Below are 62,820 nucleotides of genomic sequence, written 5' to 3'. Positions count from 1 at the left end.
GTCTTAGCTATGATTTTAGGCTCTGGTCCCCCTCCGGCGTCGATTTCATGTAATTCTTTCAAAATAAAAGAACCATCGTATCCCTTGAGGTTGTGAAAGTAGATAGGAATGGTTCTCGACGGCCGGCATCCTTCGCAATAGAAGGTCGCCTCCTCCTTCACTACTCGGTATCCTGCCGGCTCTCCACATGCAATACAGACTGGATCACATCCGTCGCGCCGGTAATTAGAAGGATCCCTCATCGGTATTATTTTCCAATAATACGATTTAGAATAATACTCGGCCCGTTCTTTCATATCCTTTAGAAAGTCTGTAACACAGGAGAGACCTGTGAATGTTCTTTTACCATAAACAGTGGGTCGGCCCGGGCCTCGTTCCCGAAGGAACTCCCCACCCCCGTTCCACCATAACATACGAAAGACAAATTGGAATGTGCCGGCCGGTCCCCTTCTCAATAATTGCCTCAGTATCTGCATAGACGACGTAGGGAGAAGGAACCTTCTTCCGATGTCCTTCAAATTGACACACTTCCTTAGGAAAATCTGGCTGGGCAGTGTCTGTTCCACAGTATACCTGATGTTTTTCTAATTCTTCTGTTGACTTAAAACCTCTTTTACAAACCATACAAATACACTTCCGTCTGCGCTCATTCTTTCGATTAGTACGAGAATTACGAAGGCGATTTTCCGCAGTAATTGGTACGAAGTGAGAACGGCCGCCGTCTTCGCCAACTATCAGTAAGATATTTGCTATTTGATTCCTATCACCTTCGGAACGGGCTCCGCCTTCGGAACGGGCTTCACCTTCCCTTATCGGAACGGTTCCGTCAGGGGCTCCGCCAGGGCACTATATAACACAGTTATGTCGGACGGGGGGGCGGGATCATTTTCGTAGATCTGAAATACTTGAAGTTTGATGCCTGGATTTTGCTGCTCGAAGCGCCTGAATATAGTCAGATCGGCGGGCGTAGGAAAGGGAATACCTTCCCAACAGTAGTCAGCAATAAATGGGGCGTACGTATTCCATTTTCTCCTTACCTGACCACATTTCTTTTCACGAAACTCGGGGTCGGTCAACTTTAAACTTGCTACGATGGCGTATTGAAAACAGTTCTCGCTGCCCGAAGGTAGCACCAGACCAGATCGCTCACACAATGCTTATTTTTTAACCATCTGGGAAGTTGGACTGCGCCAGCCCCAGCCCCGAGTAAAACTTCTACTAGAATTACTTCAAAATTAAGTATCTCCTCGAGAACGAGACCAGAACCCTCAACATTTTCAATTGTATCAAGCATACGATCGTAGCGATCTATTAATTGTTGCCCCACATCCGATCCCGATCCTCTTACATCTTTTGTGTATGTATCATTTAATTTAACATACAATGAACGCGGTTGTGTATTACCAGTTTTCGGATCCGATAATTTGACTTCCATTTCGGTATAAACAGAGTACATCTTTCGTTCCGTTTCTTTGACCATACCTTCAATATCCACCAGCTCCCCGATATCCTTGACTCGCTTGACTTCAGGAAATTCTTTTCGTAAAACTGCTCCCTTGAATGCTGTATGTAATCGACGGGCCATAATAATCTTTATGATATATACTATCCTAAAAATTTTTTAAAATGAAAAAATAATTATTCTATGATAGGTCATCAAAATCCACTATAATATTTTTGTCAGCATTTATTTGTTTATATATCTCACCTAATCTTTCTAAGTCGACTAGTTCTTCCACATCTTGAATTTCTGGTTTATTAGGCGCAGCACAAAATATTAATCTCTCAACAGTGAAAGAAAGGCCACGCTTACTTAAGCGCGGTTTAAATGCTAAGAATTCTATCTTACTACCTTTTCGGATATTACGAGGTACAATAGCAGGATTTTCTCGGACTGGTAGTAACGGACTCACTGTTTTAAAACCGCAGTCAATTTCTTGAACCATATCAATACATGTAGCGAAATCGTATATTCTCTCCCTCTTTTAAACTGAAATTTAAAATACCTCATGCCCGGCTGTGCCTCGCTCCCTCGCTTCGGATACACTTTAGATGGATTGTAAAATCCACAGGAATTCGTTCCGATAGGATTCTTGGAGTGAGCGGCCAGGCTTAGAGCATAACTTTTAGCAGTAGATGCATCGAAACTTTCACCTAGGGTACGGAATATTATTAAATCAGTAAACTTTTGAAGACTAAGTTGCCAACTGACACACACCCCATCACATGTAGCTGGATCTCTAGAACCGTACTTAGGTCCGATGTTGAAAACTACTTCTAGCTCACTGTCTACGTATATGAAAGGATCTACATATTCACCAAATACTAATTTGCCTCCATCATCAATTTTGATGTTTTCTCCGGTTTCAAGTATTTTTATTGCATCTGAAATAGAAAGGATTGTCATTGTCTTATCGTATATATCTTAATAAAAAAAAAATTTTAAAAAAATTTCTATGATATAGTATCCCAAAATGTCATACATATTCATAAATGGACCAACTGGAAGTGGTAAGAGTTACGATGCAATAAATTTGGATCCGTATCACGTACCAGAATTTGACACTAGTTTTTCCAGCAACATTGCCGACTTTTATAATGGGCGTGTCACCCCCGTTTCGATTGCCGATTTTCAGAATCAGTTTATAGAACATACTCTTAGTTTACAATGTCAGGCTGGGAGGGCCTCTCCTTCGGAACGCTACATTATTTGTGACTCTTCCATAATTCAACATCTAACTTTTTCTAGAATCCGGGGCGTTTCCACGGAGTCGGAAGAAAAAAAGATTGTTTCTAGAGCATTTGACCATTTACCCAGTTTCATTATCATATTCAAAGATATGCCTTGGGATTATTGCAGGCGGAATGTGTTGACTCGAGCCAGGTCGTACGAAATCACCGGTACCGCCTTAGAAGAACTAGAAGAGATTCACAATAAGTTCAAACAGACTTTCTTAGAAATTTGCCACGACTACAGACTTCCATGTTTGGTAATTCGGCAACTCTTACCCCCCTCGTTCTCAAGAATATACTTAATCCAACAATTGATACCGAGACAGTCGGACCAGTAGAATATCCACGAGCTTTTGACTTTGGAATTGCATGGGGCAGCCCTTCGGCACGCGATAGCGCAGCCAGGATTTTTAATAGACGGTTTCAAGGAGGAGGAACTTGAAAAAGCGTACTTCCCACCTGGTCAAGAACAACTAGAACAACCTCGAGTCTCACTAAAGAACCTACACAAACTTCTTAACGCTTGTGAATCTGTGTGTGCTTATAATGCTTCGTTTGACCTACGAGCACTTGATATGATGCGAAGGAACCCTACGGTTCTGTAACACCGGACTTTGAAGTTACTTGTCTATGGCTCATGTCAGTTGTGTACATTATACTTCAACCAGAACTTATAGATAAAGCTGAAAAAGGGGGACTCGAAAGAACGGACTGTGGTAACATGAGAAGTCGTTTTGAAGATCTTGCAAACTTAATATGTGCCTCCGGAGGAACTGAGGGGGTACCACCTCATCCACATACGGCCGAAAAAGATGCAGTAAGTGAACATTACTTACGACAGTACATGATAAATACTTGGCCAGGTGGGGGGTGGAAGTGGGGTGGTAAACTGACACTTTCGGCTTTCAAGAAATTAAGACTTTTTCCATGGTACTTATTGAATAACTTTCGTAAATACTTACGTTAGTACTTACGTAGTACTTGACAAGTACCATGGACAGGAACTTACGAAGTACTTACGTAGTACCAGCACAGGAACTTACGAAGTACTTACGTAGTACTAATAACATTTTCCTCTGGCTCCCAACTATTGAAACTTTCTGGATAACCTTTCCATTTTATCAGATAATATTTCTTTCCTCTAATTTTTTTCGTCTTCAAAATTCGTTCTACTCTGTACAGCTCGTCGCACCGTTCTGAAGGTGCTCTGAAGTTCATCGGAGTAGAAAGTGCCAAGTATTTCCTCTCCATTCAGATCTTTTATTTTGTAAACTGGTGGTGTTCCCAAGCCAGCTGCGTACACAACTTTTGAAACTACGAAAATCTCCTCTGTCCAATTTGGTAAATATCCTTTCTTAAAAGTGGTCTTGTATTTTGTAATTCGGACACGTTCTCCCGGCTTGAATTCAGGGTTGGCTCCCCCGGCTGCCAACTCAGGACCGAATAGTGTATAAAATGCCTGCCAATCGTTCTCCTCTGTTACGTCCCTGGGTTTCATTTTGATACTTCCGTGAACGGTGTTATTGTAATTCTCGAGAAGTTGTGGTAGAATGGGGAGCCAGGAACGTGTCTGTTTATATGTAAAGTATTTCCACATCATCGTCTTAAGAGTCCGATTAAAACGTTCAACGACGCTAGCTTTTTTGTCACTGTAGGTGTGAAACCAATGAATGCCTGACTCCTGGAGCCACCCCTGCATTTTTCGATTAGTAAATTCCCGTCCCTCATCTGTCTGAAGTTTGTCGGGCCTTCTCCCGGATTTCTTAATCACGTCTTGTAGCGCCTGTAACGTATCATCAGCCGTTTTTGACTGTATCGGCCTGGCCCATGCATATTTACTGAGCACATCGATTACTGTTAGCATGTATCGAATGTTACGGTTCTCTTTTGCGAACGGGGGAGGGAATTCCACAAGGTCTGCTTGCCACTGTGAGTCTATCGATGTTACAAAAACGCGTCGGCCGCCCCGGAAGGCACCCCCATGAGAATGAGGTACCGGTTTATGTAGATTATAAGTTAGCTGAGTTTTTAACCAGTCCTTCACCTCTTTCTTAGTGACGTGGAGTCCGCTGGCCCGTGCTGCGTCATACAATTTTTGTACACCTCCAAAACCAGTTTTCGGGTTGTAATATAATTCTCTAAGAGTACCTTCGGCGGAGCCTTCGGCTTCAGCTTCCATAATTGCTATATTATACGAAAAATTTTATGTCGTACGGATGCCGTAAATGAAATACTAGTTTACTGAATGGCCTACTTTTCAATTGTCTGACCAGGTCCGTGGCCTCCCGTTCTGACACCTCCATTCCATATTCTTTAATAATAGTTTTGTTGTCTGTCTTGCTCGGTGTGTAAAATAGTACTAACATCTGTATGTTTTCCCTAAATGGTTTACTAATACTAGTATATTGTTGAGTCAGAACCCAGACAGATAGTCCGTCGTGTCTTGCGCTGAAACCAAGTTTGACTAAAACGTCACTGCGCTTCTTCATATCTTTGGACGCGGCGCAGTCGTCGAGTACTATTAAAGTGTTTGTACCGACCCATTCGTTCCGTACGAAGGCTAGTGTATCATCCACAGCATCGAGTCCGACTGGAAACACAAACACATTGTCATCGGTGAAAATGAATCTTTTATTATACGTTTTATTGTTCATGAATGTCGGACAAATGAAAACTATATATTCGAATTTTCCTAGGTACGGACCGGTGAGGAGATCCATTACATATTCCGTTTTGCCAGAATTTGTCGGTCCAGTTACAATCATGTTGAATGGTACAGTTGCATACATCGGATCTATATACTGTACATTAATGTAATGAATATTGCTAAAGATAACAAACCAATTTTACCATATTCATGAATAGGGTCTGCGCCGGTCACTGCTGCTGCCCGTTCCGAAGGCGCCTTCGGGGACCGAGTCGTGTCATTGTGAGATGGTGGTCCTCCGGGCTCGTCCTGCCACTTCACAGGATCCCTCCCCTCCATCTCGTGTACAGCACTTTCTCGAACTTCCGTGTTTATATCACCGTTCACCCCGAAGACCATAGATTCTGTTGCGTATTGCAATTCATTATTATAACCCGAGATTGCCGGGCCCGAAAGGATGACCATCTCAGACGGTAAGAGAAGTAAATTGGGTGAGACTGCCATATCAAGTTTGACACCAGTATTCATTATTGTGTCTTGATATCGCCTATAACTGATTACTTTGTCGGTATTGCGAATTTCATCTTCGAGGAGAACGCCGAATTCTTTTCTTACTTGCTCTGCACTGCAGTATCGCCCACTATGGTACTACGAATATTTGCTTGTGCGCCGAGTATGCAATATACGTAGGCTTCAAGGCTTTCATTGAGGCGGGCGAGACCGGCCTTTGTTAGTCCCGAGTCTCCCTTCAGAGGAATGAAACTATTATATTGTCCCTCCGATCCATCATTTCGGAAGAAATAGTAGTGTGGTCTGTCTTTGTCGGCAGTACATGTTTTTTCTTTCCAAAAATGGTATGTGTATAAAAAACGCCTCCGTCGGCGGAGAGGAAAAAGTCCCGACCGTTGTATATCGCTTTTGGCTGTCGAACGGGCCCACGATTAGTGTAATATTCATATCCATAACCAAGACCTTTATTTTGACCTTTTCGATAACGAAAGTCGGACTTCGTTGGACTTATATTTCCAAATTCTGTACAGAGAAGTTCATATTGGACGAGATTGTACGGATTGTCGCCCGCTTTGAAGGTGGGGGTATCGTCTGGAAGTGCAACGCCCATTTCGTGAAGGATCCGACGTATTGTAAAATATACATGGAAACGGCAGAATGATCGTATTTGGGGCGGAAATTCTTATCAAATAGATGGGCGAATGATATACCACAACCAGTAGTGCTACACCATACAGCGAAATTCAGTTGCTGGTCCCAGTATTTCATCGTTGGGCTGCCCAGCCAGACATTACTTTCTTTAGCTGATCGATGAGTGATTACGTTATCTTTGAACACATCCCGAGGATGAAAAGTAAATTTATCTGTCGGCGTTACATATATTTCTAAGTCCATGAGAATAGGTTTTATTCCCCGCCCGGTTTGGAAGGGGGGGTATCAGCATGCTGTACTGTCGGTACGCTCCGTCTTATTCAATTGAAAAGCAACTGGGAATAAGTCTGTACTCATTATTCGTGTTTCTATATACAGATAGATTTAAATGGAGGAGAATTTTCCATACTTCAGAATCCCTGTCGGAATCATTCTAACATTCCAGACCATGTTAATATTATATTTCGGATTCAGGTTTAAACGAATTTTTTATTTTTTACTAAGAATAGATAACATACTGCAAACAATGGAGAATTTAATAAAGTCATCGGCAGCGGCAAATACGCGTTCCGAAGGGTCTTCGGCCTTCGGCGCCTTCAGACGCTCGATCCATAATAGAAACAAAGCGTGAAAAAATACTCTGTGTCATCGCAAGTGGACAAAGTAAGTTATTTTTTGGTAAGGAGATTTCAGTTGCTGACGTAGAAAAATGGGGAGATGAAACGGTGAATAAAGCATTTAAAGTCTATGAAGCGAAATACAGTTCTCTTATAAGTGATAATATCACTCAAAGTTTCATAGATCTAGGAGCCCGCGCAATAAGTCAGTAGTTCCGATCAATGACGATGATATACTATGCCACTGATCTTAAAAAGGATTTTATTCTAAACAGTGAAATAAAACGATTATCAGGACGGATAGCGTACACGTGGGGGCCCATACTTGCTATAGTTTCCACCGGTTTAATTACAGGTAAACATTTAAATTTTAAAAAAATCGGGTTTAATATAGTACCTGAAATAAATGGATTCAACTTCGCCGACTCAGCAAACGGAAACGACCTCCACACCGCAAACGACGACCTTCCCGACTCCGTCACAGCGCAACATAGAGAAAGTTACATGCCGCCGAAGCATCCAGGGAGAGTTGCTGCGGGCAAGCGACTAGCGGAATGGAACAGGCAAAACAAGGAGAAGAAACGCCAAGCAATGGGAGAGAGGGGAGCGATGCGGTAGCAGACCTACCGCCTACAATGAAAGAACAGTGTGATAATAATTCACGCATGTGTATAATAAATGTTATCTTGTTTTAGGAATTGTGGGAGTTTCATTGACTGCATTAGGGCTATATTGGGGGCGTGCTCGACATACCCCCTGTCCCGTTAATCGATCGAGTCCAGATCGGAAAGATCCTCCCCAAAAAAGAAAGCTGAAAAAACAGAGCCAGTAGCGGCTCCCTCCAGAACAGTTCCGACAGGGGGAGGGGGAGGGGGAGGGGGAGGGAGAGGACCCAGCTCCTCTACATTGTATGAGATGGATTAACTCCCCATATTTTTTATTTTTATTTTTTATTTTATATACTAGTCAGCAATCATGGATATTAAAACAGTTGTAAACACAATGTACGATGGTATTGTAATCGCAGGACTTGCGATGGGATATCTTATGATCTCCAGCAAATTTCTGAAAATAGAGGTTGGCGATCCAAGTCGTCCAAATTTGACTCGATTGGCAAAATTAGGCGGTGCGACTGCTGCCGCGGTAGCAACCAAAGATCTCCTTGAACAGAAAAATATTATTCCTGCAGAACCTTATACTTCGTAATGGGCACCTTCGGAATAATATTCATCGAACACTTATACTTAGTAATATATACAACGTACAACAATGATCATTTGGATTGAAAGCCAAACAGGTGAACCAGTCACTGTTAATTTTTACCCTTGCATTGACACGACACAGTTTACGAAGATAAGACTGCTAGAGTGCGGACTATATAATTCATGGCATAACATAACATCGACGAATAATGTAATAAAATATCAAGAAGGTGACCAACCGAAGAAGACTAAATCAATACGTCCAGGTAACTACAATATCGATACGTTAAACAAAGCAATCGGGTTGAAGCAAAAAATTAATTTTGAAAAACATCTGCCGACAAACCATGTTTATCTAACTTTGGCTAAAGATATTAAAGTCTATTTCAATGCCACAGGTAGCTTCGCCAACGTAGTTGGTTTTTCAGATAAACCTGAGGACAACCCAGTTATAAAAAGTACTATTAGTCCGAAGAAAGTGGATTTCTTAACAGTCACTAAATATATAGTTCATTCAGATGTAGTCGATGTTACTGGAAATTATGTTTCATTTGGTTCGGGTGCCTCCGGAGGATACATACAGGGGAAAGTATCGAACTGTTTACAAATACTTCCCATCCGGGATACGAGAGAAATAAGTGAAAGGTTACTTACGATTTTAAAAACGGAGCAATTTCTAATGCCATTGAGAAAAGGGGGAGATTACATGAATTCAATGCGTATCTGGATAACAGATCAGGATGGGAACATGATCGATTTCAATAACTGGCCAATTAGCTTTTGTATTGAATTGCTGTAGTCGTTCTGAAGCGTTCCGAAGGAGCCCCCTACCGTGTAACCCTATCGGAAGATAAACCATCCCACGACTAATCCTCCAGCAATATAGATCATCTCATATTTCTTTTGCTCAGGGCTGGGCTGATAATAATCTGAGAATTGAACTGCTCCTTCGGGAACGGCTTTGCACCGCTTCTGCTTCTTCCAGGATTTCTGCATCTGTATCTCTTAATTCTGCCGCAGCATGTGCGTCCTTTGCTTGATTTTCTCTTTCCCAGTCAGCCTGTAGTAATCTTTTTTCTGACCAGACGTTGCGATCATGTTCAAATTTTTCTAATGCTTTATCATGTCGGACTTTTCTTCAATAAGAGCGTCACCATTACCAGAAAGCTTTTGTCCGATAATATTTCCTCCTGTGAATGCCGTTGCATTTAATACAGCACCGAGAACTGTCATTCCTATAGCTGAAGCCATGACTGTGTATTGTATATTACAAGGTATTATTTTAATTTTCACTGTATATAGGTCCCTACGGAGTATGTCTGATCCAAGTGGCTTCGGTCTAGGTACAATTCGTATGCAAAATCTTGAGCTTGAAGATCTGAGTGATGTTAAAGTTAACAATAATACTAAGATGGCTGCTAATCATAATAAGGATTACGTCCTTCGTTATAAAGACCGCGAAAAATATTTCGTTTTAGCCAATGCCGCGGCGCCACCCCACGAACATGCTGTAGAATTTTCCGAACTTAAAGACATTGATGAAACTGTAATTGACGCCACAAAGGCTTCGAATGATTCTACTCCTTTTGCTCTGACATGGGATTCGGCTAGTCAGAAATTCATGCCTTATAATGTGCCGCGTAACATCTTAGATATATTGGATAGTGAAATTGCAGGAGGTGTTGCTGAACCACCAGGAACTCCGAATGTGATTTATTTTGATAGCAATGTAAACAAATATAAATTGTTAGATTTTCGTAGTTGGCTTACTCCTACGAATCCATACATTGCACTTCTTGGTATACCAATTCATCTTAAAATTAGTCCTCTTAATACAATAATGAAGGCAGATAATACACTAAGAAGGTGGATAAACGAGGGGGAGAATTATTGCTCGTATACAGCTAGCGGAGTTCCAGTTAGATTATTTTGGGACACAACTTTAAAGAAACTGGGTCTTAAAAGTGTCGGTGATGAGGCAGCTGTTCTCACTTTACAGACAGTAAATCAACAGATGACTGATAATATGAAAATACTTCAACATGGTACAGTTCTCATTAGATGTGTAAAGTTAGCTACTGGAGATGAATTTGACGATTTGGTTGGATATTATGCTATGAAAACAGATAACAGAACAACTTGTGATATTATCATAAGTATTGATAAAGATCGGGGAGGGGAAATGAGTATTGAATGTTTTGTTGGTGGGAATAGAATAGAGAACGACTTAGGAACTACATTTGTACGTAGAGATAAAAGAGTGAACACTTTAGATATCAGTACCATTCATCTGAAACGTCTCATATTATTTGAAGTAATGGTCTTCCGTCACATTTTAAGTTCAGAGGAAATTACTAAAATTTTATCTATCAGGTGAACAAGTTCGCCCCGATAGGAACTTCGTGTTCAACATCAGCTAGACTCCGCGACCGGCCGGCGGACTGACAACGCGGTAAAGCTCCTTTATATAGGCTAGTTTGATGGTGATGACTCACACGGAATTTCCCGTACACCTTCGGAACGTGTATAAACATGCTCAGCAGGGAATTTCCCGCTTAGTTCAGGACAATGCACTGCTGCGCATGCGCGTGAGTTCATATATAGGTCAGGGTCATACTTTAGTTACATGGATGGTTAATTTTTCCTTCGCTTCATGTAGATAAATGAATAAAATGGGTGTAAAAATTCTTACTTAATCCCAGTTGTCCACCTTTCTTTACTACTCACTCACATACATACATACATACATACATACATACATACATACATACATACATACATACATACATACATATACTACATACATACATACATATATACATACATACATATACACACATACAGGATCGAAAAGTTTACATGAGGGAACGAAGTACGCATGCGTATATCCACTCGCACACACACACACACACTGCTACTCGGAAAGCTTCTGGCAGTTTGTGTCCATGAAAACAGAGCCCAGCGCAGTTCTATAAATAGCGTTGACCCCGCGCATGACGTCATCGCGTGGGCGCGGCTTAATATTTAAATTACAGAACTCAATTTAAATAAGGAAAAGGCGCTTCTTTCAAACTCCGTAAGCCAGTGAGCTGTCGTGCAGTTACTCCGATCGTACGTCCCATAAATCTACCTAAAAATCTAACAACAACACTCATTGGTAAGTGACTCATAAAAAATAACAATAACTTCGTTCAACAGTTTGATGAATATGATGCGGTTTTTCTCTCATACTATTTGTGTACGTAACCATAGTACGTTACCATAGTGTCCAGTTTAGGCGACGCTTTTGTGTATTTACGTACATGAACTAAAAAGCTGGGCTCAGTTAGACTCCGTAATATAATCGTAACTGAGCTGGGCTCAGTTAGACTCCGTAATATTATCGTAACTGAGCTGGCTCATTTAGACTCCGTAATATTATCGTAACTGAGCTGGACTCAGTTAGACTCCGTAATATATATAATCGTAACTGAGCTGGGCTCAGTTAGACTCCGTAATATAATCGTAACTGAGCTGGGCTCAGTTAGACTCCGTAATATTATCGTAACTGAGCTGGGCTCAGTTAGACTCCGTAATATATATAATCGTAACTGAGCTGGGCTCAGTTAGACTCCGTAATATATATCGTAACTGAGCTGGGCTCAGTTAGACTCCGTAATATTATCGTAACTGAGCTGGGCTCAGTTAGACTCCGTAATATATATCGTAACTGAGCTGGGCTCAGTTAGACTCCGTAATATTATCGTAACTGAGCTGGGCTCAGTTAGACTCCGTAATATTATCGTAAATGAGCTAGGCTCAGTTAGACTCCGTAATATTATCGTAACTGAGCTGGGCTCAGTTAGACTCCGTAATCGTAACTGAGCTGGGCTCAGTTAGACTCCGTAATATTATCGTAACTGAGCTGGGCTCAGTTAGACTCCGTAATCGTAACTGAGCTGGGCTCAGTTAGACTACGTAATATATCGTAACTGAGCTGGGCTCAGTTAGACTGCGTAATATTATTAACTGAGCTGGGCTCACTTTAGACTTCATAACTGAGCTGGGCTCAGTTAGACTCCGTAATATAATCGTAACTGAGCTGGGCTCAGTTAGACTCCGTAATATTATCGTAACTGAGCTGGGCTCAGTTAGACTCAGTATATAATCGTACCGAGCTGGGCTCAGTTAGACTCCGTAATATTATGTAACTGAGCTGGGCTCAGTTAGACCTCCGTAATATTAATGTAACTCAACTGGGCTCAGTTTGACTCAGGTAATACTTAGTAACTGAGCTGGGCTCAGTTAGACTCCATGACATATTTTTTACATGTATTTTTATTTATTTATTTTTGTTGGTACTTTAGGCTCCCGTCTATAGTACATTTAATAATACAATAATTATTTAGATGCCAGGACACATTTAGTAACTGAGCTGGGCTCAGTTTGACTCAGGTTATATTAAGTTAAAGGCACAGCAGCTGCAACTTTCGATAACATTTCCATATTTTTGTTCTATGTGTCATCCACAGTTTCCTCTTCTACCCCTACATCATGTTGAGATGTCAAATACTAGTCAATGTCTGCATTACCAGCAATGTTATTGTTGACAACTGACTTTTAGCCCAGACTTAAAGTCAAATACCAACAATAACATTGCACTTCAAAAGCATACATACCTCATTGAGAAGCTAGGATATGATTGTTTATGAATACATTTCTTAAAACACTCAAGCATTACTGGGAGTATCCTCCATGATAAAATTTATTTTTTGATGATTGCAGATAAGGTAAAATTGCTGTGGAGCAGTCCAAATTGGATAGGGGCTTGCTTTTGGGCCATATTGGCCCTTACATCATCAGTGTGGAAACATTGCAAAGCTTACAACCCGGTAGATGCTTGGAAGACAATGTAAGTTATAAAAATGCAATTCTATGATATTGCTATGACTTTAAGTAATGGTGTGTAAACTTATACAAATATTTCACTATTTTGATTTTTGTGTGTCAGGTAAACATTTGCTTTATAAAGTCACAATGTAGTCTTCTTACAGTCATCAGAGCTTACCATAGGGTTGTCATCAGGACTTGTTAAAATCTGTCAATTGTAATATTAATTGCTATCAAGTCTTGATTCCCATTGTCAACTTTCGACACATTCAATGAAATAGTCTGTCCCTTATGTGCTGTAAATTGTGCAACATATGAAAGACAAATGTTCATATTTTTATCAAAAATCATGTAAAGTCAGTGTCATGTTTTACATTTGGGATCCAAAAGGGAATCAAGTAAAAAAAATGACAGAAAATATGAAAAATTTCCTGTTGAAATTTAGGCAGGAAAGTGAGGCAGCTAAAGGGTTCAATTGTAGATGTATCCTTTGATTTGTGGAGAGGAAGACATATCTGGCAAAAGCTTCAAATGACTTAAATATTATTATGTAATATCAATATTAATTTAATATTATATATATATATATATATATATATGTATATATATATATATATATATATATATATATATATATATATATATATATATATATATTGAGATAATCCTTGGTAAGCACATGATCAGGCAAACTGGTTGTGTTGAAAAAAAATAATGTCTAGTATATTTACATGAATAGCAGAGCAATTACACCATAATACATTCTCCATTCTTTCAGGCCATGGATGCCTATTTATTTTTACAGGAAAATGGTGAATATTCGGTAAGCATTTAGTACAGGGTTGTTTTTATCAATTTTTTGAGCCAATGTTTCACAATTAACTCTTTGGCAGGAGCAGAGTAGCTCATTTGGACAAATATGTCATGATATTCATCCTGATAAGCCCCCTTTTTTTAGTATTTGCATATCCCAGCCTGTATATTGGTAAATACCCATATCCATTGATTTGTAAATCTCAGTGTTCACTTACTGTGTTGTCAATATCATTCTCCTATCATGTAAATCATGACGTGGTGGCAACCGGGGTTACCGGTGGAACACTTTATGAACACAAAGCTGAACCCAGTCTAGATATTTTGATTTGCATGATAAATGATGAATCAAATAATGGCATAATACTCGTTTGCACAATTCTCGCTACTTTAAATAGGTTTTGCTACCTAGGTGAGTGGTAAAAATCTAAGACGGTCCACAAAAATTTCAAGATGGCGGAGTTTAACATATGGAACTATGTAGCTAGAGTTGTACTGAGATGTTTGCACCAGAAGAAAAAAGAAATAAAAGTTAAATTCTTGAGACTATTGTGCACCCTACAAACAAAATAATGTCCTTATGCTATAGCACAGGTCACGAAGTACTAGGAATATCACTTTTCCTCAAACTCTTGCTGTGCTAACTTGCCGACTTAATTTGTTCCCATAATGCCCCTGTTATAAGGTGAACTGACTCCCTAGCCTGATTTAGGAATGTATCTAAGGTAGCGAGTATTCCATCATACTTTGAACTTGAAACATATGGTACTGACACTACCAAACTATGTAAATAAAATGTCCAAATAACTGCTCTAATTTGTGTGTCATGATATTGATCATATTCAAGCAGCACGTTATTGATACATTTACAATCACTGTTATAATTAGCCTAAAATAACCTTATTGCTATTCTTACCCAATTGTGCCAATAATCTAACTAAAATACATAAAAAATAATTGACTGCAAATTCACTTGTTTTTTATCTACTTTTCAACAGAAGACACTGGTACTGCCACATCATCTTGGCACTGATATTCTAACCAGGGGGAAGAAAGATATCAAAAGGAAACAACAGTGGAAGGTAAATCTTAATTGTCTAGAATAATTCTTTCTTGAGAGTAATCAAGTTACAGTGTTTTTTTTTATTTTCGTTTTGTTTCATGTTCTAAGACTACATTTTCATTGAAACATTTCATTTCATACAACTTATGCTGTCAAGATCTTAGATAAAAGATGACTTTGTAACTGATTGCAGACTTTTTTTTAAAGAAGATATGCTTTGTCCAAGGTGGTTTCATAATTTTGGAATTTATGCATATGAATGTTCATGTATGCATGCTAGCTGAATGAAATCCATTATGGTGCTCCATTTTGTATCCTAGGAAAGATTCTTGGGTGCTGATAACATCATTTCTGTAATTTATGAACCTGGTCATTGGTCTGTAATGGTAAGAGATTGTTTTAGCATGTTTTTTTTGATAAATTTACATTTTCAACTCTTATTTTACATAAAGCAGAATTCATTCAATCCATGGAATTAAAACAAGGGGAAGCCTTCTAAACACATATTTAGGAACAGACAATGCAGATATCTGTTGTTGGGGTAAACAGTCCACAACTTATTTTAGGTGGTTTTTTTCTTAATTTCAGAAAGTTTCACACTGAAGTTTAAAAAAAAATAAAGTTGTAAGCCAAAACATGTTTTATTAATCTTCCATGTCTAATCCATTTTCAGCTTTAACTCTCTCATCATACAAAGGTTTTGCTTAACATGTACTTAGTGGTGAACCATGACAGAGCCTGGAAGATTAAATCCAACAACATGAAAGCCATAATTGGAATAAACTTATCGAAAAGCCTTGACAAAAAAGAAAATATAATACACCTATTAAACTTCTAGTGTTTTCTTTTAATCTTTGGCGTTCCCTCTAGATAATGTTACCATGGTAATGAAATTTTCAGTATATGCTATCAATGAAGTATTTTCATTATTGCTGTCACTGAATAGTCCAAATAAAACATAATATTCTTTTATGACGCAGTGTGCTGATATGGTGGCTGGTATATTTTACCACATAGATTCGATGAAAATAAGAGATTCAAAACAGGAGATGGAAAATTGGAGGTAAGTATCATTGGCTATTCCATGGGAATAATGGGGAAATTTCACCTTTTTTGTGGGAGTGGGGGGGGTGGGCATTTATCTTGTCTTGACACTTCCTTTATGAATGACCATATTTTCTGTTCTTTTTATAGTAACTTTCTGTCCAACCTTGGCATTACAAAGGAATGGAAGGTCGCAACTGTCAACAATGATTTCCAGCAAGACAGTACGTCTTGTGGAGTTTATGCTGTAAAGGTGAGCCATTGTATGTTTGACCAACAGTAAACACCTTTCTCTCCCAGAATAAAATGTATTCTCTGGAAAATTCATTACAAGCAATATATAAGGCATAACTCGACATGAAAAGTTCTGACAGCTTATTCTAACCTGTAAGGACTTTAGGGCTATGTTGCAAATGATTGATATATTAATGGGTTGTGTGAATCATAATTTTAGAAGGCTCATGTCAGTTGCTATGATGGCTAATGGAGATGAATAGCTTGAAAAATAAATAGATGTATAGATGGTTCACTTTTTGCATATAGTGAAAGAACCTGCCTATAAAAAGTAACTTAGAAATCATGAGATTATCGTATGGTCTAAAGGTATGAGAAAACTGGTGCAATAAAAAAGTTAGTTGAATCAGGTGTGTGTATACAGCTACTTTTTAGCAATTTTGTTCACTACATTCTTCAGACATGGTTCGATGATTTTGTGTTTGAGAATTTTTGAGCATTTGAGCATTATTTAAATACAAATATGGCAATCTAATTTTGTGATATATTTATTGCTATTTGAATTCCACCTTCAGTTTGCTGACACCTTTGCTTTGGAGAAAAATAAAAGTACATGTAGCTTTAGTTTAGACGCCAATAATGTAAATGACTTGCGTCTGGCCATAGCTGCAAAGTTAGTAGCCGCTGTTGGTAGGTGATAATCCTGACATTGTAATGAAACCTCCATGTTTTGAAACATTATTTATCATAGTTTATTCACAATTACTAGCTGATTGTTTATTGTTATAATATGCATCTCTGATAGAAGTATTTATTTGGTAAGGGTCACATGTAGCTGTGCTTACTATATACCGGATTATACAATAGCATATATAATTTTCATAAAAAAAATCCTTTTACATTACAAGGGACAAAGTTTCTGTCTCTTGATTTTTAATTCAAAGAATACTTCACAAGTGCTAGAAATACCCCTTTGCTGAATGAAAAGAGGTATTTTTGTGTGACATCTGTAGACAAATGACCTACTCCTTCCAGACATCCTTTTTTGTGACAAACATACATTATTGCCATAGAAGTGTACATACATTTGGTAGTATTTCGGCTGCATTTTCAACGTGTGAGACACAAACAGAAAACCTAGATATGACACACTGAAATCTTTTGTAAAAACCAATAATTTATACAATATCACTCAATAGACCTGACAACAAATCAATAATATATTACTCAACTATGAAGGTAATGTTTTTAGAATATGCACCATACCAGTTATTTTCTAGATGGTAAAGTCTTATTCAAATGCATTTTATTTGTTTTGTTTTTTGTTTGTTTGTTTGTTTGTTTGTTTGTTTGTTTATTTTTAGATTAGAATCATAATTGGATTATATTATAATGTTTACCGGTATAGGTATACATGCACAGAGTTACCCAGTGATATTTCCCACTAATTTCTTGAAGTTATGCCATGGACAAGTGGGTTTGACAATGTCTAAAGGCTTGACAATTAAAGGGACAATCTCTGTTTTGGTAGCCTAGAATCTATCCTTCGTTCAGCTCTATCAAGCTACACTATAAGGATAGATTCCTGGCTACTGTTTCGGACATTTTTTATATCAAGAATATAGGGAATACTAGCATAAAATCACTCAATGTGCAGAATAAAGGCAGAGCAGAACCTAAAAACTGTCAGAAATTACACCTTTGCTGTATAAAAAGTGGTGATTTTGAGTGCGACATCTTGATAAAATGAACTTCTCCATCCAAAATCTGTTTCCTTTGACAAATAAAATTGCCAGGGCAGTGTACATTACAGCTATTATCTTATCTACATGAAAGAAATCCACACTCTGAAATCTCATAACAAGCCCCATGTAGTCTAAACATTATTTAACACTGGATACCAGTGTACCACATTGATGAAAAATTCATTCACAACTGAATAAGTGGTAGAGACCTTTTATTCAACAGTCAATGTTTAGATCTTGTTTGTCTCTTAACAGAGTAGAAACCATGTACTGTTCACTGGTATCTCAGTATGTTTCAAATGGTCAAACAATAGGAACAGCTCTGATATCAAACAAAATTCATGAAAAGAAGATAAAAAAGAAAGACGTTGTCCCTTTAATTAGTTTGATATAAAAGTGCATACAACAAAGTGAATACATGCCTGTATATGCATGGTAAAGGTTATGCCACTATATCACATATACTAATCATATTTCTGTTGTACTATACCGGTAGATATCTGCAAGGAACAATGCAGCAAGTGTGGAAATGGTTCACCAAAGGTAAGAGCATTTGTAAATGTCATTGAGTTGTGGTGAGACACTTTATGAAACATATTAAAGTATTGTCTGACACTAACCGTTATTTTTATGTTGTGCTACAGATGTTCTGTCAGCATTGTGAACGTAAATTTCACAGCAAGTGCCACAGTTTAGCTGAAGGACAATGTCAGATTTGTACAGTCACTGCTGTTAATGACAGTAAGTATACTCCTAGATTATTTTCACACATGTAGTACAGTTTCCTTGTGTCATAATATGCATGTACAACTTTTATTCCCACTGCTGTGTAAAGAACAAAAGCATTAAAAGTGTAGGTAACAAAATCCCTTCCTTATTATCAGACTGATGAGTTTTCTGTGTCTAGAGATAGGAAAAGTTTAATTTAGTTAGGGAGATAAAAGAATTAGTTATTTTATTTGGTATTCGTAAAAGTTACATTCTTTTCCATAGGATCTTTGACAGTACTTCACCGTTATAGGTAATAGGCCAAATAATCTCGCATTATATACTCTTACATCAGACAAAACATCGAAGGATGATGAAGAAAGAGAAAATAAAACTGGTAATGAAAATGTGTGCAGACCTAAAACAAATGAAAAGAGAAAGAATGAAAATGCCGTTCCCAGGGAGAGAAGCAAACGCACCTGTTCAACTTTTCAGCAGAACTTAGTCCAAGTACCTTCCTTGTTGGACGTCAACACAACTCGGTCCAAAAGTACCAGGAACACCATTACAGCTGAGGAAATCAAAAGAAGATGTAGTCAGCCTGAATGTCTGTCTTCTCTGTCGGTTTTGGGCATCCTTCGTCTTGGTAAAGATCGAAAAAATGAACTGGAAAAGTTTTTAAAAGAAAATGATATTCAGTGCAACCAACGAAGCAACATCCAAAGTGTGTTTACAAAACTTGCTGAAGGTGGGATCATAAGTGCTACTTTCCCTTTTTTGGTCATGGGACTTTCAGTAGTTGTATATGGGACTAAAATTATGATACATGCATGTCTGTTAGTGTTTCTATGTCTTAAGTGGTCTCAAAAAAAGAGATAGGTTCTTTGAAGTAATAGCATTTGCATAATAGTATTTGCATATTTAAGTCAAATTTACTCCTTTCTGAATGAATTGATTAATTTGTAGGTAATTTGCACCAATCATCTTAGATAATGAACTCCGTAACTGATATTGCTCAGATGATATATAAATATACACATTTCCCTGATTTTCACATTTTTGAACAAAAATAGAAGCTTGAAGTCTGCCATCTTGTCATGACATATTGTCTATAGTTGACAGTACCAAGAAAATACCGGTAGGGGTGGACCATTTGATATTTGGGGGTGGGGGGGGGGCATTAAATTTTTTCCATATGTTCCAGTGGATATTATTTTTTTTTCCCTTGTGAATCCAGGCATTTTTTTCGCATTCTTCCTTCAAAGGGTTATTTTCTATCATAATACCCTCGTGCATTAATTTATTGCCCATTTTTGTTTTAGGTGATATTTCCAAGATGATTGGCGATACAAAGGAACTCTTTGTTAAACTTATGCCAGTAAGAAGAATTGCAGAGGAGCATAGTAGAACAGCTGTTAATAATGCAAGGAGACATGGTGAAATTGATGCTACGAGGTAAAATGGTTCACTTCACCTCACTATTTTTGAATGAACAGTTTTACTTACATGACCATGGCCTGAAGGCATCTCAGTGCATGAACTTTAATAGAAATACCTGCAGCATTAATATGAGATTTGCCACTACTGTACAGCCACTACTATAAGCCCTGCATTGAGGTTTTGTCAAAATGTCCACACATTTTAGCTGCACCTGTAGTAACTGGGTACTTGAATAGATTGGTGGATGTATGCTATTGTAACAGGCTATTAAAATGCTTGTTGGCTGTTAAGATCATTCATACATTGGTGTATTAAAATTTCAATGTGAGAACTGCATTTTCAATAAAATTTGATGTTATTTTCAACATAATTATTAAATTACTGATAATATATTTTTTGATGTGCAGAACAACTCTACATCAACTGACAGGTCTTATTGAGCACCATGCTGATTCACTTGATCTTGCCACTCATGGCTTTGCCATTCCTATGATGAAGTTTTTGACTTCGGTTCTGGATGACATTTGTCATGTTGAAGAAGAAATTCTTAAGGATGATAGTAAGTACTAAAACACTCATTTGCACTTATAAGTTTCACTACATGCTTTTGTTTCCCTTCTTTTCCATTTTTACATTAACAGAAAAGAAAATTGATATGATATCTGATCAATAGGAATTCTGTCAGGGAAAAGACAAACAATACAAGACAAATGTAATATATTTAATACTTTTATTACAATTTTTTGACAACTTTCATGAAATGTTTGTTTGATAACAATACAAGAAAAGTCATATTGGTTGAAAAATGCAGTTTATCAAGTGCAGTTGTTATTCTTAATCATTATACAACTAACAAACCTAATAACACTAGGTGTAAAGTAATAACCTATAGTAAAATTTATACTGTATTAATCTGTCTCTTTAAGGTAAAGGGCGACGAATTCGGACGCGCACACACGCTTTAGAACGTTTCTGCGCAGATTTAACTCCAGCCTGCCGCAAATGGGTTATTTTGTACCGCATGTGTTTCACATCACCTGTCATTGTTGAAATTGCGCTTTTACTTAATTTTTTGATCCAGTGTCTTAGAAATACATGTGACCTATAACCTTGTCATATTTTGACCCCCTAGGAAGCTGGTTTTTATTCAATATGAGCGAAAAATTAACATTTTTCTCCCATTATATGGCGCAAATTACCCATTCACCTGGAGATATTGTAAAAAGTAGCGTGGTGACACCCTGTTATTAAAAGTGTAAACTAAATGGTATTATGTCAGGAGTTTATTCGCCAAGTTTGGTCAAAATGACACCATTCAAAGCGACAGGAAGAAAGTTCGAAAATTATGTAGTGATATAATTTCGATATCGTCATTTTGTAATCGATATTTATGTTAAAATTTCTTCACAAACATCATGAAAACTATACATTCGATAGATATGGATCTTAAGTCTTGGTATTTATTAAAATTAACTCATTTGCTAAGCGTTTTATGATTGCTTTCTTTAGTTTAAGTGAATTATATCATTTTTATTCATTTCTAACGAAGCCATTTAACGTCCGTTTCCATGGAAACAAGCGTGGTGACCCCCATTTTTTATTTCATTTTTGCACTTGCACAACTTCCAAGAATATTTTTGCAAAGTTTCGAGAAAATGACACCACAACTTAATTTTGACGTAATTCGTAGTACTTCACCTTAAGAGCAACAGATGTGACATTAATACATAGCAGTTGACCTGAATTTCAAAGCTGGACAAATCCAGTAATCAAAGTGATTTGTACAATACCTGTGACTTTGCTGATTTTTAAATCAAAATCTAATTTTTTTCAGCCTTTCATGACAAAGATGCATGCTGATTCCATTTTTATTTGATATTTTACTGCTGAAATTCCAAGCATGGTTATGGAGCAGTTTCATGAAATTTACAGGCTACATGACATTTTGAGTTAATTTGAGAGAAGTTTGATCTAGATCTCGACTGACTGCTTTCAGTTGTTGTCAATCATCAATACTTACACATGTGATCATGCAGACTAGTGTAAACAGAATCCGTAGTAAAACCTCGATACTATCTGTAACTTCGGGTTATATTTTCAGCTTAGTTTTTTTCCTTAGTAGCAACTGCAGTTTCTTGTGTGATGACTTCCTAGAGCATGATAAAGTGCCAGGTATTGTGCTTCTTCACACTGATGTTATGCGTACGTTAAGTGAGCAATCCATCATTATTGATAATTAAATTCTAGTCTCAACTTGAATTCTTTTGGCAACGGTAACAGTGATAGTTGCGGATACATTGAAATTCTCAAGAGTGTGCACTTTATCATGCTGTAGGAGTACAGCAGAATCTGGAGTGTTCATACACAGAACAAAAATACTGAAAAAACAGACAAAATCATATAGGTGCCTTACACAGTATTTCGAAATACAGAAAATCATCCTTAACTCCATGCATCTACTTTTCCATGCTTTTGCAGGTTCTGTCCTTACCGCCCCTGGGACACAGTGAAGACAGATGCATTGATCCCTTAGAAGTTAAACTCTTTCAATTCCTGATTTTCGAGATAGGAATCTCACTGGTGTACCGCTAGAGGGCGTATTACCCGGATGTGGTGGGGTTAAATGTACCATCGCACCATAAGTCTAGCTTACCAGAATCTCCAGGGATATTTCAGCTTTGCTACCGCAGAGAAGCACCCGAGAGGAGTCTGGGTAACGGAGACTAATGGTGCGATGGTTCATTTAACCCCACCACATCTGGGTAACTTAATACGCCCTCTAGCGGTAAACCAGGGAAAATTCCTGTCTCGAAAATGGGGAATTAGTAGGCGATTTTCCATGATTCAGTATGGCTACTCATATGAATAGGTCACAAAGTTTAACAAAAATAAGTGAAAACATTCTCATAAGTTACAGCTACTGTGGCTTTAATTGAGCAAGTACATGTATGTGACATGATTGAAGTTTTTATGTAAGCAGAAGATTTCTTCTCAAATGAAACAAAAATGACAATGTAATGTCAAAATGTTACAATATGTTTCACTAGTGTAAAAATTTCATGACAGGCAATATCTGCTTTCCAAGTGATTTCTGCACTGTTTCTGTATTTCTTTGAATCTTTTTTCATTTTTGGAACAAAACTGAAGAAAGTATTTCCAATATTTTGGACTAAAAATCTGATCATTTGAATTCTGTTATTTGTTAACAGTTATGACAACAGCCAATCAGATGCAAAAAAGTTGTGTTTGACAATAAAAATAATTACATTTAATGGCAATTTAATCATGCCTTTTTTGTATGAGTTGTTTCTTTTTTCTTTGAATTTTTTTATTCAAAGTACTGAAGATGATGTGAAAATAATTATGCATAGTTAAGCTGTGCCCAAAGCATCATATGAGTGCTGTGTACATCTAAATCTTTGTACTTCAAAAATCACTTCAGGAAATTCTTATAAAACGTCACCTTGCCGATTCTCATGGATTAAAACTGATTTTGCGAACACTTTTTCAGACACCAGAATTTCACCTTGTACCTTGACTATTCACAGGTGATCAGACTTAGTTAAAGCCACAATGGTCAATCCCAGAGATTGCACTCCACCCAGTATTTACCAACTCCTGGTGCTTATCTTCACACCGGAATCATTAATCCCATAAGTTATGTTTGTTGCCAAATCTCGGCAATTAATTCAAAGTCATTCATGGTTTCATGATTCCCCACACTGTGCTCCTCTAAGCTGAAGGAATGCCCAGATAGAATGGAGCAATGATAACTGGCTACATGTGGCCTTGCAGTTGTAGTATGCTTCTATCAAGTTTTCTCCGTAGGGTTTTTTGTGTTCATCAGTCATGTTTTGTGGAGCAAAGGAGTTCAAATTCATTCAAGCACATGAAATTTTCATGACTTTTGTAACAGGTCCCACGTTTTGAAGAAAGTACATTGTAGCATGGTTCACATAGAGGTGATGCCACACAGTCTCGATTGCTATGGCTTCGCCACCTCCTCAATTCAACATACACGTTGTGAAATGTCACAATGTGCAGCCAAGGCTCCGATATACCTTACCAAAAATCATTTGCTTACCAGTGACATAGCTGAAATGGTCGTTTTAACCAAAGATAAAAAATACTTCAACTAAAATAAGAAATTTTTAGGGAAATATCTTTGTCAGGCTTTCCCCAACAGATATAAAACAATGAGTTATACAAAATGTTTATTTACCGTCTAATTAACAGATTAACTAGCAAGACAGCCAGACTAAATAAACAGTTACACTAACATTTGCGCAGCAGAGTGATTGACAGTAAACTGTGCACACTAAAAGTCAAATCCAGCATGCCTTTGGATCATACAGAGTGGTAAATTTGGTGGAAAAACATCTTGATTTGTTTTGTGTAAGGTGAATAAACCACAGGAATCTATTTCAAATATATTCATAGTCAATCTGACCAAGTTATTGCTATTTTTCTGGAGTTGTGTACGTGAAGTGACCCCTTCGAGTGCCAAGTAAGAAATGAGAACAAAAGCTGTAATCCTCCTTATATACCCTGTTGCCGCTTAATGGGATACTAAATTTTTAGCCTTTTACTCTAGATTTTTGTTATATTTAAATTATTTACTTAGTTAACTCCCTAAGGTATAGTGTAATACCTGCCAGACTAGTTGTTTAAAAGCCCTTGGTAGATGACCATTGTCATTGTTGTGATAGCTGTCATACTAATTGTCAAAAGGCCCATGGTAGATGACCATTGTTGACGAATGAAGACAATTCAAATCTGCACTTGTATTCAATACTGATTGTACTGGTATGCAATATATCAAGAAGTTAGGCCAGAAAGTAAAAATAAATTGTTCATCGGAATCTTCTTTAAGGGCACCATCAGGGCTAATGTTATTCAAAATACTAAAAAAATCAACTTCTATTTTTCCCCTAATTGTCACCCTAGACATGTATACTTTCAGAAAAGCTATATCATTCTTCAAAAAAATGAACAAAAATTGAGAAAAATCGCATTTTTCTTCATTGACCTCCGGTCATTTTTTACTTAGTCTCATTACATATTCAAAACAGACAATTAGCTATTTTTGGTTGCCTCAAAACTTTGCTGACTTATGACATCATGTTCGAAATAGTCACCACTTGCTTGCTTACTGAAGCGGCTTTTTCAGACATAGAAATATTACAGTGAAAATGTGAGCTTGAGACCAGATCAATGAGTAATCTGGAAGATATTTCCGTTGACTATTTTAGTTTATATTTTTTTTGGGATATCACTGCAAAGCATATGGAGATTTTCATTCAGGTATAGCCATAAAATGAGAAAGCAGACCGCGTTAGACGTTATGGTATCCATACACATAACAGGTGAAGAATCTCATATGAATTGCATGATGATGCTGATCTATAAAATAAATCTTTTTTCAATAATAAACAGTTTATTTTTCACATAGCAATTATAATCAGTCTTTTGTGTTTAGAATTCTAACTGATAAATTAAACTAGTTTAGTACCCCTTTGTGAGGTTGTAAACTTTGCATGAAGTATGAGTATCACCTTTATCTTCTAAATATTTCAATCCAATATTCTTAACAATTATGTTTTGTACTGCATGCGCTTTTTGTGGCAGTCATTACTTTTAAAAAAATGTTTCAAATGCAATCAAAATCAGCCACCATGTATGAATTAAATACAAAATCAACCTCAAGATACAAGGTTATCCAAACATGTCACAGTAGAAACAAGATGGAAATTTGTGAAAGTTATTAATTTTTCTCACTCCCTGAGATGTCCAAAATTCAAATTATATTGACATCATATTCAGTCATAGATTTAGGTTCATATGGTAATGCATATACATCTGAATGCTTTAGAAAAAATTCTGTGGTTCTATGACTTTCCGTTCAATAGATACGTTTGCCTCAAAATTCTAACTTTGAATCTGTAGCCATGGCAACCAAATATCCGGTTTTCCCACTGCACTGCATTTTGCCATCTACTGCAACAAAAAGATGTCAAACTCTGAAAACAAGGTATTAAACAGTTATAGTTTAGAAATAGCTCCTTCGATAGCCTTAAAATTTTATCTACATTGTCATTTATTCACATTTATTCTTTGAAGAATAAATAGTTTCCATGTTACGTGCACGTTTACCTCGTTTTTTCATTTGCATTGATCCCCTTTTCTTTGGAAAACTCTGACTTGGACAAGATTTAGTCCTCACTAGCCTCTTTAGTCTTTTTGGCTGGGCATAATCATGGTCCCTTATCATTTTCTTGGCCTTTTCAATTTTTTTCTATATCCATGAAGTACATGAATTCTCCTCCCACCACTTTTCTTGGCAAATTTGGAAAATGCCATAAGGTGCACTTTTGCTACTTGTTGATGCAGTTGACAAGTATCAACAAACTCCCAAGTTTTGGACCAGGTGTAAATGTCCTCAATCATTTGTAATGTTGATAACTTTGGGGGATCAGCTGCTATTTTGCTTTCTACAACATTTTGAAACTCATTATCAGTAACTTGCTCTTGTTTTTCATTGGTCACCAGATCAGCAAGTAGCTGGCATACACATGCTATGCCATGACTTGCAGCAATGCAAGTACATGCCTTACTGGATAGATTAAACTTCGAAGCATTTTGCTCACTGCAGGTAATAATTGAGTTACCCTGCAAGTAATATTCCCCATTATTGAAGAGTTCTAATGCCTTTCTTTACTCTGAGATGAGGCTGGTTTACCCTGTGCTTCAGCCAATTGCAGTGCTAAATGCAGATGTTTACACATTCCTGTTATAATAAGAAAAAAAAATTATTTTAAAGTTGAACTGGTATCATATCTTTCACAAATGTAAAAATTGGCTTGCAGAACATATAGCTAAAACATTTGAGATTTAGGTTGTCAATTCCTCAATCTAATGTACAGCCATAAAATCATCTATTCCCTGATTACAGAATACAAGCTTATTTCATCATAGTGTTCAGAGCTTAGCCTTTGTCAGTGTTTATTGTGCATTGAAAAAAGTAGGTGAATGCACACAACATATCATCATATCAAAATTAGGAGAAGTAACTACTGAATCATTTTGTGGAGCAATAGTTTGAAAAATTATCTTTCAATTATCCTTTAACTGCCATGGTTTGTCCAAATCCATTTTTCTCCATGATATTTGTTCTCTATAGAGAAAGCAAAAGGATAAAGTAGAAGTATGATACCTGAATGTGAATAATTTTTACCTGCACTAGATGAGACAGGACATGTACATGTGCATTCAACAATATTCACTTCATAGCTCATGCTATCATTACTAGCAGATGGTATTTGGCATTTAAAGCTGCTGTCCCACTTCACTTTTTCACTCCAACTTTGTGTCAACAACTCTTCAGCCAATTTCTTGCTGTGATTATCATTTCTTGGATTTCTCAGCCTACCAGCCTCCTGCAATCCTGTAGTGTAACTAAAATATCACAAGAACAGAAAAAAAAAATTACATTTTTTTTGAGAATTTACCTAAGACTTTTTTATTTATTTTGATTCTAAGTAAGAAATCCTTTGAATCTTTAAAACATGTATTATATATTAATTATGATTCCCTGAGGTCATGTGACACAGCCATAGTAGCATGCAAAATGAGAATCAGTGATCCCTGATGCTGCTGCTTCAGTTTCCCCCCCCCCCCCCAATTCAAAAGCTAGTATCGCAATGGCAGTTCATAATTCATTTGTAGTAACGTTTATTTAAAAATAGGTGATCATCCTTCGGAAATGGTCTCAAGTGAACATGTTCAAGGTCATGAATATCTATTGCAAGCAGGTATCAGGTATACATCAAAAAATTTGATTGGGGGGAAATTCTGATTGAGCACAGCATCTGAAATGAGCTTATGGTACAATCACATTGTACTTTAAGTCTTATGAAACCCATGGAAATTTGATGACAGTGATGAAACAAGGTAGTTTAATTGCTAATTATGCTTGAACTTGTCTCTTGTCTATTTCATCTTCAGATCTCAGCTCCTAAGAGTAATTGTTTTCCCATATTGCTATTTAGTAGAGCATAAACTGATGAAGACTTAAGCATATATTTTCATTCTCAGACAAATAGCAAGTGACATGAGAGATTTGAAAGTTGACGTCATGATGAATTGTTTGGTGAAACTTACCGATAGTATCCTAGTACTTTGAATCCAACAGCAATAGAAGGTCATCAACCCTGTGATTTGCATATCCATTCAGAAAGTGGTGTTTCATGTTACCAAAAACCTACATAACATTGGAAATTGAATGCTATATTCTTGACTTCAACTCATTTGTCAACAATAACAATGGTTGTTACTAACATAAAGCTATGCGACATTCTAATGTCATCGTGCTATAGGTCATCTGGAGTTGATACACAGTAAGAAACTCTGCAAAAATAGCTAAAAATCACAGATACTGGGCTTTTAATCATTTTTCTCTGTATTGCTATTTCAAAGTACATTCAGTGAAACATTAAAGTTGCAGAGCTCAGCTTTAATTAAAAACGCAAACAAATTCCTGGTTGCTAAGCATCCTCTAAGTCGATACATAAGGACCCTAGCTATTGAGTCAGTTTTCTATGGATGAACCACATTTTCTATTATTATACATGCACTTCCACTGCACTGCATTTTGCCATCTACTGCAACAAAAAGAGGTCAAACTCTGAAAACAAGGTATTAAACAGTTATAGTTTAGAAATAGCTCCTTCGATAGCCTTAAAATTTTATCTACATTGTCATTTATTCACATTTATTCTTTGAAGAATAAATAGTTTCCATGTTACGTGCACGTTTACCTCGTTTTTTCATTTGCATTGATCCCCTTTTCTTTGGAAAACTCTGACTTGGACAAGATTTAGTCCTCACTAGCCTCTTTAGTCTTTTTGGCTGGGCATAATCATGGTCCCTTATCATTTTCTTGGCCTTTTCAATTTTTTTTCTATATCCATGAAGTACATGAATTCTCCTCCACCACTTTTCTTGGCAAATTTGGAAAATGCCATAAGGTGCACTTTTGCTACTTGTTGATGCAGTTGACAAGTATCAACAAACTCCCAAGTTTTTGGACCAGGTGTAAATGTCCTCAATCATTTGTAATGTTGATAACTTTGGGGAAAATTCTGATTGAGCACAGCATCTGAAATGAGCTTATGGTACAATCACATTGTACTTTAAGTCTTATGAAACCCATGGAAATTTGATGACAGTGATGAAAACAAGGTAGTTTAATTGCTAATTATGCTTGAACTTGTCTCTTGTCTATTTCATCTTCAGATCTCAGCTCCTAAGAGTAATTGTTTTCCCATATTGCTATTTAGTAGAGCATAAACTGATGAAGACTTAAGCATATATTTTCATTCTCAGACAAATAGCAAGTGACATGAGAGATTTGAAAGTTGACGTCATGATGAATTGTTTGGTGAAACTTACCGATAGTATCCTAGTACTTTGAATCCAACAGCAATAGAAGGTCATCAACCCTGTGATTGCATATCCATTCAGAAAGTGGTGTTTCATGTTACCAAAAAACCTACATAACATTGAAATTGAATGCTATATTCTTGACTTCAACTCATTTGTCAACAATAACAATGGTTGTTACTAACATAAAGCTATGCGACATTCTAATGTCATCGTGCTATAGGTCATCTGGAGTTGATACACAGTAAGAAACTCTGCAAAAATAGCTAAAAATCACAGATACTGGGCTTTTAATCATTTTATCTAGGTATTGCTATTTCAAAGTACATTCAGTGAAACATTAAAGTTGCAGAGCTCAGCTTTAATTAAAAACGCAAACAAATTCCCGGTTGCTAAGCATCCTCTAAGTCGATACATAAAGACCCTAGCTATTGAGTCAGTTTTCTATGGATGAACCACATTTTTATTATTATACATGCACTTTCTAATTCTGATGTTTTAATAATACTGCAATCAGTTTGTTCTTGAAAAAATATAAAAATAAAAACATCAAGAAGGTCCATTTTAGGGGTAAAGCCTCATTGTGGGTACCATACTATAAGAATTGATTTGAAACTATAATATACACAGAAAGTGACTTTTTAGCTGTCTTATTCAAACTTATTGAAAAAGAAACTGATAAATATGCTGTTTGCATGAATTAACAATTCTTTCTAACCCAATCTTACAACTGCTTATTATGCAAAGTATAATTTAAGCCAACCATATCAGGATCAACAAATTACTGAAATCCTACCCAGTATATATAAGAAAATGATATTTGACCAAAAAATAATATGCAATGCCTGTTAAATTAATCTTAAAACATACCTTTCTACCAGGTTATTTGTTTCACTGTTTTCATGGAAAAACCTCCTTCCAAAGTTTGACCACATGACTGCCACTTGCATATGTAGCCAGTTGTCTTCAAGATATGTCACTACTGGCTTATCAAATCTAGTAGTGACAGTGCAGGCAAGTGCCATGAACTCACTCTCCTATTAATGAGAAACAATTAAGATGCAATTTTATATGACCAGAAATTTATGTCTGGGTAAAGGTACAAACGTATTATTCTTCTTACACTTTTGAAGTCTTAATGCATGATATAATTTTTGAAATCAAAGTGCATCTGATCGATATTGCTCAAGATTATAGACTACTGTATGACGATATTGATAACATGGCACAATCAAGACAGAGATAGCAAGACAATTTGTTGTGTGGCAGAAGAACAATTTTATTGTAGTTAATGCAAAATCAAAGATTTCATGCTTATAAATTACTCACTGTATTACAATTCTTCAATTCAGTCATAAATCTAATGACTTGACTTCTCTTCTCTTTGTTTCCAACACCAGATAAACCAGATGTTTGCTTTAGCAGCCATCTATGTACAGCCTATTAAATAGTAATCATTGTACAACAAATTGTTACAGATCTTGACTTATGATGTTTTGTTAATGTCAGTTGTCAATTGTCACAGTATGGATAAACTTTCATTGTATCTTTACAAAAAATAGTAGTTTAAAACAATAGCATAATTGCTCATAGACTCAATATAAATTTATGATCAGCCAAGATTAAAAACTTGTATGTTTTCAGAAATACGGTAGATAGGTTGGAATATGTTTTGTATTTTGTTGACATTTTTTTTATAAATTTTTAACTCAACACAGTATCAAAATTACATTCAATTTTCAACTTGTTGCCCAATCTCGTGTAATCTCATGAGATTTTCATTCAAGTTGCGAAAAAAATGGTTTAGGGTCTGGGGGCTTGAACTAGGGTAGATCAGGTTTACTGGAATTTACAGATTTTTTTTTCCAAGGCCTCATCTGCACAGCAAAAAATTACTTTAAAAAGTGAATAACTTACAAGTGCTTCAAAATATATAGCACTAAAATACACTATTTAGCCATAGTATATGTTTACCTGATTTATGGATGCTCACTGTTTGTGCAGATTGTAGAAAAGGAGAAAAATTATAAAGGCTAATACTTCATCAACTTTAACACATTAGAAAAATATTAATTTTGAATAATCAATAGTAAATTAACTTAAATTATTGAAGTAAATTTATTTCTTACAGTAACCATGCTAATAATAAAATAAAAACTACTGCTTTTGACTATTTATTTTGAATATATCTGTATATTATTATACCTGTAAAACATGAAACCAACACAGTAAAATAGAGGAGTCTGGGAAGGCTTCATTGATGGCATTGGCTTCCTTCAGATCTTTGTCTATCATAAATGCCCTAATAGTGTGAACAGAAGATACCTTTTTACTACAAAGCAATAATCAAACACTAAACACAAAGCCACTGGAAAATGTCAGTTGCATATGGTGTGTGAACTCCTAACCCTTCCATTAAATATACAATATTGATTTTTTTAAATAATATTTTTTCCCACTGTTTTGATACAAATAACCCCCCCCCCCAATCTTACCGTCTCAGGTAACTTTCTGGGAATTCTTAAACCCTTAATTCTCTATATTCAAGTACAACTTTCCCGTAGATAACAAGCAGTTTTGACCGGCCCATAAAAGGACAGGGTGATGTGAGAATCTTTAAACATAAAGAAGCTATATGAAACTCATCAGAACAAACTGTTTTAATGTGGTACGCACCTCGAAATTAAATATTTTCTGATCACTTTGAAATTTATGGTACTGATAGAATATGACCCACAGGTGTTATTATGTAATAAAGATATTGGGTCATCAATCAAATTTTTGGGATATTTTACCAATTTTACCAAAGTTGACATTCGTTTGCATTATATCATCATTCTGTGTCCTTTTCAATGCGGAATTACGTACTTTAAGTTTCGTAAAATTGTCACGTTTAAAACTATTTTTGCCATTTTCAGATTTAAACATTTGTTGAAATTTTCAGAATAAATTATATTAGCTATGCGCACGAAAATAAGGCTAAAACATTGGGGGTCACCCTGTACATTTTTAAGGTAGGAGAAGTCAAAGCTGGTCTAAATGAATGGTTTAATAGCTTTGAATGGATGTCCGGTATTTTGGTTGCCATGGTAACAAAATGATGGTAAAGTATGGGAATATCATGGGTGTAAATAACAAATAGTAATGTTTTATTATAAACTACATTACATACAACAGAACGAAAATAAAAAGGACAATTCAAATGCCAAGTTACTCTAAAGTTATCACTTTTAGTGCGTTCTTACACAACATAGGGAATATTCTGCTCCTATGCATCCACTGTCTTCGTGATAAAACAATTCAAAAAGTTGCGTCTCTTTACTTTGTGGAAACAGTTATTCTCTCAGTAAAGAAAAGAACTTATCATTTAATGAAAATCAAATTCTTAATTTAAGCTACGGTTAATTTGCTATTGTCTTCTGGTAAGGTCAAAATTTAGACCGCAAGTCAGAAATTGCACCACTAAACGTGTGTTTTTTGTATAATAAAATATATTATTAAAAATATGTAATTCTGTGTAGTATACAGTATTAATGAAACATTATTCCCTTGGTACAGAGAAGAGAACTTATCATTGCATACCAATCCCGATTCTAACTTCCTGTCAGCATTCGGAATTATTTTGTTCTGGTGAGGTCAAAAGGCATACTAGCAGTGAAAAATGACTCCATTGTGCGAAAAGAATTGACCGATTTGAACAATGAGTTGTCCTACAGCATGTGCATCCAATTCATTTTAAAACTTCATGTTAGTTTTACAATTTGACCTCTCTAAATAAATAAAAAGTGATTAAATCAACATTGACAGGAATACCCGTGTGTAACACGGGTTTCTTTCTAGTATTTACAAGTGATAAGTGGTGGCAATAGAAATATGCATACAAACATCGAGAGAAAGGGCTGTTTGGCATACCGGGAGCGCGCTGTGACACACTGCGCAGAACTGTGTGCAAAATTCCAAAATAATCGAGGCACGATATACTTTAACATAAATTATTTATCTTGGATTGTAGTGATTGTAATTTTATATTAATGCACTTGAAAATATGTGGTGACAGTATGATCATCACATGCTGAATTGCCACTTTATGGATTGTATTACAATTCAATGACCTATAGGACTCACCTTGGGCATATGCTATTTTTTCCCTTATGATATGGAATGCTTTGGTCAAGCACACTTCGGATCCTCACTTAGAATTATAAATGCAGCAGGAAATCCATGTCCATGGCCATCCCTCACAACCATTGTATACAGAGCAAATCCATAGGCTGTAACACCTGTGTAAATTCAGACAGTTGTAAGTTGGATTCCTGAGATTATTCACTGCATAATTACAACTCAGTCTATAAAGTGAACGATTGGAGTATACCACTGAGAACAGAACTGCTCAAAGGGCAAATCCCAGATTTCAATAGTAGTGTCGTACAAACATACTGTACGTTAAATTCCCTCCTTGGGATAGGAAGCAGCAAAAACTTTTAAAAAGGCTAGTAGTTCAACAAGTCACTGTGATCGGTTACACATACATACATACATACATACATACATACATACATACATACATACATACATACATACATACCGAATATGCGTTTCGAGTTTATTTACACAAATATCACGGGCTGCTGGGAAAACTTTGCGATGTTATTCTCAACGGGGACGGTTCCATGTCCGATCATATTATTCAGTTGTATAAGAATGCAAATTTCTCTCTGTCAAGGATAGGTAAAATTCGAAAAATCCTTGACAAACCCACTACGGAAAAAACGTAATTATGCTTTTGGACTTCCAAGCTTGCTTACTGCAACAGTCTTCTTTCTAGCATTACAAATGACCCACTAAATCGTATGCAGTGCGTTCAGAATGCCGCTGCCCGTCTGGTCACATGTGTATTCGTAAGTTTGACCACATCACTCCTGTTCTTATCGATCTACATTGGTTACCTGTCGAACCTCGTATACAGTTAAAATTTTATTAATTATTTTTAAGATTATCAGAGGGGCTGCAGCTCTTTACTTGATCGATTTGATTGACCTGTATGTTCCGACAAGACACCTACGATCTCCTCTTGGTTATTCCCACAAGTCTTGCGGCCAAGGAGCTTTTACAGTTTGTGTTCCTTCGTTCTGGATAGTACTGTTCATTCTTTTAAATGTGGCTTGAAGACTCAAATTTTCCATTTTTTTTTGTAAGCTTTAATTGGTGCAGTTTTCACTTGTGTTTTGTACAATCATTTTTTCCACTTTTAACTGTGTTGTACAGCGCACTGAGACTTTCATAGAGTGCATTTTTAGGAATTAGAAATAATAATATACTATGAAGAAATTATACAACTTAAAAACCAACTGTCAACTGCAATATCCTTAAAACCAAGATCTTCAGGGATAATTCTTCCAAAAGACAAAAAACAAGACACTGTGAAACATAGGGATGTAAATTTCTTTCATACGGATACCCGTACGGGAACCGGGCCACAGGCTTCACCTGTACACGACCTGATACGCGTAGGTTCTACAAGGTCGTTTTCGGAAGATGCATTGCCACTTGAAACTAAGAAAAAGTAACAATTAAAACGACTTTATTCATCGAAAGACCCAAGTTCTGCTACGAAATACAGAAGTTGCTTGTTTAAAGCCCTCCAGTAAGATCGACATCTTCCATTCAGAACAGTAATTTTATTTTGACTGGCAATCATTCTCTGGTAACCGAACGGTCAATATTGATGACCTTCGGTTAGGCGGCTACATATACATACATAGTATGGTATAATACAGGTAGTTTCAAGTAAGAAACTTAGACTTCGTTACTCTCTGTGTTTCATGCAAACGCAATGAAACACAGAAAGTAACGAAGTCTAAGTTTCTTACTTGAAACTACCTGTATTATACTATACCGCTCTACATTTTTGTATTGAGCACTTTTCTTCCCTGCGAAGACTACATTTCATTCTCTCTCTCTCTCTCTCTCTCTCTCTCTCTCTCTCTCTCTCTCTCTCTCTATATATATATATATATACATATATACATACATATATGTATATATATATATATATATATATATATATATATAGAGAGAGAGAGAGAGAGAGAGAGAGAGAGAGAGAGAGAGAGTGTGTGTGTGTGTGTGTGTGTAAATGTTACTGACCAGAGTATGTTGCATCAACAAAGATCAATGTTTTCCCGAACTTCTTCATCATGTCCCTCTGAAGTGGTGTTTGCATGATTATGATCAACGGCTGTTGCTCTTGCTTGTGGTATGGCTGGTAGTATAGTATTTTGCCTTGGAAGTCTGATTTATGATAGAGTCAACGCTAACAGCATCATCTGCATCTCTGTGAGGTTGATTTCTAACAGTGCTGATGATGTATTTGACATCAGAAGGCAGGGGATAGTATTCCCTGTCATGCATGTCAAAATATCCTCTGCTTTGTGACCACTTTTGAATTTCACTCAGGATGTAATTACATTTTTTGTCTTGCATAGCGAGGAGCTCTATATATGCAACGAGATCTGGGTGGATTCTACTGACGAATTTTTCTTCTTCGTTTCCTAGGTCATGACCTGTATGGTGTCCCTTTGTTCGAATTATACAGGCCTTCATACACCTATCAGCCGAGTAAACAAATTTATAGGATACATATGCTTCGCATGCATTTGCTCTACTCTTTGTCGGGTCCCCTGTAGATTGTCCCGAAGGTTTCCTGAAACGCTCACATTTGAATTGTGTTATAGTTCCATATTCTTTTTTTCTGGAAAAGTTTCCGACGCCGTTTTCTTTTAGTAGGTCTAAGTGTTTTGTTACAAATACCGATTCCTCATCAAAAACCCGAATAACTTCCACCTTCGCGTCAGCCACTGACGGTTTTGCTTGTTTTTGGACAAAGTCCATAAATGCTGATTCCATGGCTGTAAATCAATAAGAAAGTATACATAAAACATCCAGTTATCATTCTAGGAGTGTGATAACAAGAAATGTACTAATCGGGTTCCCCTTCTTTCAATGTGGTCACATTAGGCGGTGGTAGAAATGTTACATGGTATTGGGTTCTCAAATCATTTACGAGGTCAATTACAGTCTAACGGAGCCCAGCTCAGTTACGATAATATTACGGAGTCTAACTGAGCACGGCTCAGTTACGATTATATTACGGAGTCTAACTGAGCCCAGCTCAGTTACGATTATATATATTACGGAGTCTAACTGAGCCCAGCTCAGTTACGATATTATTACGGAGTCTAACTGAGCCCAGCTCAGTTACGATTATATATTACGGAGTCTAACTGAGCCCGGCTCAGTTGCGATAATATTACGGATCTAACTGAGCCCAGCTCAGTTACGATTTATATTACGGAGTCTAACTGGGCCCAGCTCAGTTACGATTATATATATTACGGAGTCTAACTGAGCCCAGCTCAGTTACGATAATATTACGGAGTCTAACTGAGCCCAGCTCAGTTACGATTATATATATTACGGAGTCTAACTGAGCCCAGCTCAGTTACGATAATATTACGGAGTCTAACTGAGCCCAGCTCAGTTACGATTATATTACGGAGTCTAACTGAGCCCAGCTCAGTTACGATTATATATTACCGAGTCTAACTGAGCCCAGCTCAGTTACGATTATATATATACGGAGTCTAACTGAGCCCAGCTCAGTTACGATTATATTACGGAGTCTAACTGAGCCCAGGCTCAGTTACGATTATATTACGGAGTCTAACTGAGCCCAGCTCAGTTACGATTATATTACGGAGTCTAACTGAGCCCAGGCTCAGTTACGATAATATTACGGAGTGTAACTGAGCCCAGCTCAGTTACGATTATATTACGGAGTCTAACTGAGCCCAGCTCAGTTACGATTATATATATTTACGGAGTCTAACTGAGCCAAGCTCAGTTACGATTATATTACGGAGTCTAACTGAGCCCAGCTCAGTTACGATTATATATATTACGGAGTCTAACTGAGCCCAGCTCAGTTACGATAATATTTCGGAGTCTAACTGAGCCCAGCTCAGTTACGATTATATTACGGAGTCTAACTGAGCCAAGCTCAGTTACGATTATATATATTACAGAGTCTAACTGAGCCCGGTTCAGTTACGATAATATTACGGAGTCTAACTGAGCCAAGCTCAGTTACGATAATATTACGGAGTCTAACTGAGCCCAGCTCAGTTACGATTATATTACGGAGTCTAACTGAGCCCAGCTCAGTTACGATTATATTACGGAGTCTAACTGAGCCCAGGCTCAGTTACGATTATATTACGGAGTCTAACTGAGCCCAGCTCAGTTACGATTATATTACGGAGTCTAACTGAGCCCAGCTCAGTTACGATAATATTACGGAGTCTAACTGAGCCCAGCTCAGTTACGATTATATTACGGAGTCTAACTGAGCCCAGCTCAGTTAAGATTATATATATTACGGAGTCTAACTGAGCCCAGCTCAGTTACGATTATATTACCGAGTCTAACTGAGCCCAGCTCAGTTACGATTATATATATTACGGAATCTAACTGAGCCCAGCTCAGTTACGATTATATATATTACGGAATCTAACTGAGCCCAGCTCAGTTACGATAATATTACGGAGTCTAACTGAGCCCAGCTCAGTTACGATTATATTACCGAGTCTAACTGAGCCCAGCTCAGTTACGATTATATATATTACAGAGTCTAACTGAGCCCGGCTCAGTTACGATAATATTACGGAGTCTAACTGAGCCAAGCTCAGTTACGATAATATTACGGAGTCTAACTGAGCCCAGCTCAGTTACGATTATATTACGGAGTCTAACTGAGCCCAGCTCAGTTACGATTATATGTATTACAGAGTCTAACTGAGCCCGACTCAGTTTAGATAATATTACGATGTCTAACTGAGCCCAGCTCAGTTACGATTATATTACGGAGTCTGAGCCCAGCTCAGTTACGATTATATATATTACGGAGTCTAACTGAGCCCAGCTCAGTTACGATAATATTACGGAGTCTAACTGAGCCCAGCTCAGTTACGATTATATATTTACGGAGTCTAACTGAGCCCAGCTCAGTTACGATTATATATATTACGGAGTCTAACTGAGCCCAGCTCAGTTACGATAATATTACGGAGTCTAACTGAGCCCAGCTAAGTTACGATTATATTACGGAGTCTAACTGAGCCCGGCTTTTTAGTTCATGTACGTAAATACACAAAAGCGTCGCCTAAACTGGACACTATGGTAACGTACTATGGTTACGTACACAAATAGTATGAGAGAAAAACCGCATCATATTCATCAAACTGTTGAACGAAGTTATTGTTATTTTTTATGAGTCACTTACCAATGAGTGTTGTTGTTAGATTTTTAGGTAGATTTATGGGACGTAACTGCACGACAGCTCACTGGCTTACGGAGTTTTAAAGAAGCGCCTTTTCCTTATTTAAATTTAATTCTGTAATTTAAATATTAAGCCGCGCCCACGCGATGACGTCATGCGCGGGGTCAACGCTATTTATAGAACTGCGCTGGGCTCTGTTTTCATGGACACAAACTGCCAGAAGCTACTCGGAAAAGTTTACATGAGGGGGATATACGCATGCGTATATCTACTCGCACACACACACATACACACACACTGCTACTCGGAAAAGTTTACATGAGGGGGAACGAAATACGCATGCGTATATCTACTCGCACACACACACACTGATCCACGCCGCCCTGGAAGATATCCTATAATGCATTGCTGTAAGCCCAACGCCTAAACCGGAAATAGGCTCATTTGGCGTCAAGACACCAAGGCGAGCGGACCGGCCTCGCTCATCCAATCTTGCCGCATATGGCAAGCAATTGCGATAATGACGAATGCTTTATTTCCAAAAATCAGTAAATGACATGCTTTATCCATCCGTACTTCAGTGAGACACGTTCCCCAGTCAGTAAATGACAATGGGGCCGGGGTACCCCAGGCCTCCCACAAGTATCAGAGTGTTCACAGCCCCGTGGATAGCTGTGATATCGCAGCGGTACTCGTGGCGAACGCGATCGAGTCATTGGGGTCATCGCCACAGGGACTGTGGCGATGACCCCAAACCAATGACCCGAGCGCGTTCGACACGCCACAAGTACCGCTGCGATATCACAGCTACCCCGTGGATGTTGTAGCGAAGCCAGCAGTTTTTCTCACATAAACAAGTTGCATAATGTACTCAGTAAAACGTTGTCAGGTACATGTAACATGAAAACTGACTGAGGTCGAAGTGACTAAGGCACCGGGATTGATTTGACCACAAACAACGACAAGAGGGTGTGAATTACTTGGGTCGAAACGGACAGGGGTCGAGGTGACCTGCTGCCCCGGTCCTCAACTGCAGGCCTGACGGCCTGGCTATGTTTACATAAGGCGTCCACATTTAGAAAATCACTAAAAGTAGGCAGAAAGAAAGCCCCCATTACGTGAAAACGCTAGGGGTCGATAGGGGTCGGATGACAGTTTGACACATTTCGTACCATTAAGAGTCGAATGATACTACATTGACCGGGTTGACCATATGACTTTCATCAAAAAACGTCCGGGGAAAAGTGAATACATTGATGTTTGACCAAACTTTACAAAGCATCAATTTTTCGATCAAAAATTCACGCGTAGAACTAATGAAAATTCGTAAAAAAATACCACTGCCTTGTACATCAGGCACTAAAATGTCGTAGGCGTGAAAATGAGTTTATTAGAAAATACACAGTGGCTCTTAATATTAGTTTGAAAATTCCAGTTCTCCGTACGCCGTTGCTGTCTAGTTCCAGTGGGCATACTTGGCATTCCAGACATTCATTCCCTGCTGAGTGGAGCTACGTACGATCCTGAGTAAAGTAAGCAGAGAGTTTAGAGAACAGAGAGTTTAGCAGTAAAGCTGTTGCTTTAGTTCCAGTAAGCTGTTGCTGTAGTTCCTGTTGAATGCTGTATTTAACCATTAAAGAATATAAGCCGAATGGCAGAGAGCTGTAATACACGACTCCAAGTGTTTTATTGGCCTGGGTTGGGCCGTTAACCCCAGCAGAACTTCGCCGGCATGGCAGGTACCATTAAGTCAGAAACCCTTACGGGGCCTCTAAGCAGTGTAGTATTACTCAGGCCGGCTACCACTTTACCACTGTGTAAAGCCCTGTACGAACCCGACTCACGACACAAAGGCAAGAAAGAGAAAAAGTGTCGCACATCTTTGTCATCGTCACTAGCCTTCGACGCCGCGAGGTACGTAGAGTCCGAGTTAGGAGTGAGCTCCCCGGTGTGGCACTTCCGGGCCTGCAGATCGTCGCGTCAGTGTGTGTATCTCAGAGAGAGTAGCAATGTGTGTGTTGTGTTTGTTGTGTGTGTGTGTGTGTGTGTGTGTGTGTGTGTGTGTAGGTGTGTGTGTGCGAGTGGATATACGCATGCGTACTTCGTTCCCCCTCATGTAAACTTTTCAGAGCAGTGTGTGTGTGTGCGAGTAGATATACGCATGCGTATTTCGTTCCCCCTCATGTAAACTTTTCCGAGTAGCAGTGTGTGTGTGTGTGTGTGTGTGAGTGTGTGTGTGTGCGACTGGATATACGCATGCGTACTTCGTTCCCCTCATGTAAACTTTTCGATCCTGTATGTGTGTATATGTATGTATGTATGTATGTATGTATGTATGTATGTATGTATGTATGTATGTATGTATGTGCGTGCGTGCGTGCGTGAGTGCATGCATGCATGTATGTATGTATGTATGTATGTATGTATGTATGTATGTATGTATGCACGTACGTATGCACGTATGCACGTACGTATGCACGTATGTATGTGCGTGCGTGGATGCATGTATGTATGTATGTATGTATTGTATGTATGTATGTAGTATGTATGTATGTATGTATGTATGTATGTATGTATGTATGTATGTATGTATGTATGTATGCACGTACGTATGTATGTATGTATGTATGCACGTACGTATGCACGTATGTATGTATATGTCTGTCTTCATAGGTCTTGTGTGAATTGGTTCACATATATGTATGTTTTTTCACTCATATATGTATTTACTTATGTCTGTATTGATTTATTTATACTTATGCTATAGGAGTTTATTTTTATTGATAAATGCATGCAAATACACCCTTTTCGTATGAATATGTTCTTCTAATGTGTAAAATAATTATTTTACATTTGGCGCCTGGTACATCCACGCCAACAAAAGAGATACAAGTAGTAAGTAAAGATGGAACCGTTATACAGGAACAACACTGCAACTCTAGTCAACCACACACACACACACACACACACACACACACACACACACACACACACATATATATATATTATATACATACATATATATATATATATATATATATATATATATATATATATATATATATATATATACACATACAAATTACGAAAAGTATAAGGTACTTTTATCTGTTACTCAAGTTTCATGCATGCAGCAATCGTCACACATGATGCATGCAACTTACGTAATAGATATGATTACTTTATCTATACTGAACTTCGAGAATTGATAATTGAATGATACACAACAGCGATAATATGCTGTATGCGGTGGTCGTCACACCCCACGAGCGTACTGTGTACCCTCGAAAAACTCACCACTTTTATTTACACAATTCCCCTTACAACGCATTGTCAAAAGGCAACGAACTTACAAGATCTATAAAACTGCATTACAAGATTTAGAGAATATACACATAAAAAATACTTGTGTGGACATCGTGGAGTTTCGACCGAGACTGAAGACGAAAGACCTTTACACCAATATGTATAGGATAAAGCCTGAGTACGAGGGCTCTACTGGTATATAAAGTCCAACCAACGATAAAATGTCGAGGCCGCAGGCCGAGACATTTTATCGTAGGGTTGGACTTTATATACCAGAAGAGCCCGAGTACGAGGGTTTTATCCGACTTAAAAACTATCGCCCCTAACTGGTCAACCGTCCCTTTTGTCAATGTAACATGTTTAGGATATGAATTAAAACTTTTATTTGTGAAATAGCCTTCCAATGTAATGGAACATCCTATAAATGCCCTGGGGCACATTATATAAATGCCCTAGGGCACAGCAGCTTTTGTGTTGCAGCTGGTTTCCGCTGTGTTACCAAATTTGAATATTAAAACGTATCAGATGTCTACAGAATATGACATGTTCACTTTTGATTGGACAGTACTTTACTACGGCGCTGTCATTCGTTTCTGGAATTTGGTTGACCAGGGCTTTTACGAGTAAATAAAACACCCTGAATTGAGCACTCTGATTGGTCAATCAACAGTAGATAGTTTTTTAAATACACATTCAACACCTTGTGACACAAGCGTCAATCAAAGGAATTCCTCACATTCCTGGCCGCTGGGAGTGCGGGATCGACGGTGTGGGAAAAATCGATCCCATACTCTCAGAAATCGTCCCACACTCTGCATTAAATATTACACCAGCTCTGATTGGCTGATAAACAGTCTGTTTCGTCCACGCGCAAAATGTTATCTATGGAAGACCGGTCACGACATGCGACATGCGAGTTTTTAAAACTGCGATCTGCGGTTAGGGTTAGGGTTAGGGGTTAGGGTTAGGGTTAGGGTAGGGGTTAGGGTTAGGGTTAGAGGTTAGGTTTTCTCTGGTAAAAAGCCTTACTTCGCTCTCAACCCTGGAGGTTAGGCCAAGGGAGGGAAAAATTGTAACGGCTTAACTTAGGGTTAGTTAGCGTTAGGGGTTAGGGTTAGGGTTAGGGTAGGGTTAGGGTTAGGTCGCAGATCACAGTTTAAAGACGCAGGTCGTATGTCGCAGGTCGTGACCGGTCTTCCATACATGTCCGAGTCCTAACGTAGCCGCTATTTCTCCCACGGTGTATTCATTTTAGAAGTATGCAGAAATAAGTTCGTCTCTACCTCTGTAATCCATCGTTAGGAGGAGAACGAAATGACATGTATGCAAACGCCATATTAGTTTTGCAACTCGCATGTCGCAGTTTAAGAACTCCCAGGTCGCAGTTTAAAAAAACTCGCATGTCGCATGTCGTGACCGGTCTTCCATAGTTATCCGATGGAACGACGACTAACACGAGGGCCGGATTACAAAGTAAGCAGGTCAGAGTACAGTGGCCGACGACAGAGTTGTCACGATTTCGGATAATGTTATACGTGTTCTATGTGAATTTAACGCATTTTGTAGTCATGTGAGAAAAAGAATCTCACACACCAAGGACCTGGGATCAGATTTCTCACACTCGTCGGGGATATTTTGTCTCACACTCGCCTGCGGCTCGTGTGAGACAAAATATCCCCAACTCGTGTGAGAAATCTGATCCCACGTTCTTGGGGATGTGAGATTCTATTATTCTCTTATGTAACGAATAGATATTAATTATATACTAATCTTCGAAACGCATATAATTGTTCAGTACTTGAAGTAATGTTAAAAAACTATCTACTGTTGATTGACCAATCAGAGTGCTCAATTCAGGTGTTTTATTTACTCGGAAAGCCTTGGTCACCAAATTCCAGAAACGAATGACAGCGCCGTAGTAAAGTACAGTCCAATCAAAAGTGAACATGTCATATTCTGTAGACATCTTGTACGTTTTTTCCCTGATATTCAAATTTGGTAACAAAGCGGAAACCAGCTGCAACACAAAATCTGCGGTGGCCCGTACAAACATAAGCTAATGTGCCCTAGGGCATTTATAGGATGTTCCATTACATTGGAAGGCTATTTCACAAATAAAAGTTTTAATTTATCCTAAACATGTTACATTGACAAAGGCGACGGTTGACGTAAATACATTGGAAACGAAAATATAGCAGTTAGGGGCGACTCGGATAGTTTTTAAGTCGGATAAAACCCTCGTACTCGGGCTGTTCTGGTATATAAAGTCCACCCTACAATAAAATGTCTCGGCCTGCGGCCTCGACATTTGATCGTTGGGTTGGACTTTATATATCAGAACAGCCCTCGTACTCGGGCTCTATCCTATACTTTGTTATCATTTTTAACTCTTCGAGCACTGAAGTTTCCCATGGAGACATCTGTATACTTTGTGATATATATATATATGTATATATATATATATATATATATATATATATATATATATATATATATATATATATATATATATATATATATATATATATATTATATATATATATATATATTATATATATATATATATATATATATATATATATATATATATATATATATATATATATTCCGACACACTTGTAGGAAGTTCTGGCGGGATTTTGATAAGATACCTCCATTATTTCGACTTGGGTGATATCGATCCTGCTAACCGCTGGTGGCTTCAGTTGGAGTTAAAAACAAGAATAGTCACGTTTTTACTTCCTAACATCGGTGCTCATACGAGATGCCGATTAAAATTATTATACCCTTGGTACATCGCTACATCGCTAGGGAAAGTTAATTTTAATACTCACAATACAAACGCGCTTTTAGGTAATGAACGTCTGTCATTGTGATAGAAGACCTGTTTTATAGAATCAAAACGGAAAGGACCTCTAGTAATACAACTTTCTGTTAATGGTTGACAAATTAAAGCATTTATTTATTTATTTATTTATTTGTTTGTTTATTTATTTATTTATTTATTTATTTATTTATTTATTTATCTATTTATTTGTTTGTTTGTTTATTTATTTATTTATTTGTTCATGCTCATTAAGAAAATACATTTGAGCAACAAGAAACAAGAAAAGTGAAACGTTACTACGGTAGTACGCATGTCGAAACTGATGCACCGTGGACCAGTTGTCATGCAGGGTAACGAACTAACTATCAGAGAATGGTGAGTTCGAGACCCGGTTCAAGACTGGGTAGGCCCAGAGTAAATGGACTCACATGGTGAGTTCAGGACGGTGTTGTGCCCCTTAGCAACGCACTTTACTCCTCAGTGCTCTAATGGATGTTAGTGGGTAATGCCGTACCTCATTCTGTAATTGGGCTAACGCCCGTTGGATGTTGGACTAGTAAAAAATAAAAAAGAAACTGAAAAACTCAGACTTTTGCTCAAACTTTTCATTAAGGAAACTCAAATCAAGGGGCATGGTGCCAAATTTACGATTACTGTATGATCAAAGCCCCAATAGCTGCCAATGTTTGGCAAACCGATCTCAAAATATCCTTAGTTTTCCGAGAGTTTTCTTTGAATAAGACCCATTAGAGACTAAAAAAGTGTATAACGCAGCCATGACTGTCAAACGTGGCATGTTAATTCAGAGGTTTTAACGTCATTTTAGATTTCCCACCATTTTCAAAAACAATCATATGACAGAGAAAATAAGGATTAAAACAATAAACTGTTGACCATCGTGTGTTATGTGTACAAGTAAATGGCATCATGCTTGTTTCTGGTATGATCACGATGTGTATGTGCAGGAAATACTTTTTTTGTATTTTCCTATGGTGGCGCCACTTTATGGGTACGGCACCCGTTTATTATTAAAGAGGCACTCCCACTTGGTAACATTTTTAAAATACATTTTTTAATGCCAACGGTCGATATTAGACGTGGCGACTGAGCGCGGATCGTGAGATATCGATAAAAACATGTCATTTACCGAGCGTATTTTTCACATCCCGAAGTTTTACTATCGTTTCTGATTTTGACCCGAAATCCCCCGAAGGTTTGTTGTTGTGCTGATTGACGATATTCTAGGGAGTCTACAATAAGTTCGAATGATGCAATGAATTTACTTCCCACACTGCAAAGACTTTATATACAGCATTATGCCTTTACCTCAGGTAAGTTTTTTAAAATTCTCCTTAGTTTTTATCGTTTTTCATTATTCTAAATCAGTTGTATTATATTTTTAACCAACACCACATGAACATCAGTTTTTACGTGTTAAATATTAGCCGCCTCCGATGACTACATTTTGTCGTCTGCCACACAGTATTCGCCGCGCGCGTGGTATGCGTCTATGAATACCACGCGGCGGCCGCTATGTATCAACCGCACGTAACTGTGCTAGTCACCTATGCGAATTCTGGTGGAATCAGCAAAAATTGTTTTTCGTTTTTTCGCCAAGTCAGAGAGACTCGGCTTTCTCCCAGGGGGCATGACCGATCACTGACGCAAGTGGTTGGTGGCGTCACAGAGTAACATAAACAGAGTAGCAACACTTGCATGCCTTTTGTTCCATGGTCGTCTCGGTAGACTATTGGCTTTTCCTATTAAAATGAGCTCCAAAGGTGTTAAACTTTTTGGAGGCTTTGTCTGTGGTTGATGATTACACAAGATTATGTGAAAAATACGACGAGATGGCATCGTACTGCCAGTCGCGTAGCAACCATAGTTACTTTGTGAGCTCTCGGGCAAGAAACACTGCTTCACGCCAATCAAAACATAACACGCCAGCAGTTTCATAAACATGTCCTTCCTTGACGCACGTGTAAAAGAGGGTACGACTGACCGTAAACCATTGAGTAAAACCAGACAGTATCGATAAAAGACTTTCAAATTTGGTTCAAACACACTCATTATATATTCATAAAAATATGAGAGGAATTTTTAAAACGGTAAAACTCGTTTTCTTGAAGCTCAAAACACTCCCGTTTTCGCCAGCACGTCAATTCTGCTCAGCACCACACGACAACAACAACACAAACTTTGCCGAACATACTTTCGCTTAACAATTGGCGAAAATCCGAAAGCTAGCGAAGGATTCATGGTCGGCACTCTTCGGAAAAGAGAGGCGAGAGCAACCTGAGGCGAGGCGAACATGGATGGGTTACATAACCACTTCACGCCTTAAACAATACCCGTTGCCACTCTATCTATCTATCTTTCTCTATGGTGGCGTACAGCAGCGTCAGCGTAGACTCGTTCTCCATAGCTTAGTTCACAATGGCCCCAGTGCCGAACGTTCGATGTTCGGAAGCTGAATTTAGGTGGGCCACCGGAATTCAAACTTTTACTTTTTTGAAGACATGTTTTTATCGATATCTCGCGATCCGCGCGCAGTCGCCACGTCAAATATCGACCGTTGGCATTAAAAAAATGTGTTTTAAAATGTTACCAAGTGGGAGTGCCTCTTTAAGCCTGTTAAAACGTGTAGGCATGGTCCGAATCAGCGAGGAGTGATACTTCAATACACGTCCTTCAATTAACACATTTACACGAACCAACTTTGGTTTGGAAATAAAATCATGAAAATAATGAATAAAATTAGCAGCTAATTGGTCCTTAAAGAAACAAATTAATCAATATTTCCCGACACTTAAAATTCTAAATGGCCGCCATCCCTGTGCAAACTCTACTTGAGAAAAGTTGGATTTTCGATTTTCACAATAAGAAACCGTGGAAATTAAATTACTCAATGAGCAAGATCAGTCCCCATAAAACAGTATTACAGAAGTTTGAAGGTCCGAACGCAGAATTGTGTGTATGGGTATACAATCCTTTTAGGAAGGTAAATTCAAATTTACAAATACTTAGCGGGTGCAAAATTTCACCGGGCGGTTATCGCTGACCATCACTTCATGGCCAGTGATACCTTTTAACGCACATAGATGAGAATTCCATGACAAAACAGGTGATTAAATACCCGTCTTCCCGTTTTTAGCTCACGTGTGTAAACACGTGGGCTATTGTCATAGCGATGTCTGTCTGTCTGTCCGTGTGTGTGTGTGTGTGTGTGTGTGTGTGTGTGTGTGTGTGTGTCTGTCTGTCTGTCTGTTTACACGATAACTCAAAAACGCCTGAACGGATTCAAGTCAGATTTGGTACACAGGTACCATGTGCTACTTGCAAGAACTGATTAGATTTTGGTTAGTGTGGCTTGCATATTAATGAAGTTATGCAATATCGTTTTTTTTCCATACAATGGTTTCCCTATGGAGACGGTAATGACAGTGTAGACATATATCAAGAAATACTGGACAAAATTTCATGAAACTTTTCACAGATGACAATCTAAGAACATTATCATGATACTGTGAGTGTCATGTCAATTATCTTCTCATTTGCATATTTAATGAACTTTTGTTATTAGTGAGATAACTCTGAAATTCCTGCACCCAACTTGATGATACTTGCAACAAATATTGATCTGATATATATCTAATTATACTTCAAAGCATTAGCCAGTGTCAGGTTAATAAATAGCTCATTTGCATATTTTATGAAGGTTTGTAATTAGTCATATAACTCCGATATACCTTCACCAAATGTGATGAAATCTGCTGCAGATACTGATCCGACTGATATCTAACTGTAGTGTAAAGCATTTAGTAGTGTTAAATTAATTAAGGGTTCATTTGCATATTTAATGAACTTTGTAATTAGGTATATAACTCTGAAATTACGGCACCAAAGTCAGTGAAATTTGGGTACAGATATTGTTTTGATAAATATCTAATTGTACTGAGAAGCATTTGGCAGTGTCAAGTAAACAAATAGGTCATTTGCATATTTTATGAAGTTTAGTAATTAGTGTTATAACTCCAAAATAACTGCACCAAATGTGATGAAATCTGCTGCAGATACTGATCTGACAGATATCTAATTGTGGTGTAGAGCATTTAGTTGTGTGAAGTTAATTAAGGGTTCATTTGCATATTTAATGAACTTTCTAATTAGTGATATTACTGCAAAATAAAAGCATTAAATTTTATGAAACTTGCTACAGATGATGATCTGATAAATATCCAATTGCACTGAGAAGCATTGAGCAGTGTCAAGTTAATAATTAGCTCATTTGCATATTCCATGCATATCTAATTGTACTGAGAAGCATTCGGCAGTGTCAAGTAAACAAATAGGTCATTTGCATATTTTATGATGTTTAGTAATTAGTGTTATAACTCCAAAATAACTGCACCAAATGTGATGAAATCTGCTGCAGATACTGATCCGACAGATATCTAATTGTGGTGTAGAGCATTTAGTTGTGTGAAGTTAATTAAGGGTTCATTTGCATATTTAATGAACTTTGTAATTAGTGATATTACTCCAAAATTAAAGCATTAAATTTGATGAAACTTGCTACAGATGATGATCTGATAAATATCCAATTGCACTGAGAAGCATTGAGCAGTGTCAAGTTAATAATTAGCTCATTTGCATATTCAATGAAGTCTTATAATTAGTCATATAACTCCGAAATAACTGCATCAAATGTGATGAACACTGCTGCACATACTGATACGACAGATATCTAACTGTGTTGTAAAGCATTTAGTAGTATAAAGTTAATTAAGGGTTCATTTGCATATTTAATAAACTTTGTAATTAGGTATATAACTCTGAAATTTCGGCACTAAAATTTGATGAAACGTGCTACAGATTGCTACAGTTGATTTGATAAATATTTAACATTGTGCTATGAATCATGGAACAGTGTCAAGTTAATGTAGGGTTTATTTGCATATTTAATGAACTTTGTAATAAGTTACATTGCACTAAAATTACAGCATTAAATTAAATAAAACGTGCTACAAATGTTGATCTGATGAATATCTAATTGTCCCATAAAGCATTGAGCAGTGTCAAGTTAATGGACAGCTCATTCGCATATTAAATAATGTTTTGTAATTAGTGATTAAACTCTTAGAGTACTGTGCGAAGTTTTAAAAAAACCTGCTACATATAGTGATAACATATATCTCATTGTTCTGTGAAGCGCACTACTATAGATGAACCTGTTGTAATTCACGTGAGCATATTCAGTTCATATCTGGTTGTCTTTCTAACCCGCAACTTTCAAAACATTCTCTAGTAAAAAATAAGTAAATTTTACGCTCAAATTGCTAACAAGTGTCGTTTATTTTTTCCCCTCTCTCTTGTTCAAGTTGTTCTCGTAGCTGTTTGTGAAGTAGATGCTATTGACGCCATCATTCGCAATCTAAAATGTTTCTTGCGTTGGTGAGAATTTATTTTTGACATTATAATACACTTCATTTCACGTACCGGTTCCCGGATCGCGATTAAAATATCGTCAAGGCTTTCTGTATGTAGTATTTCGGGTCTAAGGTTTTCTATATGTAGTGTTTCGCGTCTGAATCTTAGATATGACTCATTTGAATTTACACTCGACATAACAATGACCTTGATCAGAATCTCGCAGGATAGCTTAGTCAATCAATAATCAAATTTAGCTCCCATTGTTCGAGATGAATCAGCACCGATAGGCTTACCCGGGTATGGCTTATCCATGAGCCTCTGAGTTTACTGTTCTATATCAATTTAACCACAGAGCGCCTCTTGTCAGTTCATTACCCTAATCATGGTCGATTTTGTCGTCATACAAATACGGGGCAAGTCAGCCAACCTCGACAGCTAGCCAGGTGCACGTTACGTTCATTTTTTGATGTTCTACACACACACGTTTTGTAGACATAATTCCGTCGATGAAAAATACAGACTGGATTTATCAATTTGGGCATGCAACACTACATAAATATCCATAAAGTAAACCTTCCGTCCAGACACCTTTGCTCAGCTATGCGGACGACCGTACCTGACACACAGTCGCGCAACTGACATGTCGTGAATCACAAGTATAGCTCAACCCTTTCAAAAAGCATGTGACAAAAGACTATTGCACTGCTTATTAGAATAAGAAGGAGACCTTGATTCACAACAAAACGTTTTTATTTTACATTCTATCAGAACAGGAGGTATACCACTTATAAGTAGAGGTATACCATTATAAATGTAAAATTTTCCAGACAATTCACATTTTAATTTTTATAATCCTGGAAATATCAAAACCGTTCATCAAACCATCTTCGCTGGTCAACGTTGTTCATTCATGCAAGGAATTTGATCAGTCCAGTGTAACCTGTTTAACATGTTCATGCACTGTGCAGTTCAGATGAAAAAGTAAAATGAGAAATTAACATCGATCGTGTGTGAGAGCGACTGTATTTAGGGGTAGTTAGCGAAGTTGTGCGTGCAACAAACTGTTTGTAGCAAGCTATTTCTTGGAGGGCGATCATGCGATTTTCAGTGCAGTGGGCGCCCGGAGTGGGCGAAGGGAGGGGGATTTTTCACGCATCAGCGGGCGAGAGACGGGCGGACAGACAGTTTATCCTGACTAGTGGGCGATGGTCCAGTCAAAATAGGTATAGACCCATCACATATTGCAACAGAATGTTTTTCTTGAAAATGCATTTTGAAGAGGTACCCAGAACAACATACTAAACGTTTACTCGAGTCTGCCTTGGGGAAATATGTCTAATTTGCATAAATCAAATATGGCTGCCAGCTATCTGACAAAATAACATTATTGGTCATACATCATATGTTAAACAAGCTAAAACAAGTGATTTTATAGTCTAACATTACTTATTTGTCACAGGGGATCATTTTGGAGATAAAATGTTTAGCATAGGAACTTTGATAAATTGCATATATCCAATAAGGCTGATTACATTCCCACAAAATAACATTTCGCCCTGAACATCAGGTCATAAACAAGCTATTTCTCTGATTTCTTAAATCAAAGTAGGCCTACATTTCTTTAGCATGGACAAACGATTTTTGAGGTAAAATGTCTTACATACATTTTAATAATTTGCATAAATCCAATATGGCAGCCAAAATTCTACAAATGACATTTTCAGTCATACAATATGTATTTAAACAAGCTGTTACAGTGATTGTTAAGTTGAAATGAATTTCTTTGGCATAAAGGAACGCTTTTAAGGCTCACTGTTTTACAAAAGCACTATGATAATTTGCATAAATCCAACATGGCTGCCAAATTAACACCGCAATGCTTAATAGTTTCTAGTGTAAAATATAGTATAGTTTTAGCACTAGGAATCTATCAAAAAGGAACTGAAGTCTTTGGAAATTTATTTTAAAATATGGAAAATATGATATAAACCTATTTATGATAACGATCGATTTAACACTGAAAGTCTATTTTAATAGGTTTGTGGGGCATATGTTAAAATACTTCATAAATATATTGTATTTTGTAAAGAATGCTTAGGCTGATTTTAGAGACTTTCATACATGACTTACAAACAGATTAAAGCAAGTTATATAATGATATGCTTTTACTCTTAAGATGTTAGAAAGTCAAGCGATTTTAATTATATCGTAATGTTTCTATATATGACACCTGTTAATCATTGTAAGTCGTCTAAATCATTTATTATCTTTTTAATATAACATTGGCTTCATTTGTGTGGTGCATTATTAGGGGACAAAGCCCTATGGGGCTTGTCCCTATTGTATTTACTCAGGATCACTTCTTCTTCTTCTTCCGTAAATTCTTTGTAAAGCTAGATCTCCAAAACCGTTGCGCACCGCCTTTTCAAACTTGCAGGGCTTATTAGGCACACTGAGTACTGGTGCACCTGACCGTTCATATTTTGATTGGTCACATGACCTGACTGTTATTAATTATTAAAAAATTAATTACATCTAATTTGCATAAAATTGAAAATCGAAAATCTGAATATGAAGATGTTACATACCAAATTTCAAGAATTTTCACCTTGCCGTTTATGAGAAGAAGATTTTTAAAGTATTATTTTTCTGATTTTTCAATAACCTTTGACGTCCCCTATACCTCTGCAGCTAAGCTATACCAATGGCTTATTCTGGCCTATGTAAGAGTCCTGCGGGGCCGGGGCTAGTGACTACTGAACAATGACCAACAGGGATCAAACTGCAAATCAGAATTTGAGGATGAACTTGACCTATGACCCTAGCATGTTTCTATACCTCATTGATAATGCACATATCTAATTCCGGCCTTCAAACTTGAGCTAGAGTTCTGATTTTTGGTACACAGGGACATGTATCAGTGTTAAGGTTTTTTAACAAAATTTCACGTGACCAGCTCATCCTATACCTCATTGATTATGCACATATCTAATTCTGGGCAAGCAAATAGAGCTGGAGGTCTGAATTTCGGTATATAGGGATAACTATTGAAAACAATTTTTTTCACAAAATGTCACATGACCTCGATGACCCTTGAACTCAAATATACATATTTGTCCATTACTCAGTAACCACAAGTGCTATACCGTTCATTTTTTGTATGATGGGAGACCTTATGACGCAGCATCCTGTACCTCATTAATTATGCACATATATAATTCTGGGCAAGCCAATAGAGCTAGAGGTCTAATTTTTGGTATATAGGGATAACTATGGGATACAATTTTTTTGACGAAATATCACATGACCTCGATGACCTTTGACCTCAAATATACATATTTGTCCATAACTCAGTAACCACAAGTGCTACACCGTTCATATTTTGTATGATGGGAGACCTTATGACGCAGCATCCTGTACCTCATTAATTATGCACATATATAATTCTGGGCAAGCCAATAGAGCTAGAGGTCTAATTTTTGGTATATAGGGATAACTATGGGATACAATTTTTTTGACGAAATATCACATGACCTCGATGACCTTTGACTCCAAATATACACATCTGTCCATAACTCAGTAACCACAAGTGCTACACCCTTCATATTTGGTATGATGGGAGACCTTATGGCACCACATGCTGTACCTCATTAAATATGAACTTATCTAATTTTGGGCAAACCAACAGTGCTAGAGGTCTGATTTTTGGTGTATAGGGACAACAATGGGATACAATTTTTTTGACGAAATATCACATGACCTCGATGACCTTTGACCTCAAATATACATATCTGTCCATAACTCTGTAACCACAAGGGCTACACCTTTCATATTAGGTATGATGGCAGACCTTATGGTATCATATGCTGTACCTCATTAAATATGCACATATCTAATTGTGGGCAAGCCAACAGAGCTAGAGGTCTGATTTTTGGTATATAGGGCCAACTATGGGATACAATTTTTTGACAAAATATCACATAACCTCGATGACCTTTGACCTCAAATATACATTTTTGTCCATAACTCAATTACCACAAGGGCTACACCCTTCATATTTGGTACGATGGAAGACCTTATGATACCATATTCCATACCTCATTTATTATGCACATATCTAATTTTGGGCAAGCCAACAGAGCTAGAGGTCTGATTTTTGGTATATAGGGACAACTATGGAAAACAATTTTTTAGACAAAATATCACGTGACCTCAATGACCTTTTTTCCTCAAATATACATATTTGTCCATAACTCAGTATCCAAGAGTCCTATACCCTTCATATTTGGTACGATTTTAGACCTTATGATGCCACATGCAGTACCTCATTAATTATGCACATATCTAATTTTGAGCTAACCAATAAACCTAGTGTTCTGATTTTTGGTTGACAGATGTAACATAAGGAATGAAAGTTTTGTTGCAAAAAAGACGTGTAACTGTGATGACCTTTGCCCTCTCTGATGACAATTGCCTTCTTTTTCCCACTTAAGATTGCTTTGGCCTGGCATTGCTGCTTGCAGCTATATTTTGTGATTTGTATTGGTTTTTAATACCACACTGAGACAAAACATGTAATCTGTAATGCTTACTGTTAAGAAGACGTGTATAAGATGTTTACTGGTTAATTTAGACAGAACCACCCCACTATGGATGAGTTTATCTTTAGTAGATCCCCCTAGATGATAGGCAGGAAGGCATTACACACAATAGCAGAAATATAATAAACACAACAAAGCTGATGAAACAAAGAATAATATGACAAAAATTATAAAAATGCCACAAAGCACACAAATTAAAACAGCACTTTTGCAAAAGATGTCAGATTTAAAACAACTTTATCATCAATCAAAATAAACATTTTAAAACTGCATACTTAACAAAGGATTAATCATTCCAACATAATTTAACTTTTACAAACAAGAAAATCTGGAAAAACGACACTGCGATATATGATGACCCTTAAACTCGGCTGTAATTGCGTATGCTCATGTTGTTCGAAGTTAGGACATTCGTTGGCATTACGATTTCTTGTGATTGTCTATTTTTCTGATTCTTTTGTATGCAATAATTGGTTGTTTTGGAAACAGAATTTATAATTTTTTTTAAGTTCATACCAGTTTTTCTGTCAGGAATTGTATGATTCTCTTTTTTCTGATTTATGGATTACATTAATATGAAAAATATACTCTCATCCTTTGTTTGGTTTCACTACTTTTTGTTCCACTTGTCTTCTTTCTTTACGTTCTTTTACACCGATGATGTTTTCTATTTCCTGTTTTTAGTATAGTCTACATCATGTCGCTTTCTGCGTAGAATAGTCTTTGTTGTTGCGTTTTACTTTAATGTTTCATTTTAATGAGAGCTTTGAATATTGCACTAGAACGGAATGTATCAGGTGCTTTTGTGCGTTCCAGTGAGGAAAATCTTCTTTGTTATATCACTAACCTTTAAAGATAATTAGGTCTGAATATTAGATTTGTTTATCAGAGTTTCAAACAAAAATATGAAAATTGGATGGCTTTATTATGTTTATACATCATCTCAAAATCTCTGCCACAGCTATATTTGTTTTGCATGTTGCTGTATTATTCTCATTTCTATCTCATGAAATATAATATCCGATACTTCCAGTGAAGCTGGAGATCTCACACAGCACCCAATATTCTATTGTGAAATTGTGTATTTCGATTTTTATTCACTTAGTGCCATTTGCTGTTAACTTTGTGTACTGTGCACTTATTATCCAGTTTTCGCCATCAAATGTTTATCTTGTCCTATTAGATAGCATTTTCAATGCGTTGCGTTCTGCAGGCATCGTGTGATTCTTCTATTTTAAGGGAGGTTCACAAGGACCGGTTACATAGCTTGCAGATAGTTTTCTAAACTGTCTATTTTCTGTTGTATGTGAGGTTCATTTTGATTTTCAATATATAGAAGTGTCTTCTTGCCTATCATCTAGGGTGGTTCTAAAGATACACTCCTCCATAATTAGGGAGTTCAGTCTAAAATAAAAACTACACATTTTCGTACATGTATGGTTTGTCACTGTATAGCATTAAACACCAATACAAATTACAAATAATGCCTTACACAACCACATTAGGAAGGAGAATACATGATTTAGATGACTTACAATCATTATGAGTACTTCTCCATCATCAGTTGTCATATATAGAAAATCACAAAATAATAAAATGGCATATCTTTCTTATATCTTAATATTAAAAGCTATCAGTATATTACTTTCTTTAATCTGTTTGTAAGTCATATGTGGAAGTGTCTAAAATCAGCCTAAACATTCTTTACAAAATACAGCATATTTATGAAGTATTTTAACACAGTCAGGTGCCCCACAAACCTATTAAAATAGACTTTCAGTGTAAAATGGGTCGTTATTATAAACTAAGGTTTATAGCATATTTTCCATATTTTTAAAAATAAATGTCCATGGATTCCAGTTCCTCTTTGATAGATTCCTAGTGCTTTAATATACCAGAACCTTATTCGTTTTAGAAGCTATTAAGCAATGAGGCATAAATTTGGCAGCCATGTTGGATTTATGCAGATTATCATAACACTTTATGTAAAACATTGAACATATAAAACTGTTTATGCCCAAGAAATATATTTCATCTTAAAAAATCACTGAAATATGTGGTGTATGACTTAAAATGTCATTTGTAGGAATGCAGCCGCCATATTGGATTTATGCAAATTATTAAAATGCCTATGTTAAACATAATATCTCCAAAATGATTCCCTGTGCAAATAAGTAATGCTAGACTTTAAAATCACTGGAATAGCTTGTTTACCATGTGATATGTGGCCAATATTGATGTTTTGTCAGACAGCTGGCAGCCATATTGATTTATGCAAATAAGACATATTTCCCCAAAGAAGATTCAAGTAAACTTTTAGTATGTTGATCTGGGCACCTCTCTCGAGTGCGTTCTGAATAAAAAAATTATGTTGCAATTTGTGGTGGGTTGGGTGCCAAAATGTTATAGATTGACTGGACGACGAGGAAATTTCACTTTAGTGCTACATGGGCGCACGGTCCCTTCACAGATCGGCGCCACCGTGGTGGTGAACTTTAAAGAGCTTTATGGACTCGTGGGGAGTATACATGAAGTTGCTGTTTGGGGGAGTTTTTCGAAGAGCAAGGGAAAAGCATGGGTATGTGGTTAAGAGAGAGCAGTCGGAACTTGTGTTTGGATGGGGCAGTTTGAGTTGTTGTTGTTCTGTATGTATGTGTGTGTCTATGTGTGTGTCTGTGTGTGTAACGGAAACGGGAAGCTTTCCAAGCGAGGAGTTGGGAGGGTGGAAAATTTAATGAGCGGAAGTGCGGTCATTAAATTCCCCTTAAAAGTTAAAGCCCCAGTATTTGTAACTTTTAACCTTTTTTTATGTTCGAAATTACATATTATTCTCTTACATCCATCGTGAAATGTTGTTCAGTAAAGAAATAAGCCAAATTTGTGCTTCTGTAGTGACATACAAACGCTAAATATTGCCCGATCGAGTTGGATTGCCGCGCGGGTTTGTTGACAACTTGTAGGCTGTGCACGTGATCGAGAACGCCGATACTGATGACATCATCGAGCCTGCAACATTCCTGGGGCCATGCCATGACACGCCACAGTGCCTGGGTAATCGCCCATGGTCGCCGGCTGAATGACCTGCGAATGGTTTTATTTTGTTCTTCTCCGTTCAAATACGTACTGCTACTGTGTTTCAGAGGATGCAGAACTTTGGCAGAGGAGGCTGACATTCTATTCTGGTACCGTGTGCGTTATATACGGATTATTCAAACTGCAGTGCAGTCGGCAGTGCACCGCGATGCGCACCCTGCTGTTGGTCACTCAGAACTCCGGGTATACCGATGTAAAATCAAGACGACACTATATAATATACACTTGGCTCACTTCTGTAGGCAAATAGCTATCAAAATTGAGTACTTGAAGTAATAAATTTCAGCTGATTGTCGCTTTAGCGGCAAGGTGATTGCGAAATCCAAGCAACGTAGTTTGGCAATGTATGGTAGGCTGTCGAATGCAGTGAACACGATGGCCTTTGGCAGCAAGTAAGGGAACCGTCAGTATTTACGACCTGGGGGTCATTCAAAAATTGAAAGTTTTAAGGGGGCGCTCACAATGTTTTTTCTTTGTCTCACTCTGTCTTCAATTACATAATGATTAGTTGATTATATATATTTTACTCTGATACATATTAAATAAAAAGAAAATAAATACTCTAACAGTACAAATAAATATCAACTAGATGAAGCAAGGCAAAAAACTACAAGTAGCTGCTACTACTAGCAATAGTTATTATGAAAGAGAAGATAGTGACGATGAGAATGATATCGTTGTTCATGTACGCAATGACACCAGCGACATTAAAGATGAGGATCAACAGTGGTGATGATGATGTCACACAGTAGTTTTCTGCAGTCGTTACCAGGGTTGGAAGGAGAGGCTGGGTCATGGAGAAATGTTCTCGACAGATACCACTATAAGTGCACAGGATCTAGGACAAAACTGAACTGTTGTGAATTCATCCTTTATATTATCATAGAAATTTATATTTTATTTGACTTGAGTTCAACAACCATTTGGACATTTAACCATACCATAATGACATGCTACCCATCCAAATTTAACAATACTATATGGTCAGATACTGCTTATTAGGTGAGCTTTTATATCTACATATTGTAACATGGGCTCAGGTAAGCCAAACTTTCTGTTAGAGAGGGGGTTACTCAAAGTCATCATGGTTGGCTGGGGTGCGACTCAAAATTTCGGAGTTTCTAATGTAATTCGTCCGACCCCCAGATCGTAAATAATGACAGCTCCCTAAACAGCTGTGAACGCCTGAGTCAGAACGATCAGGACCAGTACACGCACTGCTGTATCTCAGCGACAATTTAGAAAAAAACGTGGAGCTACTGCTAAGAAATTTACAGACTCTTGGCTCTTGATGCATCAGTTACTGAGCTTTTATACTGGTAAAACGGCATTCTGAATACAGCAGTAAATTTCCTCCCAAACGAGAAAGGATAACACGCGGGCATTCTGCAATGGACGCTGTCAATTTTACCTTGCTGCAGGCCCCACACCAATCTCGGCCCGAGCCTTACAGGACTAGTAGTAGCCGGCCAAACACACAAAAAACAACGTCGCAGTGTAAAATCCGTAGGTCAGAACCGTTGATCATAAATTTTTAGAACCAGTGATGTTTAAAAGTTTTGTATTGATCACTTCATTTAGGTTTATGTGAATGACTTTCTCATCGAGCTGCGTCAGACTCTATAATTGTCCCGGGCATTGTCCATGCAAATTTGGGGCCTGCCTTAGCTCCCTCCGATCGTCTGTAGACTACAGCCAAACTTACAGTCCTGAGCAAATTGTACAGTTGTGAAAGTCAGATATGTATCATGAATTTTATACAAAAAATATACAAACAACAGAATCAAACCAGGAGGTTAGTTTGCTGTCTGGCCGGGTGCGCAGGGGACGACTTTGCAGTGAGGACGGGATCTCTCTTGTGTTCGAACTTCTAAGCTTACTAATATACAATGCCTGGAGCTCCATCGCATCGCAGCTAGCTAGCCGATACTTGTTGTACTACTGTACTCCTTGTGAGGATTAGATACCCGTTACGTTCGATATTATTTTGAAATACTTTTAAATTTAATAAGTAAGACTTTTGTACTGCATTCAAGATATAATTTTTCCGTTCTGAGCGTTTTCAATTACGCCGTACGGCAACGATATGCGAAGCTGATAGGCTGTGTTGCCTGCAGCGTAGCCTGGCCGTACACAAAACTTCGTTTGAGTAGACGGAGCAGAATCAGTCCCGTCATTTATTTTCAAAGACATTTTCATTATACTCCATAATGGAAGAAACGACTAGTTCAATGATTACAATGGTGAAGTGTTGAATTTTTATTCATACATGTATTTCTCTCTCAATTCATTCAGCAAACTTGATCTCCGTACCATCGGTCACAACGTGCAGTGTCTTGCTTGAAGCTTACAATCGACTGCCTCCGTCGTTGGTTTAGCTGTTCAAGACGTTTGTTTGCACGGCTCATTATAGTCGGAACAATATGTAAACACTTACATAATTATATCTTTCCGGTATTTCACCCAACTTTCGCGCGTTTTTAGCTGAGTCTCCAGTTTCGATGGACCAGACCTCTTCGAAGAGCGTATGGTTTCTACGGACGCCACAGTAAAACTTGCGTAGATGTGGTTGAGCATGCGCGGTGGTGTGATTACGTTTCGTTTCGTGTGTCAACAAAGCTGACTTCTGGTCCGGACAAGAAGTCATTTTCACTCCCTTTACTGTTAATCGTGAGGCGGGCTGGGCATGCAAACCATGCGATTCAGTATAATTATGGTCTACTTTCACATACTGAGGATGTCATTTTAATCAAAAATATGAAAAAAATTGTTAAAAGTTACAAATACTGGGGCTTTAAATTTGTTAAAAATACGTTAAAATAGCATATTTGCATATAAAACACCCATTGTAACAATTTCACAAATAATCTGCTTGTTGGCACGGGTGTCTCTGCATAAGTTTAGTAACTACCAATGTATTGCTCTTATCAGCCCCGCAGTGTACAGAAATAGCATTACTTCGCTGTTCGAATTACATAGCTGTATTATGCACGTTATTAAAACAACAAAATGCGTCAATTCTCCTCTTGACAGCGCTTTCTAGATAGCATGTACTTCTTATCCACAAAACCTGCATACGTTGTCTTCCAAACATGTGTACCGAATATATGAGAAATCGAACGTGAACTGTTATGATGTTAGCTTAATTGCCTTATGGAATTCTCTCCGCATCAACCACAGGTTTTGATTAACGGTATGCAAGGCAGATGGCTAGGGCCGACCGATCTAAATGACCGCTACTAATTTAATAAAGGAGTGTTAAGAATATACACCACCTGCTGCTCTGTTTACTTCAAATATCATCACAGTCAACGCACCTTATTTACAGCAATATGACATGAATGTATTAAGTATCGCGATGCTACGTGAACAAATACACCATGATAATTCTTTATTTATGGTCATCCATGTAAGGTTGATAAGAGATCGCCGAAAACATACTTGTCGATGACAAGGATTGCATTTGTTACTAGGAGAATGTTCTAAGTAAGTCAGGTAATGATATTAACCCTTGTCAAGGTGACGGGAAATCAAGGAACACAATTGCCCCGAATTTTGCAAATTCCATTAAATAAACAATTAAAGAAGCGGGCGACAACGACTACAATACGGTTTATATATCAAGCATCTCACTTTACGTGGGTCAATCGATGTATTTTGAACTATATTGTATCTCACAAACATCAAATTTATGGACAATACGGACGGAAGCCTGCATTTCATCGCTAAAAATTATCGCTATCAAGAAAGTCCATTAAACTAACCCTAATCAATTGCAGTGCATTGTCGTTCAAAGTTTAAAAGTGACAAGTAATTATAGTGGTTAATTAGGGGCTTTCCTGAGGTGATGGCCCTCTGATGCTTTTGATCAGCCACTTTATCAATCAACCTCCCAGAGCAACAATTTTTTTGTATAAAACATTTTCGTAAAATAGTAATGCGGACCAAATTTAAAATCAAACTTTCGTTTGGAGAAGGAAAGTGCTGAAATTTGAGAATTAGATAAAACAAAAACAACTTTGAATGAAACTGAAGGTTCGGCAACCGAAACGCTGCTGTAGAATAGCTGTTCAACCTTATAAACCGAACAGAGTTGTTCTACCCCAACGTTACCGCTTCCTCCGTTTTCCCTTTAGTACAATGTCGTTTAGAAATTTATTTCACGTCAAGAATACGTCGGCCATACATACATACATACATACATACATACATACATACATACATACATACATACATACATACATACATACATACATACATACATACATACACACACACACACACACACATACATACATACATACATACATACATACATACATACATACATACATACATACATACATACATACATACATACATACATACATACATACATACATACATACATACATACATACATACATACATACATACATACATACATACATACATACATACATGCATACATACATACTGACAGAGTGGATTCTCATGATCACTATTGGACTCAATAACCCCTGTATC

At 37.4% G+C, this 62,820-nt stretch overlaps 2 protein-coding genes and 1 long non-coding RNA gene across 3 annotated transcripts; 2 read left to right on the top strand and 1 right to left on the bottom strand.

Moving 5' to 3' along the window:
• Nucleotides 1–13,168: 13,168 nt before the first annotated feature.
• Nucleotides 13,169–18,869, top strand: LOC139126907 (uncharacterized). Its single transcript, XM_070692828.1, has 8 exons — nucleotides 13,169–13,251; nucleotides 14,008–14,052; nucleotides 15,041–15,124; nucleotides 15,426–15,491; nucleotides 16,086–16,168; nucleotides 16,300–16,402; nucleotides 18,625–18,671; nucleotides 18,773–18,869. The coding sequence occupies exons 2-8, from the start codon at nucleotides 14,011–14,013 to the stop codon at nucleotides 18,822–18,824; spliced, it is 477 nt and encodes a 158-aa protein (XP_070548929.1). The 5' UTR covers nucleotides 13,169–13,251; nucleotides 14,008–14,010; the 3' UTR covers nucleotides 18,825–18,869.
• A 595-nt stretch (nucleotides 18,870–19,464) lies between these two features.
• LOC139126908 (uncharacterized) lies at nucleotides 19,465–22,807 on the top strand. The gene is made up of 4 exons (XM_070692829.1): nucleotides 19,465–19,584; nucleotides 20,159–20,291; nucleotides 20,684–20,835; nucleotides 22,755–22,807. Exons 2-4 carry the CDS (start codon nucleotides 20,173–20,175, stop codon nucleotides 22,784–22,786), a joined length of 303 nt encoding a protein of 100 aa, XP_070548930.1. The 5' UTR covers nucleotides 19,465–19,584; nucleotides 20,159–20,172; the 3' UTR covers nucleotides 22,787–22,807.
• Nucleotides 22,808–29,786: 6,979 nt separating this feature from the next.
• On the bottom strand, nucleotides 29,787–31,135 carry LOC139126909 (uncharacterized). Its single transcript, XR_011550865.1, has 3 exons — nucleotides 31,047–31,135; nucleotides 30,588–30,754; nucleotides 29,787–29,826 (listed from the first exon to the last, which is right to left on the bottom strand). It is a non-coding gene; the product is annotated as an uncharacterized lncRNA (long non-coding RNA).
• Nucleotides 31,136–62,820: the final 31,685 nt, after the last annotated feature.

The sequence above is a fragment of the Ptychodera flava genome, unplaced genomic scaffold (assembly GCF_041260155.1).
Source record: "Ptychodera flava strain L36383 unplaced genomic scaffold, AS_Pfla_20210202 Scaffold_158__1_contigs__length_75536_pilon, whole genome shotgun sequence".
NCBI lineage: Eukaryota > Metazoa > Hemichordata > Enteropneusta > Ptychoderidae > Ptychodera > Ptychodera flava.
The sequence above is the reverse complement of the archived record's forward strand: the minus strand, read 5'-3'. Positions and strand labels throughout refer to the sequence as shown.

Excerpts from the sequence above, each read along its gene's own strand:
- LOC139126907 (XM_070692828.1), top strand. The coding sequence starts at position 14,011 with ATGGATGCCTATTTATTTTTACAGGAAAATGGTGAATATTCG. Across the intron at positions 15,125-15,425 it reads AAAGGAAACAACAGTGGAAG|GAAAGATTCTTGGGTGCTGA; the intron begins GTAAATCTTAAT and ends TTTGTATCCTAG. Across the intron at positions 18,672-18,772 it reads GTGGAAATGGTTCACCAAAG|ATGTTCTGTCAGCATTGTGA; the intron begins GTAAGAGCATTT and ends GTTGTGCTACAG.
- LOC139126908 (XM_070692829.1), top strand. The coding sequence starts at position 20,173 with ATGATTGGCGATACAAAGGAACTCTTTGTTAAACTTATGCCAGTAAGA. Across the intron at positions 20,292-20,683 it reads GGTGAAATTGATGCTACGAG|AACAACTCTACATCAACTGA; the intron begins GTAAAATGGTTC and ends TTTGATGTGCAG. Across the intron at positions 20,836-22,754 it reads AGAAATTCTTAAGGATGATA|GTTCTGTCCTTACCGCCCCT; the intron begins GTAAGTACTAAA and ends ATGCTTTTGCAG.